Source organism: Dromaius novaehollandiae, chromosome 9 (assembly GCF_036370855.1).
Source record: "Dromaius novaehollandiae isolate bDroNov1 chromosome 9, bDroNov1.hap1, whole genome shotgun sequence".
Lineage (NCBI taxonomy): Eukaryota > Metazoa > Chordata > Aves > Casuariiformes > Dromaiidae > Dromaius > Dromaius novaehollandiae.
The window spans coordinates 25,051,121-25,117,789 of record NC_088106.1 but is presented as its reverse complement, the minus strand read 5'-3'; the positions used below and the strand labels follow the sequence as shown (position 1 = coordinate 25,117,789).

At 43.2% G+C, this 66,669-nt stretch overlaps 1 protein-coding gene across 2 annotated transcripts; it reads right to left on the bottom strand.

The window, feature by feature from the left end:
• Positions 1-12,306: 12,306 nt before the first annotated feature.
• LOC112988897 (vesicle-associated membrane protein 2-like) lies at positions 12,307-65,932 on the bottom strand. 2 transcript variants are annotated; one of them, XM_064516941.1, is made up of 6 exons: positions 65,806-65,932; positions 34,053-34,296; positions 30,416-30,530; positions 26,679-26,837; positions 24,634-24,685; positions 12,307-22,449 (listed from the first exon to the last, which is right to left on the bottom strand). In XM_064516941.1, the coding sequence occupies exons 2-6, from the start codon at positions 34,097-34,099 to the stop codon at positions 22,433-22,435; spliced, it is 390 nt and encodes a 129-aa protein (XP_064373011.1). In that variant the 5' UTR covers positions 34,100-34,296; positions 65,806-65,932; the 3' UTR covers positions 12,307-22,432. The 2 variants fall into 2 exon arrangements, with proteins under 2 accessions (XP_064373011.1, XP_064373012.1); XM_064516942.1 differs by lacking the exon at positions 34,053-34,296 and having other exon boundaries at positions 65,806-65,929.
• Between the last annotated feature and the right edge of the window lie 737 nt (positions 65,933-66,669).

Sequence of the window (66,669 nt, the reverse complement as noted above, 5' to 3'; positions counted from 1 at the left end):
CTGTAGCACCGCACCACAGCTCTGTGAGTCTCCAGAACAAACAGAATAGGAGACACATTCATCACTGCAGTGGAGTGTGCTAGTTCTAGCAGGCAAATGGTAATCACCACCACTAGGAAAAGGCATATCTTTTTTGTACCCTAGTAATTCCCAGAGGCATTATTTGAGTCCTGTTTATTTTAATAGGATATTAAACAAAATATTTTGGTCAAGCTATAAACTTACAGGGAATCATTTTCAGGTTCTATTCTTGCCACTTTTTATTGTTTGCAGCTTTTTTTATTGAGTTATATTTAAAACTGGAGAAAACATTGATACTCAAAATATGTGCATCTTTAACTGGTTCAGTCGAAATTTTTCTATTGTGCCAGTTTTCTAGAAGTTGCAATCATATATATAAAAATACAAGTTATTCCAGACAACACCAGAATAACATAACAAAAAGTCAGGGACATAACCTCTAGAGCAGTGAATATTCTTACTGACGCAATGACTCTTCTGCTAAGAAACAACGCAAAAGAAAGTGGTTGAAAAATACAGCAGGACAAAGCTGGTAGAGAATCAGTTTGTTCTGATTTTAAGGCTTGCTCTTTCTAGTGAGTAGCTATAGCATAAAGCAGGATGAATAAAATTGTGCGTGTGTGCACATGCACACACACACAGCAGATTATTACAATATACATTAAAATGCATAAAAGCATTTCAATCTGCTTGGATAAGCAGCAACATATTGAAAGTATCAGCATTATTTTTTGAAAAAAAATATAATAAAGTCCTTCAATGTCAAAAGAAAGAATTTGAGATTTTTGAAAAACTATCTAAGCATTGTTTTCTTAGGTTTGGTTACTACTCGGGGAAATAGGATTCATCTTTTCAAGTAACTATATTTCCTTATCCATTTGACCACTTGCAGCAGTTAGTTACCCATAATGAATTATATCACAGCACTGATGGAACTCTACATTGCTGCAAAAAAAAAAAAAAAAAAAAAAAATCAATATTTTGCACCTGGAGCCCACCTCTAATTCTTCATGTCCTAAGCCTGACTAATTACTCACCATTTACAGTTGATGCTGATATTCATTGATTCTTGCAGAGATCCGGAAAGGCTTTTTTTGCTAATGAGCAAAAGGCATCACTATTACTGTCTATAATGCTAAAGGATGAGGGAAGAAAAAAAAAATACTTTCCTCATTACCAGTGAATCTATGGACAGGTTTTTCTAAAAGCATTGTAAAGTGTAGGAATAAACTATAACAAGTAGAAAAATAGTAATATGCATACAGTCTTGGGAACTCTTTAATTGGAAGGTAAAGTAAAATAAACGTGATAAAGAACTCCAACTCAAGCAGCAAGTTCCTGAGAAGTGCCAGTCCTTCACAAAGGCACAAGCAGTTGGCCTTGGCCAGAAGACCATTCCTACGAAATGTAGTTTTTATTATGTCCTCATTCTTACAGTTTTCTAGCTATTTTTATTAAATTCATCTTCTGTTGACAACTTCAGTGTAATTTGAAGTTTCAGGTGTCTTAAAAAATTGACACATGGAAGAGCACTGAGTTGTTCTGTTTTACAGTGACTGGAAGGATACAAATGGAAGGGGTGTATCTCACCACTGTAAGTATGTGTGCTGATCCCCAAGTCTCTTACATGAACTGAGCTGCAGAATACAGCTCTGGGCACTCCGGGTCCAGGATCCTGCTGTTCAGTGTGTACTAGCAATGCATTGTCTGCAGTGAGCCTCACAGAAGGCTGAAGAAAGCCTGATTTAGATAACTTGCTACTGAAATTGAATCCACACTGCTAAAAAGGGTATCTAAGCTTCTTATACAACTTTTTGAGAGCATTAGTTTGTGGTTTCAGAGTCTACCTAAAGTGATCAAAGTCCTTACATCCACCAAGTGGAACAACTCCACCACCTCCACTAGGTTAAAACTAGAGATTACGCAACTGTGCTGTCAGCCAGACCAGGGAACTCATTTAACTGAAAACATCTCAGGAAAAAAAAGGGAGTGAGGGAAGAAGTTTTTGGTTGGATCATCTTACAGCTGCATGAGCACTAAAGCCAAAACAAAATAGGATGGAAGGGCACAGTTTGGTTTGGGTCAAGGGCCAGGACCTATTGGTGTCATCCTAGAGTACATGGAATTGTAGAGTTTGGCACTTTAAATGAAGTTTGTGGCACCTACTACACGTTATTAGACTCACATAAGACAGCTAGTAGGAGATGCCGAACAGAAAAGTTTATTCTCATTCCTGCCTCCTCAGCTGTATTTATACACCCTGTTCTGCACTGAAAGAGTGTCTACATCAGATTCAAAACCATCCAGAGTGAGATGCCAAAGACTGAGCTTTCACAAGGTTTCTGAGATGATCTAACATTTCACTTTCATCAAAGGGGACAGTGCTACTCTTTACCCCTTTACCCCCTACCATCACCACCTTCTCACTGCCATCCGCTTGCAGTATATGGTCTTGACCCTTCCTTTTGCTTACTCTGCTATTCGTTTAGTCCTTCTGTGAGCCAGTCCAGTTTGTTAATCTGGCAGAAACCTTTCTGAGTTAGTTTCCTGCCAGTTAAGCAACTGAATCTGATCCTTTGCTAAGCAGATACACACTAGAATCCACACAGGGGACGTGGATGGGGACATTTCCCCACCTTTTGATACCTGAGGTACACTACTTTCTGGGTTAAATAAATATGGCCCCATGTAGCAGATCTTGAGTTGCCTGGACTCCTCCAAGCACAGCTGAGCCACAGAGCCTACGACCTGCTGCTGAGCCTGTAACACAGTGGATCCTATCCCTTGGCTCCCCATAACCACTGCCTCCCATCATGCTCTTGGTGTTGGTTTCAGGGTACACAGAGCTTAATGACTTCTATTGTGGTTGTGAGCTCCTTTTGAAATCGCTGCATTATATCATCTTGTTATCAGTCCCTTTCAAAAATGGCGTGTGGGACAAACTGTCCTTTAAAAATAGACTAAGAGTGGAGAGACAAGATCTGGGTGCGGGCTTCTGCTCTGAAGAGCATTGTATTCAATTTGTATTAAATAGTCAATAGATAAAATAGTGGACTAATTCTTGGCACAGGATTGGAACTTGGCTCTCTCTTGTTCCCAAGTAAGCTTCCAATCACTGTGCCATGACTCATGCTACTGCTCTTGTCTACCAGGAGTCTAGAGGTAGAATTCTCCCTTGATTTGTTTTCATTTTAAGAAACAGATTCTATATTTTTAAGAAACTGGATGCTAAGTAACAGACTAGCTAGAATCTGTTCCAACACAACTACTGCTCTCCTTATCACAGTCATAGACATAACTTAAGCCAGAGAATCAGGCATTCCTTCTTCTAAGAATACTAATTATAGATCAGTGATTTATACTTGGTGAGGAAAGAGGAGACAAATTTTAAATTATAAAGAGCTTATTTCTGTATAATGCTGAAGAGTGTCTCTTAATTAAAAACACTTCATTTTCAGATTGAGTTTCTCGTTACTGTTCTGCCTAAATTAGTTTTCCAGCATTAGTTCAAACAGGAGACATTCTGAACTGAGCGTTGCTGCTACTGAAGTTAGCGGAAGTTTGGTATTGTTTTCAGGGAGCACAGGTACTGACTGGCTGAGTTTGCTTCTTAAAGAGAATCCATCCCAAACAGAAGCCTGATACAGCTGGCCGCTTTGGAAAATGAAGTAAGGCTTTTATAAAGCCTTTCAGGCATTGCAGAAGTCACTTTCAAACTAGGCCAATTTAAGATAGTTCAGTAAATAAAGTTTCTATTTACTTCAGTAAATAAAGTTTCACAGCTTGTGTCTCTAAATACATTAGAAATTTCTAATAAGCCACAAATTAAAAGAAAAATGAAGAACATATCACTTTGAACCATGCTGTTGAGCCACAGCACTAAGGACAGATGAACTGATCTAAATTCTACTAGGATAACTCCCTTTGATTTCCACAGGTTTGGGATCTTGCTCCAAAGAACAACTGAAACACGAAGAGGGCACAAATATTTCACATTGTGTCAATTATCTAATGCTTAGTTGGTGTGAGCTTAACTACAACCTTTTCTTCAGTGCAGCTCTAGTGAGACTTCTCTCATCTGCTTGGTTGCCTAATTTGTTGGAAATCATATGGATGTAGTATCTTTGGGGCTTCTTCCCATTTATCACATTTATAGACACTGGCCAATAAATTCAGAATTATTAGGTAAATGGAGACAGGCAAGCAGGCAGATAGACAGGCAGATAGTGATCAGATGAGCCTTATTTACATAGGAAAACACCAAACTATAATATTCACTGTCATTTTGAGACACATTCTGTCCACTTGTAATATGATCCTGTTAGCAGTAATAGAGCTTCACAATTCAATGCTCCTGTTATATAACTAAATAAAAGAATTAAACAAGCAATTTTCAATAAAAGAAAAAAAAAACCCTCTCTTTCCTTAAAAGAGAAAGGTTAAAGGGTATAAAAGGGAAGCAGGGATTAGTAACGCTAAGTAACATTAGCCAATTGTTGCTTATTAGAGGACAGGCTGCTATCAGGCTAAAACACTGTGCTAGGCTAAGGAGACATATTTGGGAAGAAGAGAGGTAGTCAGGGCAAAACAAAAAGGTTGAAGGAAATCATACCTTGCCAAAATGTAGAGCCGTGCAATAAGCTTCCTGTAGACAATTATAAAAATGCTGTGGAGCTCATTCTTTCTTTGGTGCCTGGGTAGAAAACTGTAAGCTTTGGGGTTTCTTTTTTTCTAGTGGATCTCCCAGCAGCCTTTCAAGCCTTTTAATGATCTGGGTAATTTACAAGGAGTATTTTGTGTCCCAGCCCTGCCTTTTCGGAGTGCATTATTAACTAGCTATTGTTGCTAATAATGCTGGTAGCTTTTGCTGGCTTCATTTAACACTGAAGAAAGCAGGGTTCAATTAGGGAGGCTGATGCCTCTCAGGTAGTAATAGTATTCTTATTCTTTTTTAAATGAATATGGTGCAGGGAAAACAGTTACTTGTCGAAGTCTCAGAGTAAATCTGCGTTATGTAACAGTAGCATTTGAAGGCATATTTAAACCAGCTTTAAAAGGCTGAAATCGGCCCAGGTAGCTTAGACCTCAGTGTGGCTGCAAAGCCCACCCAAGAGGCCCTGTCAGTGCTCAGGCACTTAGCCCACTCTGCTGGCACTGCCCTGGGAGCATTTCTCCAGCTGCCTAGCACCAAGCTGGGTTAGGGCAGTGCCCCTCTGCTGCAGTCCTTACAGCTGGGGTCATCCTGAGCTGTGGTGCCCAAGAAATTTGCCAAAACCCACAATGTTGCTTTGCATCTTCTCCAGCTGGTGTAACTACTGGAAAGATGATAATTTCCTTCTGTGGAAAAACTTTATAGCTTTACTTTGTTTTTTGCCTATGTTGCTATCTGAGTTTCTCTAGCACACATTACCTAGCTCAGGTTAAAAAAAGTACATTACCTAGCTCAGGTTAAAAAGAGCACATTACTTAACTCAGGTTAAAAAGAGCAATAAAAGCAGCATGTATTTTGACTAAGCTTAGCAGCTTGGATTTAAACACTAGGCTCACCTTTTTCAGCTGCTAACCAAAATTAATAGCTACATTTTGTCTTCTCCACAATTTTAACCTGAGTTAATCCAAGGTATGCCTACATCTCTTCTTGCAGTATGGAAGGCAAATTTCAGTTTCAGCAGAACTATGTTCTTTAATCTCTACTTTTTTTGTGTGTGTGAGTAGTATATAATAAGCTAACTAACGTGGCATTTAAGCAACATTACAAAAACTTAAAAAATAGATTAACTTTAAAAACTAAGCCATCAGTTTGTCCTTACCTCCAAATCAAGGAATTTATAAGCCACAAGCAGACCAATTTAAGCCTTTCATTGCCTCTACTTCTAGAAGCAAGAAGATGGGGCTGAATGCCAGCAGAATTTGAGGGTTTTAGCCTAGTCAGAGAGGATGAGCATCCTACTCCTCAAGGCCTTTCAGAAAGCACACCAAGGAAGGAAGAGTTTTTGAAATGACAGGTTTTATACTTCACTGGAACCTAATAGCCAATGAATCAACTTTTATTGTTGACACTGTCTACCAAGACATCTTCTCCTCTTTTGAAACTTTAAAATGCAGTCAATGTGCATTTTGTCAACATCTAAAAATCCTTCCGTCATTTAAAACTTGAACATTAGAGCCTGAACTCAGGTCTCTCAGAAATACAGATTAGTGCTCAAGACTAGAGATGTGGCACTCCACATCATGTTATGAGGCCATTAGCAGTAAGCATGCCTCAAATCTTGAAATGGAGTATCCTGTACTTACACTGAAGAGATGTGAATGTCAGTTACAGAAACCAAGTTTATATAAACAAACTTTCCGCAGACGTGTAGTGGACTTACAGTATAAAAAATTGTATAGAGTGACTATAAATGGAATATTCAAAAACTGAGCTATGCCCATCTAGACACAGTCATTACTGGTAAAGTGTCTACACTTCACTGTTTCTAGCTTACGATGTCACTGCAAGTTAATTATATAGGATCAGCCCACAACAACAAAATCAGAACAATAGGAGGAGACTTAATAGGAGGACGGGGGTATTGCACATTAGGAAATTATGCAGCTATTCGCAGCCTGTAACTGGGCTGAACCTGAGGTGAAGCTCTAGTTCCATATATTGTTGTTGGCATCAGTGGATTTTTTGATACCAGAATATATGTGATTTTATGATACTAAAATATATATCACAAGTAATGTTCAAACGCTCAAGGTTTACTCTAACTTGTTATAATTTCTGTCACATACTTCCTCTGAAAGAGGTTTACCAAAGTGGGTATTGATATACCACAAGCTGGAGAAGCAAAGGCATAGCATAGTATTCAGTTCTTAGCTTCTTGTTCATCCCCACACGGAATGAAAGCTGAGGGCAGAAGCTGCACATTCTTGAATGTGAAGTCATTGATGGCTTGGTCAACCTAAACCCAAATATCCTTATTTGCAGAATGCTGTTCTCATCTTGACACAATTATTGTCATCACCAAAGACGGCAATCATCCCTCAGCCTACCAGCATTTTGTAGTTTTAAAGCTTTTCGATTTCAATCCATGGAATAGATCTGTTCAATCATTTGTTAGTATTGGTATGTTAGTATCTGCTGGTAGAGCTGATTACATCGTGGGGAAGTCTCAAAGGAGACGCAGGCATGGAGGGATGCTTGTTTGTATTTACTTGTCCAACATACTCCAGCAGCAGGGTAAGTGGCATGTGAGAACACTGTGCAGATTTGTCCGAAGAACTCTTCCCCCCCTGCTTCAGATCTAGTTTACTGACTGTGGTGAAACCGCTTATTAAAAGGGAAGGTAGGGAATGTTCTCAAATGAGTCATGTTTGTTCTGCGACTGTCAGACTACATCCCTGACTGGTTCAGTAGCTCTGTTCAAACAAGAGGTCATGCCCATGCAGCACATGACACAGGGAGTCTCTGTACAGACGGTCACAGGCAACAGGCTTCCTATCGGCGCCTGCCATTAAAGGTGTCCATGAAAGGATCGATATGTCCTTTTCCACATTGGTGTGGCATTTTCTGATTCTTCAAGAGAACATGGGATGTACCTACCTAAAACACATCAGAAGCTTTTCCTTCTAAGACAGAACTGCAGTTATAGATAATACTTTTTTTAAAACAAGTGTTTAAAGAGTTTATTGAGGACAGATGAGGCAATGTAATCAAAGTCACCCGGAAAACAGCTAAAATGAGAGAACGCTAGCATGTAGGAAGCAGCCCTGGGAGCACAAGGAGAATGCACAGCCCTCGATGGCTTAGTCAAAGCATACCACCACGGTGGCTAGACTGACCTCTTCCAATTTCTTTTCTCCATAGAGAAGGCGGGGCACATAAGAGATAAACTAAATTACTTGAGTACTAATAGCCCAGACAAGAGGGAGAATAATATTTAATTCAGCACTGTGAAACACAGACCAGTTGCTGTGGGATACAGCAGAGAGGGAGAATGACACAATGCCAAAGACATTGAGAAAAATGCCTTAAGCTTGCAAATGCTTGAGGAATTTGAAGCCTGGGCTAAAGTGACTGATGGACAAAGAAAAGATCTGCAAGACTATTTAAATCAATCTACTGATTGCAACAGAACCGTTAACACAAGGGGCAGGAAATGCAGTTTAATCCTGTACAGACAAAGCGCGACTCAATTTGTTTTGAAGCTGTTAGTCTATGTTCGCATGCTTTGTGAAATAAATTCACTAGGAAAGAAGTGAGACTATGACAGCGTCTGCAGTCGCTGCAGAGACTCCCGTCTGCAGCGGCCGAGCTGCTTTCGAAACTTGCCCGGTCGCGCGCCGGGGGTGGTCAGAGCTCGGCTGCCGCCTGCGCTGCTGGCGCTGAGCTGGTGGCTCAGGTCTCCCGGGCCGCTGCAGCTACCAGGCGGCTGAACTGCTGTCCAGCTAGAACCTGAGGAGCTGGGGGAGTTGTTTCTTTTTGCTGTTGTTTTTTGATTTTTTTTTTTTTAAGTGAGGCAATTTTAAAAGCAAGACAAGAACTTTTTTTCTGGCGGGGGGGGAACAAAGTTCAAAATACAACCTGCTTTCTGGCACTGCAAATACTTAGTAAAGTGCCTTTTCTTGCCAGCACATCAAGGAGGGGCAGATGCTGGCAACTCCCCCAAACTCTGCCACGGTCTGCAAGAAGAAAACAATCAGGAAGTGAAATTGCTAGTTCAGGTGGGTTGAGATTTGCTGCCTTCTTCATGTTTGGGTCAAACAGGAGCAGACAGGTTGTGTGTGGAAGGGCTCTCTCTTAATAGCAATGTACCTTTTTGCATCTCTTTCTCAGGTGGGCACAGTGTATGATGTGCTGTACACATCAAGGCTGAAAAGGAGTTCACACTCCACTTAGTGAATTATTAATGATCTGAGTGCCAAATGACCACTTTGTAGTAAAACTGAAGACACAGGGATGCCAATGAAGTGGGGTCTTACTGGCATCAGAAGACACTTCAGTGTCACACACCAGAGCTGGGAAGTCTACACGCAGGCAAGCTGATAACGGGCACAGCACCACAAAAATGAAGCCATGCTGTTTATATAGAGCCAACGTGGCTTTCTCACTCCATAGGGCTTTAACTTCCAGGTTTAGCTGCAGAAGAACATGTAGGTTGGATCTTCATGCAGATGACAGACAGCAGTTCAGCATCCTGCTTTTGCCCACAGCTCCCTAGCGATGCCCTTTCTCACCCTCAGGCCAGACTTTAGTTTTAACCCTCAATGAAGCATTTGCACAATGCTATTTGAGCACAATCCTGAAGGACTGTGCCAACCCTAGGCATCTCAAAATAGCATTTTTAACTGGCATTTGTATTTTAAGGGACCAGAGCTGTTTAGAAAGTAGTCAAGAAATGCTCATGCTGGTTAGTTATGCAAGAGTTTTGCTTTTTGTATATTAACCTCTTAAAACACTCAAGCTTTTAAGCTTTTTGAGTGAAGCAAAAGACCCTGCAATGAAACTACTGGTCAATTGCCTGCCCTGGACAAAGTCTCAGGTCACCCAGCTAACAAATGGACAGGTATAGGAGGAATCAATAGGATTTTTTTCAGTGTTGGAGGCAGGAAAGTCTGGGTCAAATTCATTTTTGAGGATATTGCTCACTACTGTTGCACCAATGATCTAAGCTATAGACGTAAGAGAAAGATTAAATAAAGCGATGTGTATAACATTCAATTGGAGGATGGTTAGGATGATTGCCATGGAGGCAGGGGGTGCAGTTGTGAGAAATACTGTTGTGGTATTAGGGTATTTCAGGTTTCTTTAATAGAGATAAGCAAATATTTCGGCCCATCACTTGACAGGGATTATGGGGGATTTTTGGTTTTCTCCTCTGTAGCTTTCTTAGGTACTTTCTTGGGTCACTGGATAGTTAAACAAACCCTGGGTTAGTGCAGGGCTATATGATGCTGGCAGTGCTCTTCATCTGTTCAGCTCTTTTCTTTCAGTGCGCTATAGCTATGGCTTCTGGCCTCTTACTACAGGTTGTCCCATACAGCCCTGCACTGTACAGTATTGGGGAGCCCCTTCAGGCTCCTCGTAAGGCTGGACTACAGAACAGGTGTTCTCTAGGCTAATCCAGAGAATACACGAATAACATGCTGCCGTACCGTGTATCTTCTAGTAACGAGAACAATCTGCCAATTAATAGATAAGTCCTAGAAGTTTAATTGTCACATCCACTGACTATATTCAACAGGGTAAAGCTGCAATATGGCCAACAGAAGGTGGAAAAATCAGGTTTATCTGCCTTTGCAAAGCAGTTCAGTTGACAGCTGTTAAATTATAATTAGACTATTCAGATGCTAAAGGAGAACAAAAGGGTATTATTTCTGCAGAACCATTCTAAAAGCTGCCTTAAAACAACAGGAACTTAGTGCACTTGGCACCATGAAATTCCCATGGTAAAATGTATTTAATGTGTACCACATATTTAATAACTGCAGGTGATAAAAGCTTTTCATGATAGGAACCCAAACCACAGGTGGTGTTATAAAGTTATGTTCCTTTAGGTTTGGGAGAGCTGGGAAAGCAAGAAGAGATGGTTTGGTTTTGTAGCAGTCATCACTACTGCCTAGCTCTCTCTGCTATAGAGCTCTAGCGACCTCAAGATTCCCTGCTTTTCTTCCCAGATTAAAATTCTGACCATTTTTAGTCATGTTCAACATATTTTGAAATCTTAGATCTATCAGGAGCACTTAGAAACATCTTATTCATTCACTTACCTCCACATACTTAAGCTATGAAGCAAGGTGCATAGACAATCATTTCCAGGGCCATTTTGTCTTTGAACTAACTTCTATTGACTTTCCAGAGCATTTGTGAGTCCCAGAGTTCTTCACCCCTGATAACTTAGCAGTCCTTCCTTTTTCTTCTCCCTGAGCTTCCATGAATCATGAAAAATCTGCTATCTGAACAGCTGCAAAATACATTAGATTTTTATGTATAATCTTACCAATTCTGTTATCTTCACCTGAATCTCTCACCTACATTACCTGTAATTTCATTTTCACTCAGTTTTATCATTTGCTAGAGTTCTTTGTAAGCTAGAAATGAGAAATTGGAATAATTTCTTTCAATGTAACTGAGCCAGCTACTCAACCTGACTATAAGAGTGCTAATGCAGTATTACCCCATGGTGTTCTCTGGTTATTGGAATTAACATAAGTCTCATTATTACTTTTGTTCCCTGTGTCCTTCAGTCTCACATTCCTGTGCACCAATCAACCTAATCCATCTGCTCAGTATCCTTTTTTTGTTGTTTCATGTAAGCTAGAATAGGCACTGTAAGGAAAAAAAAATGAATAATTGCTCTTGCCCAGCTCCTCCTTTTGGACCTATATTGGCCCCTATTTATTGCCACGAATGCTACAGTTATCAAGGGAAAAAAAATTGTGGTTTTAATAATAGAATATTGTCATACCTGAAGACATCTTGGCATTACATAGTCTTGGTGTGCTCAGTAGGGTGGGGAAGAAGATATTTCTTGCTCTTTATATGCACTGAATTGATTTGCAGCAAAATTAGAAGAGCTGTTGAATGAGAATGATGCTCCATATGGCATAAAGGTGCTGAGCTATCCAGGAGTAACTGTGATACTTACAGATTTTAAAATGCAGGTGCAGTCATTAGGAGGAGGAGACACATGGCTTCCAACTCTTGCCTCTTCAAAGAGCTTAGTTACTCATTACAAATAATGATGGCATCAGTTACTGTACCCCATTAAGCCTTCAAGCTAGTAATTTAGTGGCCAGCATCAGCTGTTTCAAGTTAAGGCAGAAGATAACCCTGCAGGAGGGTCTGTAGTCACCTCATGAGAATCCTTCTTTCTTTCCTTTAAAAATAATGCCCCGTCTATTCAGAAGTCCAGCAAATTCCTCAGCTAATAACATGTTGTTGCAATGAGTTCCCTGAGTTAACTGTGCCCTATTAAAAGCAGCTATTTCACCATTGATAAAGCTAAGAATAAAGTCTAATACACTAAATGCATTCTCAGGTCTGCTCCCCTTCACAAATCTTTAATGGTTGTACCCCTGTCTCAACCATTTCCTCTCCCCCCTTTGGCATACAGAGTTCCTTATCATTTATATAACAGTTTTCTTCCTGTTAGGTTCAATATATAGAAACTCAGTGTAAATTAGGAAATCTAACTTTCAAGAAGTCTTTAGCACTTAACACAGAGAGGGAATGAAAGCTGAAACTGTGCTTAACTGTTCTTAAGCTGTGTATTGGGAACAGAAACCATACAAAAAGCATCTTCTTAAAGCAAGATTTATTGGCACAAACATACATGTTACAAATGTATACAGTATTCTTGGAAAATATGTTCACCACTTTAAAAAAAATCACTATTCACAAAAAAGTACAGTAATATCAAACTTTATGAGTTGACACAATTTTAGCATAAAAATGTCTGCATGCAGAATTTCATCATTTATAAACAGAATTCCACTGACCTCCAGGTAAAGCACTTAAACAAATTTCCTGGTCTCCACAACATTTTTTCCTCCCCAGACAGCTCTATTAAGGTGCAAGTGGAATGTTTTTCTGTAGAGGAACAGATCACAATTTCTTGCTCAGTTCAGTTCAGTCTACGAGTTGAGAGATGCTGCTCTCAGCAGAGATTTTCGAATCCTTTCTGAATGCATTACTACATAGCTTAACATTACTGAGTGGCCTTTAAAAAGATGCAATTAAAGGTTTGGTCTGGAGTTTAAGTTTTCAAAGGACAACTGAAAACTTATTCCTGGCTATTCCTGTTAGAGCAAGTAGAGCTTGAAGAATTACATGGAAAGAGGTAGAAAAAAGGCTTTTTGTTTCACATTGCCATTCCAGCAGCATTGCTAAGGTGACTTGTGAGGAGAACCAGCAATCTCAGTAAAGAACCCTCTTCTTTGGTGCCAGTATAGTAATATAGCCAGTGGAGGTTTTGTCATTCAAACAGCAGAGAATCAGACTTTACTAGATGTCCTGAACCTGATCCTATGCTAGCTGTGTCATCAGCACCAGTGTCAGAGGAGTGGGCTTCACACATACAGAGGGAAGAGAATGCACTGGTAACCTCAGCTTGATCAGATCTGGCTGAGTCCAGCAAAATTGAGAGAGAAAGAAAAGATGTCCATGGAAGCTCTTTGAAAAATGGGGCTTGCACTTACTCCCACTAGATTTGACACTGATCAGACTGGAGCACAAAAAAGGCAGAAACATAAACCACATACGCTTATGCAGGCATACACTGAACTTTTACCAACCTTGGTGGGACACAGAATACATCCAATATACTCTGCTGTCTAACCCAGGCAAGCAGTATTTTCAACCTAGATCTTCAAGTGAACATCAGTTTTTCGTAATATTGGCAGCAGGAGTAGTGTACTGTCTGAGTACAAAAGAAATTCATGAGTGGAAACCTGTATTTGTACCGACTTATATTTGCACTGGCTTGCAGAATTTGCAGTCTGCTCCCCTGCACCCAATCTGCGGCCGAGTTGCTCATAGTATCCATCGAATGCACAGGGCATGTTGCGTGCATGCAGATCCACTCTCTGCAGTGAGTTTGGTACATGAGGACTGATGGACACACTCATGAACAATGTCCAGGATTTCTGAATGTCAAACAGTCCAGCTGAAGCTACTTCTGCTTTTACAACTCTAACTAGTTTACAGATCCTCCAGCAGAAATACAGAAATCCAGCAAATTACTACTGAGCAGGAGCATTAGCAGTGTGGGGAATTTGCCTCTCCACTATTATGTCATGTTCAATATGTCAGTTTTCCTGAAAATGAAAATATTTGCCAAGGTAGTGGGCTGGCAGGCACCTACTCCATTACTTCTAAAGTGCCAAGCCTATTTATTTCTCTTTAGCTTCCAGAAGGGAAGAGACTTTCATTTCAACATGTCATGTGATTCTGCTGTAAAGTCCTTGGAAAAAATGGTGAGGAAGGAGATTAAAAACTCCCTGCACTAGCCTGGCTGAATTTCAGCAATTGTGAGCTCAAAGCAGTCCTTTGCACTTGAAGCAAGTTTCTAGTATCCACATAGAGCCCTGGCCTTTAGAAATCAGCAAGCAAAATACTCTGTTAAATCTGCCAGTATACTGGAATAAGTGAGCATCTGGAACACCATGTGCAGATTTTGGGTCCCCCCGTACAAGAGAGGTGTCAGTAAACTGGAGAGGGCCCAGAAAAGGGCCACTAAGGTGTTTGGGGGCTGGAGCACCAGACGTGTGAAGAGAGGCTGAGGGGGTTGTTCAGCAGGAGAAGAGAAGGCTAAGGGGAGAAGGCTAGGAGGGTCTTCCAACAGCTAAAGCAGCGGGGTATAGAGAAAACAAAGCCAGACTCCTCCTTGAAATGCACGGGGAAAGGACAGAAAGCAAATGTCACAAACTGCAACAAGGGAAATTCCAGTTTAATGTAGGGAAAAAATTCTTCACCGTGACGTGAAATAACAATTAAAATGTACACTCATCATCCTTGCCATACATTTTTACTTTGATTCAGAATCCTTCTTTTTTTCCTTTGAATTCCTGAAAAGCTGAACTTTATTTTTTACCTAGAGTTTGTGCAATCACCATCCTTGGAGACTTTCAAAGCTCAACAAGACAAAACCCTGAGCAACCTGATCTAACGTGAAAGCTGGCCCTGCTTTGAGCAGGAAATTGGACTAGATGACCCCCAGAGGTCCTTTCCAACCTAATTTTGATATGATTCAAAGGAAAAAATTTTCCTCTCCTGTATCAGAACATGTCACAGATTCCCTGTCAGGACTGGATTTAGTAAGTGCAAATAAGGTATTCCCTTGTCTCTCCCCATTAGCACTGGCTGATGCACTATGCCCTCCCATCTCACCAAGTGCTGTCAAAGATACTCAGCTATGCACTTCTTCCCTTCTCCTTCCCTCCTTAAACCTCTTACACCAGAGAATGGAAATTCCGTGTATGCTTAAGCACATGTTGAAGTAGCTTCCAGAACAGGGCATGCTTTGCGCTTCACTCCAGGCTAGAGAGTGTGAAATACTCACCCATCCATCCCCATTAAGTCTACAGTGATGAATCACGTAGCACCTCCCAAAGCTGCTTTTCTGCATTAAAACTCAAGTGTAAGTCAGAGGAAAATACCGTTTATCTGGCTACAAACTCTCTTTCTCGCTGAACAAGGTGCAATAGCATCATTTCCTGAAATGACTAAAACAGGTTTAGAATAAGAGTCTATATATTGCCACTAAGAGAACTTTTTATGCTGCATACTAAATAAGGGTTGCTCACAGCAGATCCTTTCTGAAGCACTTCACCTGTGCTTCACACGCAAACAGCAAAATGTCTATCTATGCATACACGCACTTCTTTTCGGAAGGGAGAGGAAAAAAGGAGTTTTTGAAAAAAAATTAACCTCTACAGCAGGTGATGTTTCCCCCTCAAAATATATTTTTGCCACAGACAAAGGATGTTTTCAAGCCTCACTCTTGAGTAGGAGGTATTAATTTCTAATCTCTCAGTGATTCTGATACGCATAATGTGACTAATATTTTACCACGTATGTGGTCGGGCGGAGGGAGGACTTCTCATTTAGAAGACAAAGTAATGATATTTTTCAAGACAAATAGTGGGCTATCATTAACATTTTATTGTGCAGACCCATGAGTGCGTCTCAGCTGAATTAGCATTTTATTTTCTTTCCAATATGGGGAAAAAGCAAATAGAACACATCTTGGACTTAGCAGTTCTAGTAAGAAAAAATATTCTGTCATGAATGCACAGTCTTTGGAAGCTAATTATTTGGCTATTTGTATAGCTGCTAATTGCTTAAATAATAGTTAAATAATATTTGAAGAAATAACAGTTAAAAAGTACACCCATTATCCTTGCCATACATTTCTACTTTGATTCGGAATTCCTTTTTTTTTTTTCTTTGAATTCCTGAAAGGCTGAACTTTATTATTTAGCACATTCTAGCTTGCTAGGAGCATGGTAGACCCACTCACTGACCACTAAATATTCAAGTCCAGCCAGCACTACCATGACTGGTGAAAAAATTGCTGCATCCTTTCAGGTCAATAATATAAATATTAATAGCTGAACTTCCGAAAACCATGATGTGGTGTGAATCTATAAATTCATGGCTGCATTATATGCAATATCTCATACATTGGTCTTACAAGGAGAGCAACAGCATCTACTATTATTTGCTCTGATTTTAAACAAATCTGTGGTTTATTAGGAGAGGAAACTAATTTCAAAGGCTAGGTTAAAATATTAAGAGGTCTTAATTTTTTAAGATCTTTTCATCAGAAAAGTTCAAACTACCACCACATATTCACACATGCACATCAGGAATGTAATGGGTTCAACATACTGCTTTTCCATCCTCTCATTAGACTATCTATTAATGGAAAAACACAGATATTAGAACAGAGTGAGGGTGAACAAAAAAATCATGTTTGTTCAAGAAAATTTCATTACTGGCAGACCAAAGTCACATACAACAAAAAAGTTAGTGGGCATTCAGTATGCATCTTCACAGCACCCAGCACTCTGGAGCCCATATTTGACTGAAGTTCTCAAGCACTTCTGCATCACACAAGAACATGCCTTTGGATGATATACCCCAAATGGCTCTCTGTGCAAAAAATAAAAAATCTTCGCTGCATATATTATGTCTCTATATTTTCAAGAGAAAAGTGAAAGGGGGTAAATTCAACTACCACTTGTCCTAAGCTCATTTTAAGTAGTAGTGTATATGCAGTTCAATAGACTAGCAGCACTTAGTTTTAACATATGAAAGGTGCTCTTAGGTATAGCCGCTTACAAAGAGGCAGTTACTGAATGTTTGCTCTATTGTACTCAAACTACCATTATCACACTATCCTTATTTGCCGTTTCCTCTCCTTTCCATCAATGCTGATGAAACTGCTGTTACAAAAAAATGCTAAATAAATTAAAACTGCAGTGTTACAAGTAAAAATGTTCCAGTAGTTGCAAAAATGCCAGCTGTCAAGTAGTCAGAAGCTTTCTGCTGCCTCACATCGTTTTGAACTGAATTAAAATCCAGGAACCATAGCCTGCCTTCAGCGTTCTCCCTGTCATCAGCAGAGACTGGTTTGAAGACAGCAGAGCATTATGGGGAGAAGGTCCTGCTCCAGGCAGGCCTACCTCAGCTCCGATGGAGGTCAGTAACAGCATCGCAGAAGGCAGGGAGTCAATCCAGAGGGCAGCAGGACGACCCTAGCCCCCGTCTGCTATGCTCCAGATACACTGCACTCCAAAAACACGAAGGCTTTCGGAGGGAATGAAGAGGGACTTGAAGACTAATGGAGAAGCCAGCTACTGTGAGAAGAGCTAAAGAATGTACAGGCTTTTTCATAATTAATTTTATTCTCTGTGGTATTTTCTCTTTGAGAAGAAGTGCTTTGCCCTTTTAAACTTAAAGCACACAGCTTCCTTGGTTGAATAGACTATTACGTATGAACCACGAGGCTATATTCACGGTTTAAATCAGTGCAGGTTATGATTTTTGCTTTGGAGAATTAGCAGATGTGATACAGCCATGACAGAATGAGGTTACTGCAGAAATGACTCATTGTTGAATAATCAAGTGTTTACTCCAGCAAAACTGCATGTAATCGGACTGCCACCGTTTTCCTGCTCTATTGTAAAAATGTAGCTTTTAAATGTCAGTGCATCAGGAAGAAAGGTAAGCTCCTTGGGTGGCTTAGATCTCTTTTTTATGCATGTGTTTAAAGGTAGGCAGTCTTCTGGTTCTCAATTGAGGAAAAATGATTGAGCACATCAATGGAGACATACGTTAAAGAAATAAGGAAGGGAAATTAGTTAAAGAGTAAACCAAAATCCTTTCTTGAAGTGGAACAAAGAAGCATTTCTGCAGGAGAGCAGGAGGAAGAAAGAGCAATTGAAGTTCTTCTGATTTTTTATATAGCCTAATCTAGCATCTCTGCTGAAAATAATAATGTCACAATCTGAGAAATCTTGAGCCAATCATTTCTCTAGATACAATTAACTTTTCTCAAACTACGTTCTTCAGCCTGTTTTGATTTTGCTTTTAAAGGAAGTAATTTGAGGTTGCTTGTGCTTTGTCTTGCATGAAGGAACAAATGCTCAGGTATGTCCCACGTAACAAGCAGGACCTAAATGAGATGGGGAGGATCACCAGCCGGAAGAGCATCTCACTCTTCTGACTATACAGGGAGCCCAAAGGTTAAGGTCTATAAAGGTCCTAAAGTTCAGGTAAGGACATGAATCCAGACCAAAAAGACTTTGGTCTCTTTGAGGCCAGTTCAGAACTCAGTATGTACATTGGGAGCACTCCCAGTACCTTATACGGCTATTGGTTTAGCCCTCTCCACCTTTTAAAGGGCAGGAAAAGGGTGGCTGAGATCTAAATCCTGGATCCCACCAAGGGCTCTCCACTTGGTGAAGGTCTAGCACTAACATGTGCAAGAGAGGCACTGCCTTACAACAGGAGATAGGTTATGGTCTCACTGGGTGGATAACCTCCCACAGGACAGAGAACAATTCACTCTACAGAAGCATGAAGAAGAGTTCACTAACATCGGACATGGGAGCTTCCAAAAAGTTTTCAAAGTTTCAGCCTGCCGTGGTAGACGCAGTTCTGAGAAACAGATATCACCATTTCACACGTATGCTCTAACGAAGGTGTCAAGCCATGATCTTGCTCTTAAGAGCTAAAACTCATCATATTCAAAGAAGAAGTAGCTAGATGGTTTACTAAAGTTATGTGAAGCCATGTCAGAGAAGCAGAGCCACAAATGAGACAAAGTAACAGAAGGATTTCAAAAGGTCTTGCTGCCAAGACAAAAGCATTGCCGATTGTGGCTGTTCTAGTTCATTCCTTACATAGTAGTTATTGTGCTATTCTTCCACCATTGTGGGTGTTTAAATCATTTAACAGATCATTATAAAAAAGAAAAAGCCAAGCATTTTACTTGCTGAAATATTCCAGGGTTAACCTCACTCATGTTCCAATGGAATTAAAGTGCCAGCTTTAAAAATCAAACCAACTGCATTTCTAAATCACTCTTTGTTGTACGGACCCTAGATTACATCAAAATCTTTATCAGATTCTCCCCTGTTCCTTCTAATAATACTGTATTGTGTTGGACTATGTTGGACTGTGCTGTTCCTTAACGTTGTCAAGTGAAAATCAGGTCTCGGCTGTTCCTGTTTCCACAGTACTTGCTCCTATATGTTCTATGTACCAGACACTTAGTTTTAGAGCCAGAGTTATATTATTGTAAGGTCAGCTAAATTAGAAGAAAGAAGGTGTAACGCCCAAGCAGGACCTCATGCTGTGCCTGTGGATAATGGAAGCAGATAAGACTACGTCAACCTCAGAAGCTGAAATGCACTCGCTGGCAAGCCCAGCAGCACCCACGGAAGAAGCACAGAGCAGCTCCAATCCTTTAGACCATCTCCTAACTATCCTACACCAGCTATGCTGTTTCTGAATGATGTATCATGCTACCATCCTAGCTGGCCATCTGTTGTACAGCTGTAGCCCAGAAATCAGGGTGAAAGTCAGTGCTTCCTATAAGGACAGCATACACAAGTGTCATACAATGTTCATCTCTGGCTGAAGCTAGAGAAATCCTTGCTTCCAGCCAGCGGCGTCTTCAGTTCAGTCCTCAAGACGGCAATGATAACGCAATCAGCCTTGCAGCGTTGCCTCCCCTGAGGGTTTGCTGGGGTGGGGATGAAAGGGAAGCCCTTCTGTGCCCTTCTACCAGTCCAAACCAAGGCAGTACAGCTAGCGATGAGGAGCAGTAGTTGAAATTCTACCCAGTACCTGAAATTTGACCCAGTGCTAGCTAACTAAAGGAGAATGAGTTGACATTAATATGTGAAATTTACTGCTACAAGCAGGCAGCTTTAATTATGCATAGACATTGCAAATGTAGAGGCAGTGAATGGAAAGAAAATCAATTCTGGCTTCAACACAGGTAAGATCTCCAGCTGTGTTTATACAGATCGTCCTCTGCACCACTCTACATATACGTGATGATGTTGCACGGTCTATGACCCTGAACAGTCCTGTATCACCATATTCTCCTTGCAGGAGAATTAACCCTCTGCAGGAGCGGTAAGACTCCGGGTCTGTACGGCAGGTAAGGGCACACTTGATCACTCTTCCAAGGCTGGAGTAGAAATGGTACGTGGCTCATCTTACCAACTGCCACTAACCAGCACAGCCCAATTAGTAAATGTTGCATATTCACAAGCCCACTATATGCAACAAACCTGAAGAGTTAAACACATGCATTTAGCATATTTCATGAGCACACAGGAGGAACTTGTCTCTTACCAAACATTTTGCAAGCCACTAGAGGCTATGTTTCTTGATTAAACTCTTCCTTGCAAATTCTTACCAACATCTAGCAGCCATCCACATTAGTTAGTTTTGAAGGAGAATGACTACACACTCTCCCCTAAAGCTCCCATTTTGATTATTAACCTGCTTGAGATAGGTGAACTAGGAGGACCTAATTCTGCACCCTTACAGTCTAGTAAGGACTCAGGAAGTCCAGTAGCACATTAGTAATTTTGAAAGTGACATTTCTATTTCATGAAGACTGTGGGCACCTGCTACTTAACGATAGGAAACAGCACATGTGAAAACAAAGCAATAAATATATAGAAAAAATCCTAATGCGACTGGAACCCTTCAACCAATCGTCACTTATTCTCTCTGCAAAATTCTACTTAAGCGCAATTTGTGTATACATTCACTGCAATAGATTGGTCTGGTTCTGTTTTTTTTAATCTAAGACCATGTCAAGAGAGATGCTCTACACTGGGATTATTTACAGTTGTATTATCACCATTTCTATCTTCTAACTAAATTTCAGACAAAAAACAAACCAAATTTATTTCTGGTTTTTATTCTAGTAATTGTTCTTAGAAATCCTGAAGAAGGCATCCTCAAAAGATGCCTGTCAGGACTGCCTGGCTCAAAATTTGATAATTCATTTTTGTTTAGGTTAACTATGATCAAACATGGTATAAACTTCTATAGATAGTATCCCCATCCTCCTCAAAACAAGCTATTCAGTGTTTAGAAAAGAAAAAACATTTGGGAGCAACCCTACAATAATAAAATGCAAGAACTTTTATTTTAAAATGCAATACATCTTTTTTCCTAACTACATCAAATGCTATTAAACTAACTCTAAGTATGAAAAATATCTTAACTGAGCACTTTATAAAGAAGACACTATAGTTTATGTCTCACACACACATTTAAAATAAATTTTTTAAAAGCTGTGTTTTTAAACACCATTGCTTTGGAGCAGTGCTTCTCTGCCTTTCTCTGCTCCACAAAACCTTTGCTAGGCACCTTTCCTCGGTGTCTCTCCACTCTTTTCTCTACTTACCCACCCCCTCCACTTCCCAATTTCTAAACGGTCCTCACAGTGGGCACCATTTCTGCAAAAGGCAGAGAGGCAGCCTCCTACAATCGTACTGGGAAGCCACAGCCATCATTGAAGCCGTTCATGTGCTTTAAGTCAGGGCCATCAGCACTGGGGACTGGGGTTCGAGAGAGGCCCATGAAATCTGATGAACACTGCCTTGAGTTATTAGCAAGAGTCTGTATCTTGGTCATCTGTGGTGCTTGTGTTACCATTTTTGCATTTTACTTGGCTTTTTCAGAACTGTGCTAGCCAGTGCTTTCTTGGTTGTCACACAGCTTGCTTTCTGGCTTTCATTCTGAGGCCGTCCTGGTTGTACAGAATACTCCACAAGGGAAATTTTAATTCATAAAAACACAGTCCTATTTCTTTTCTGCAGGCAATGATTTTAGACTAGAACACTACAACTAATCTCAAAAACAGTTTTTGAGTGGTAAGCGAAATTAGATGTTTTACACACTCTATAAATACTTGCAGGTACCACTGTCTTCAATGGGAGTAGCAGGGATGCACTACCTCAAAAAAATTCCATCTGATAGTGGATTTTGCCATCTAACTTTAGGTGCTCACATTGAGAATTTGGACCCTAATGTTTGCTATTTTGTGTCCCATCCACCTGACAGAGTCCCTTTAAGCAGGAGCTTCCCCATAACTGCGCTCTCTGATCCCGAAACGTTTAGGATGCTTTTCATACACTAGTTTCTGAAGGTCAGTGCAGACACATTTTAAGACACAGTGATAAGACAGTGTATGGAACTACTTGGCAGTATTTAGCTGGTACAGCTGCTTGTGGAAACAAAAAGCACACCACACCGAATGCTTATGGGTTATTACAAGCAAAAATCCCAAGACACCAGGAATTAAAAAGCGGAGTTCAACAAAGGAACACTGATATCGTTGGTTGATAAGAACAAAGTCGTGCCAGGTCTTCCCTCTTCGCTTTTTCAAGTGGAGAAATAAACTGGGAAAGGAAGTAGAAGGGGGAGAAAAAGACAGGCAACAAACGTTATTACAGGGTTACCACCGTGCTTATCTCACAGAAGTGAGCGTGTGCTATCAGGGGATGGCAAACACCTTTAGTACGTCCCTCCTGAAAGGGCAGGACAGGTCTTGCACACCAATGCCTTCCTGGCTGCAGCTGGGCTGCTCCCCCCCTCTTAAAAGGGGCACAGAGAGAGAACCGGGACGGAAAGCAGGGGAGACCTGGGCTTCAGATGCGGCAAGGGCGAGGGCTGCCGTTGATGCGAGGAACCACCCCCAACTCCAGCAAGAGCTGCTGTCCCACAGGCTCTAACCCTTCCGCAGCGGGGAGCCAGCCGGCTTGTCCAGGGCTCCACTACCAGCGTGGTGGTTAGCCTGGCTCGGGCCGTTTCACCACCCGAGGTAGGCTGTTGCTGTAAGGAACTGCCCAATTTATCTGTGTTTACAGCCACCCCTGCACTGAGGGTGATCTTGGTCCTGTTCAAACCAGTGACACTGGAGAAGCCATGCAGGCCTTTGTGGCAGCACTTGGACACTTGATGTCAACAGGGTTGAAATATATACTCTGAGAGCGACCGCGAATAGATACGTTACTGAGCCCAAAACACAGGGTCCTTCCTGAAGCTAAAGCCTCTAGGCAATATTACAGAAGGATCAGAGGGACTAAAAAATAATTCAAGATCCAGGGCCTAAGTGCACTGAAATCTCACCAGCCTAAGTGCATTGAAATCTCACCAGACTCGTACTAACAAACTCCACAGTGGTGAGCCATGACCTGGGGTTGATAATGTGACACCCAAGCTTGTGATTAAATACCCCAAGCCCAACCTAAGCCATGCCAAACCTGCTATTTCTGTTTCTAAATCTGCCAGACAGGTATCCAATATTTAAAACAAGCAGAAAAGGGTTAACTTTTGAGGAGAAATTATGAGCCATCTTGTCTGCTTTTTACTTTCTTGTTAGGATACGTGATGCTCAATGATGGATATATATACATATATATATATACACACAGCAGCCAATACCATGGCTGCATATCTGTCTTCCCAGGCTGCTATGCTAGGATTGCAGAGCAGAGGCCTGTCTTTCCCGCGAAGCCACTAACCTTGAGTACCCAGTTAATATAGTTAATTAATACCTAGCCATTTCCCATTCTTGCCATATCCGAGTTATGAAACCCTAGAATCATTCTGGGGCAGTTTGGTGCCAGTATTCTCAAGACTAATAAGCTACCACATGCATCTCAATCCATTAAGTCGTGTTTACAGGTGATTCTGTAAGCCTCCTTCACAGAAGTAACAGAGGAAAAGGGAAACAGGCTGAAGATGAGGCATGTAATTTGAGAGTTGGGAATTAATTCAGGTTCACAATGCAGCCTCCTGGTGAATCTCTTCTGGGTTACTAGCTGTATTGCTCAACTCAGGAAACCTCTCTTTCAGGAGTTAATGCCATATTGCAGTTATGTCACATAATAACAGTTGTTGCTAACACAGAAGTTACATAAATCAAATGTTCAGTTACTGTCATTACGAGATTCCTGGCTCACAACCAGCACGACTGCTATTATTCATTCATATGCTACCTTCGCTACAAATGTGTAGAACGAGATGATCCTTGGAAGCAAGAAATCAACAGGACTTTGGGCCAGATTTTAATGATATTTAGGTACTCAAGATGCAAAAGGATCTGCAGAAGTACCAACATCCCAAATTCCAGCTGATTTGGTAGGAACTAGCTACCTATGCACTTTTTAAAAAAGTATTAGATGCCCATTTGCATATGAGCCCTCACCCTCTTTTGACAGGCATGAGCTAATTCAAGGATTACTGTTCTCACTGAAAAGCACTAGGATTTCTGCATTCATTCTAATGAATGGAGAATGTCTGAGACTGTATGAAAACACATATAAACATGAAAAAGGGGAGTCTTTAATCATGGGAAAAGTTATGTAACATACTAATGTAAAAGACATTAAATGTCAACAAAATCTACCTAAACAAGCGCCCAGGGAGTTTGCAGTAATTCTCACTATAACAGCATGACACTAGAAGGAGGTTTTCACAAATTAATCAGTTGGAACATTTTGTATTTTTTTCCTGTATTAGTACTTGGTAAGTCACAGAGCTACTTAGATCATAAATGAAAGAGAAAATAAATTACTCACTTATAATTATAATGAGAATGACTGCGCATACTACACCAAGGATGATCATCATCTATAAAAAGAAAGTTACAAGAAAAAAAGAAAAAAGTCAGCTTTCACATAATAGACATCAACCTTTAGTATTTTTGCTCTTATCTGGTGGCCCATACATTCTGCTTTTACTTCTGGCAAAGACTTTTAAGGACCCCACGTTTGGTGTGAGTTTTAGAAACCACTAACCACCGGCAATGGACACAGCCTCTTGTCAAAGCTATCGAGTTCTTGCCCATCAGCTCAGGTGCAGGAACAAACCTTGTCTGCGTTTCCACCAGTGAAGTAAAACAACTCTGGAGGTGCTTTAAGTGAACGCGTGTCCACCGGCTGGATCCACGCATGATCAGGTGCCGCTTTACACCAGAGTAACTTGATCACTTTTGACTATGTGCCCACAGTCAAGGAAGAGGCAGTTGAAGGTGTTTGATGCCCAGCTCCTATTTGTGCCTTTTTTGTGTATCTGTGCTGCTGCTGGGAGAGGTAGCCCATGCTAGCCAGCACGGTTTCCAGTGTGTTAGCCTGTACCTCAGTGTGAAGCCAAAGTCTGTTCCCACGGGAACAGTTACGTCAGAGCCAGCCATGCACAAACACCTTCCAGCACTGAGCTATGGGGGATAGAGGCACCCGTGCTGATAATATATGCTGAAAGCTAGTGATGCCACTTGAGATGCTGCAGTCCGATTCACCTCATTACCCCAATGAGAAAAGGAATAAGGAAAAAAAAAACAAACAAAAAACAGGGACGCATCAAAGCAAGGCCTTCGTTCCTCCCAACGTATTTGTTTCTGGAGGACAGAGCCAGCCATTGCCTTACAGATTTACTTCTCCCCCTTCCTGCAGAGGTTGGGAGCCAGAGGAAGGACGGAAGGACAGGGGCTTTTCTCCTTGTCAGGGTAAAGCAGGGAGGGACACTGAGAAAAGGAGAACAAAGGGTAGGTTCGTAGGTCTAATGCAGTGTAGGTCACTGCGGTGCCCACAGTCAGTGCGGGTGAACCTAACTCAAAGTCTGGATCTGTATGCCCAGCTTCTTCCACCGTGAGGGTCAAGCAACCAGGAAACAGGTCCAGAGGCACTTGCCCAACTGCGCCTCTGACTTAGATCCACTTCTTCTGGGAGTGTTTGCATACATAGTCTACCTATAATATCCTGCCTTGCTTTACATTTCATAGCACTGTGGATTGAAGAGACAAAGCAGGCAACAGATAGGCAGGGGAGAAACACATGTGGCATCCTCCTCTGGGAACAGGGGGTCTCACTTGGGTGGACATCAGGGGTCAGGCTGCTGAGACAGTATTGAAGGGAAATGGCAACAAAGCTGAACTTTCAGCGTAGTATTCATGTGTTGGTGGTGCATGAGTAGAAGGAAGCAAGGATATGGTGTCTTATATGAAGAAGAGGAGCTGAAGTTTCGTGGCCCAAGAAAAGACAAATTCTGGAGCAGGTCTGAAAAACCAAAAGACAATGGGGCTCCCTCTGCTCATGGGAAAATGACGAGGCTTTGAGGACAGCAGGGGAGAGAACTGGTCAGTTAAAGACCAGCTCTATCCTAATCCATCCCTCCTCAAAAGACTCTCCCATTCCCTCACTTCTCACAGTGGTTGCGGAACCCAAATATTTTTTGGTAGTTTACCCTCCTCGTGAAAGGACAAGAGGCTGATCATCTGCCACAAGGAAAAAGCCTCTTTTCTGCCACTTCTAGTATTCATTACAACCGTTCTGGTTTTGTGGTTCAGACAGAGAGCGGACATGAATCAACAGGGCAAATCCTATGTTCTTCCATCCCTATCTGCAGACACTGAGTAAAGCATCAAAATTTGTATACAGATTTTACATACTGCACAAATGATCTGAAAAATAGGTTCTGGTAAAGATCAGAGCTTCTTGGTTTATTATCTGGTAGCTTAGAGGGCAAACTTAGAGATCCCACGCTACAGGCAAAGTCTCTTTAAATGCAAGGGAATGTAAAGTCTGCCATGAAGCAATTCCTAACAAGAGATCTTTATATTCCTTACCTTGAAATTTTTCCACCAGTATTTTCTCTTCAGTTTGGCTGCACTGGTTTCAAACTGTGAGGCACCTGCTTGCAATGCATCTGCCCGGTTGTCAAGCTCAGACAGCCTCTTGTCTCTCTCTAGTACCTTGTCCACGTTCATTCTGATGATGTCTACCACCTGCAAAGGCACAGCCCCATATTAGATCCCCTTGCGTGGTAAAGCCACAGGTCACCATATGTTCACACTCTGCAATATCACACATCATACTGAAATCAGCCTTTTGTCATTATGGCAAATATCATGTGATGGCAATTACACAGACATTTCCTCAGTAAACGCATCTGGAAACAGACAGTGAGAACAAGATAAACATAGTTATAATGTGCTCGGATGCCCTTAAAGGTAAAAAAATAAAGGGACATTATGATTAATTAATTTCATTAAAGATTTTGGATTTCCTTTAGCCTATGACTGGGTGCTTCACTACAGATACAGAAAACTGATGGAGACCATTTCCTCTACTACAGTTTGATTGACAATTGTCCAGCCATTACTAAGAATGAGCCATGCTTCTCCTCATACATATACTATAATTTCATTACCTGACCTAGAGAAATTGGCTTGATAAAGGCCACGCTAAAAGGAACTGTATGCAGTTCCTGATGGAAGAATTTACTCATTCTGCAGATCTGTCTCAGACAAGATGACTTCCCAGCCATAATCTGAAGTCTCACTTGAAAGTGAAGGAGGAGAAAATATCTTACCTGGAAAACTTCAGTCTGAAGGGCAGCAAGGGAGCTCATGCTCCCCTCAATACAGAGCTTGAGTGAAAAAAGTGTGCACAGCCAGGACAACGTAGGTAAGGCCCACTCATGCATATATTTTACAGTTAGAAGAAAATCCCTTCTAGCAAACGAATGGTCCTAAACAGCAATCCTATCCAAATTCATCACTAGCGTAAGTGTGAGATGGCACACCAGTCTCACTAAAGTTGTGTCCACTCATTCTAGCAGGGAATATGGTTGATGGTCTGTTACTCCTTATACTCTGTAATAAGGAAGTCCACGTTATTTGTATTAAATATAATGTAACTATTACCTACAAAAGCTCAGAAATATAAAATATATATATCATGAACACAGTGAGGTGAAACTGACAGTGAAAGAACCTCTGCAAGGACTGGCACTGGGTCAAATGTTGTTCGAAAACTCAAGACTTTTCTTTCATTTGTCCACCAAAATTAAACAGAATAAAATGTGCTTTGGTCAACCCAAATTTCTTACTTGCTTTCTCAAACAAAAGCCTTCCAAGCATTTCAATTCATATCAAATAACAAACCCTTTTGTTTTCATTTCTAAGCTGGTATTAAGCTAAAGTTTGTCTCAGTACAGTGTTTCATACTGAAAATTTTAAACCATTTCAGTCTGAAAACGATAAAAAAAAAATAGTATAACATTTCCTACCCTTTCTCTCCTTTTTTGTCCAAAACTATTTATTGAATTTAACTCGAGTGCAGTGAACACTTTCTCCAGCTGAGACTGCATTTTTGTCCAATAAATACATTTTTGTCTAGCCTAAGACCAAGATCTGAGCCTTAGAAAATAAGCTCCAGAATGCCTGAAGAACTCAAATGGAAAAGCCAGCATGAATATATCTGAAATGCTGCTTTGAGAGGGCTCATAGTCATTTCAGTAAGGCCAGAAGTTGGCTCTTAGGCAAAGTCTCAATCGTGCTGCTGTGTTTTGGGCTTGGGTCTGGAGCGCTGTGCGGTGGCGCGGAAGGCAGTGCTGTGCCCCGGTGTTTGGTGCCACCTACAGATCACTCTCCCACAAGACATGAAACACAACCAGGAAAGATCTGGTAGGAAGGTCAAAGCAGTGCGTAACAGATCAAAATCCCTAGACGATATAAACCAGCTTCATCCATGGGACTTCAGAGGACTGAAAGCCCAGCAGCATTTCCCTCTCTTAGCTATTCACTGCGAGTTAATGATTGATCAGCATTTTCCTACTAGGTATGGGTCTGCCAGTCATGTGATATCCACTGAAAACCAACCTGTAACGACCTCTGCTGCTCTCTCAAACTGGAGTGCAGAAAAACATGGACCCTGGTTATCACCTGCACAAGCCTCAAATCCAAGAGCTTCTCACTCTCCCCTCGTAACAGGTACAAGTTCCTGCCAAAACTACTCCATCCTACTTCACAATAAGACAAACTTGCATGTGCTTGAGTGATCGACGATCAGGACTACCGAGCGGGTTGCTCTGAAGGTCTCGGGTGTGAACGTCGGCGGGGGGTGCATCAGCCTCTCCGGGACCCATCTCCATTCATCTGCCTGAAGATCCCTATGTGTCTGACTTGCATCACTCCTTTTAAACAGTAACTAGCAATTACTTTTAACCTTCTAGGGCAATTGCTTTGGCTCTAGCTCACACAAACAATTACAGCACCATCATGATGTAATACATTGAGGACAAGAAGTTTATTTTGTTATTCTAACCCAAGACAGAAGCTGACATGTAATACTAATTCCCCCACTGCAAAGACACTCGATCAACGTCAAGGAAGTTACACTGATGTAAAAATGTGTCATAGTAAGAAACTGGGCCTAGACATTTCTGCACATGTGATCAGCTCTGAGCATCAGCAAAGGAAAGGCCAGGAAGACCCTGTTTCACACCTTCAGCAAAGAGAAATTCTCAAAGAGACAAAGTAGCTCAATTTGACAGGTAAATTTAATTCACCCTAAGAAAGGAGTTTGAATTGACTGTTCTGAGGTCTCTTCTGGTATTTGTAAAGCATACCTAGAGCAACTGAAACCAGAGGCCTTTATAGAAGAAGCATATGGCTGTTTTCTAGTGTGTATTTATTAAACTGGCATTAAAGAATCTCACAAGCCCCGGGCATTTCCTTATGTGCAGTAAGTGATTAGTTACTTAAGTGTTTGTAGTGGGTTAGCAAAGCTCTGTGCTTACTATCCAGCACACAAATCTGTGCAATGCATCAGGTGTGCAGGGACTCCACAGCTCCTTCACCGCTGGTGTGCTCAGGGACTACAGCCACGAATGGTGGTACGCTCACTCGTTCCCATTAACATGGCAGTTCGATGGACGGTAGCATTACAGCCAAGGTGGCAGGAGCAGGGGTAATCTGTATCTTCACTAGAATTTAAGAACCATGGTGGAACAGGCATGCGCTCCTCCAAGACCATTCAAGAGGGTGGGGATTCGCAGAAGGTACTGTTGTGAGCTCATACGCAAGTGCCTTTCTTTGGGGATACGTTTTGATGATTAATCAACAGAGCTCTGACTAAAGAGCATAGTCCTCGCTGTACAACATTCATAGCTTCTATCTACCTGTGAGAGGCCTAGGGTCTGTCCCTGTGAAACAGCCTGTGAGATTAACATCTGACCTTTAGGGACGCAGGAACGCTTTATTCGGAAGAGCTGCTACGCTGCTCCCACTGTGACATTTCCTCCGAACCTGACTGTCTAAGATGAATTCCAGATCAGCACCAATATCCATATTTATTCTGCAATAATGTTACTGGTACAAGGATGTTGATACTTGGAATATCTCTTGCACTATCTTGCCTCTGAATAAATGCCATCCTTTGGTAAACCTCATTTCCTAGACCCATTGCTTTCAGGCAAGCAGGAGTTGCTGGATCATTAAGTGAGGTAAGCGTCTTAAAGAAAAAAAAAAATCACATCAGCACCCTTACGGTGAGCAACAAATTACCTGGAGCCGCTTACCTCATCCACCCGGGCTTGCGTCTGCTGCAGCCGTTTGTTACTTGACGCGCTGGTAGCAGGAGGCGGCCCTGCAGCCCCAGCACTGGTGGGCCCTTGGGTAGGAGCTGGAGCAGACCTAGACCAGAAGACAGAACATAGCAAGTGACTGAAACCATCTTCACTTGTTCACTGCTCCTTGTCTGGAAAAAGTCAAAAGTGCATCGTTCTTAACAGGAGTTTCCCATTGTCTGACAGCCCAGTCTCCACGTCAGGATCACTCCCCTTGTTCCAGAGACCTCTTCTGTCCCGTTCCCTCCTAGCCTGCAGTTATTTTTCCACACTGCTTCTTGACAGGACCATGTCACACGTTTCCCCTCCCTTGCTGCCTCTTCCTCTCCAAGCTGGAGCACCTCCTCCATCAGCGAGGCCTTCTGCTTTGGATCCACCTGCAGGGCAGCAGTTTGCCTAATCACCAGGGAGGAAACAGCAAGCCAGTTCAGATTATCCACCCTAAATTAGGCAAGTGACCTAATTAATCACCGGCCTGACCAGCAGGGCAGAGCTTGTGCCCCCCTCAGGAGGAAGGCTCTGCTCGAGGCGTTTCGTGTCAGTGCCACGGGAGCCAGGGCTGCGACCTGCCTTCCTCCTCAGCGTGGTGCACGACACACTCCCGGGCGCCTCGGGGCAGGCTGAAGCCAACCAAGCAAAGATACACTGAAGGAGAGGAAGAAACGGAGGAAGAACAGGGGGCGAGAATCGCACACAGCCTGGGGTTAGTCATTTCAGGCACTTGGCAATGCTTATCCACCCCACCAGAGATCACCGAGCGCTCCAGCTGAACAGCTGGCCCGGCTTAAACATCTGCCACGGACCCTGCATGAACGTGTGCAGCAGTGCTGTGAACAGCACCCAGGTCTCCTGAGAATCACCTCTTTTCTTAACCATCAGTACTGGCCTCCCCCACGTTGCTCTAAAATAACAAAAAACAAAACAGAAAGACAAGTCCCTTAGGATGCAACAGCAGACCTGGCAGTGACCGAGCTGAGCAGGCGAGTGACCCTGCTGGGCTGACAGGGTCCAGTGACTCCAGCCAGCAATCCCACTCCCCACACTTCCAACCCGTGTAACCTTCCCTTCCCTTTCGGGGGACCCCGTCACCTCTTCCTGCAGGGAAATAAAACCCTGCCTGAAACTGCAGAGGAAATCCCTAAGCATTTGAACTGAAAAACATCACAAATCCCACTCACGCATTGCCAATGCCTTCCCACAGTGACAGACTGAAGGAACATGGTGTCTCTCTGTGAATCATTCCCTTCTCCATCCTGGGGTCTGATTAACGCTCCTGGAATTATAGCCCCCTTAATACATCGTTGAAGCACTTGGAGGCACCCTAAAGTTAGTTCCCTAAAGGCTCCTTAAGCTGAACATTTTTTTTTGACAGTATTGCCTGTGGGCTGAGGTCCCTACAGATAGCTCTGACCCCGCCACACACGCTGCCAACGATGGAGCAGCTGTTTGCAGATCAGGAGCACTGCTGCATCTTACACTTCTTTTTGTGGGGAGGTGGGGTAAGAAAGTCATTATCGAGCTTCGGTTGAAAGAGAAGAACTTGGGCTGCACAAAAACATTGCTTATCCTTCGAGGACCCCACAGCCACTGTTAAAAACATAAGAGACCAGATGCTGCTGAGCCTACAACAGAGGAGAATTCCTCCACTGAAGAGCCATGGGCCAGGATCCCCAACAGGACTTGTTCTGAGTTTACACTGTTGTCACAAAGGATCAAAATCTGACTGTCACATATCTTGGGTTCAAATAACGCAAAACAAGAGCTCCCTGGAGCATTAACAACTTCAAAAGGAGGTCCTAGTACAGCAACAGAGCTAAAATTGAAATTGTGAAGTTTTCTTGCAGTCAAGGAAGTAAATAGACCTTTTCGCCATCAACACAAGCAGAACTTTATCTAGGGAAACACTGTGTCACGCTGTTTGTCACTACAAGCATAACGGAGATCCCCTCTTGTGCTGGGTACTGTCCATCCCAGAGGCTACAGCAGGGAAACACATGGGAGGAAGGGCTACTAGTCACATATTTGGGCTAGCAAGCATAGTTTGTAAGTGCAGTGTTGTTCTTGCCCAAATCTGCATGATGACTACAGAGTTCAGTGCTCTGTCCTATACCTTTCCTGCCTGGTATTTTTTTTTTTAATCTTCTTTTGGCATTTCCTAGGTTGTCCTTAAAATGAATTGGCATAAGGTAGATACTTCCCAGTTTGTTCTTCAAGGTGCTCTTCCAGTGTCCTTGCTGCCAACTAATTTGGTTTCTACTGTATTTCCTGGGGTTGCTCTGCTCCCTGTATAGGATGGTCTTATAGCTGCCCTGACCATCACTGCAGCAGTTACTGTAACTACCAAAGAGAGATGGCAATCTTTATGCTAAGGTACAGTGAGCTTATAATTAACAAACACATCTTAATTTAATAACTGCATAAAATCTAATATAACCGTAACCAGAGCTGGGTGCTGCCTGCTGTCCAGAGCTATTCTTTCCAAACCTCTTGTCTCTGGAGCTGTGCTCTCCTGCCACGATGACAGCAGCTCATCACTCATGGCCTTGTGGCTCAGCGCCACGAGCTGCAGAGCCCGGCGAGCTGCAAGCAGAGGAGCATTCACCAGAAAAGACACGGCACCCAGCACAGAGCACCAAGCAAAAAGCACAGGCTCCCAAACAGGCTTTAGGAAGTCAGTCCTAGAGCATTTGGCTTTAATACCACTTGCAGGCCTCTTCTTAACAAAACAGAAGTCCTCTCGTGCCATTAGGCAGCATGCAATATTTGAAACCGGCAAAACAGGCACAACAATATCACCCTTCCCTCCTCCCAGGGCACTTCAGAACAGGACCGAGGGTCTCCAAGCCTCTGCCCCAGTCCTGTCCATATCTGAGCTCTGTAGAAAGCCTCCCGGCTGGGCAGCAGGAGATAGCAGTACCTCAGGGAGCTAACATGGCTCTGGTCCAACGAGGCCTCCACTTGGAGTTTGTCTTTGAGCCCAAGTTTTCTCGTAAAGAAGGGAAGTGAAGGCCCCATATCACTGCAAAGCGCCACTCTTCTCTGGGATATCTTAGGCTAAAACGTTAAAATGAAAGTCCAACCTACATTTACATAATTCTTCTATTATTACCTCTGTACTGCGTCATATCAGCTTATGATTTCTGATAAGCATGATTCAGAGGAACTTACGCAAAACATCAGCACAATCTTAGAGAGGCTTTCTTTTGAAATACATGAAGTGTCACAACCTTAAAGTCCAATCTCTCATGGGCTAGCATGATTTTTAGGAGCTATACATGAATGCAAGATCGATGCCGAAGCTCCCTCAGTGGGCCCTTAGCCAGCAGACTGTAATGAGTTTTTTCAGGAAAAGGAAAAAAAAGCTATAATTGATGCTGAGAATTTTCATCCCCAAGAGCAGGTCAAATTAATTTTGAAGGGGGAACAAAGCTACATTATTGCAGGCAAAAAAGGCTATAATTCCCTACCAAACTGATTTATTCTTCAATTGCAACCACTCAAAGCGCTCGTGACGTCAGAGCACTGGAGTGCTTCCTGGGGGAGTGACAAGTGACAAAGACGATGCCACGTGCAGGGCAAGTGCACTTACTCCACAACAACAGCAGCACATGCTTGCAGCCGCGGCGCTTCGGTCATTCTTTCTGTAATGTTGGTTCCATCCTTGCTCCCCAGCGCACCAGAGTCTGCTTTTGAAACACACGAGCGATCTCACTGATTGAAAGCAGATGCTGGATCTGGTGTGCACAGCCATCCCCGAGGAGCATTTGGGGACTGTTCTAGTGATTCAGCAGGATGGTCGCGGCTGACTCAGACGTCCTCAGTTCTGCGGTTACCTGCGGGGCCCGAAGGGGGTACGTCAACTGCATGACTAAGAGATTTCCCATCCGGCATGGCTCAGTGTCAAAAAAAATTTTTTTTTTTGGAATCAATTTACCACTTAGCTCTAATGGTTAAATGGAGCTGTGACTCTATTTGAGAGACATCTGGAGACATCCAACGCTACTGTCATTTCCATTTCCACACGCTGAAGGACATTAAGGATGACCGCGTGTCTGATGGGGGGAAGCTGCTTGAAACACCACTCTGTTTCTGCTCATCTGCGTGAGCTACGCAGGAGGCGTTTCTGGTGTCAGCCAGGCCGGAGGGGAGCTGCCCAACGCAGACGCAGGAGGTGTCAGCCGTCGCTGCGACCGCGCGGGAGAGGCGCTGGGGCATTTACATTCGGACCTCAGCAGCTGTTTTCAGCAACGTGTTTTACCCACCCAGAGTGCTTTTAAAGCCGCCAGCGGTGGGACCCAATCGCTTCAAAGTCTTTATCCGAACAGCACTGCAGCGAGCCAAGCTGTCACCCCGGCCGCGGCTGGGAGCGGAGGTCCGGGCAGGCGAGGTGACTCCCGCAGCGACGCGGGGCGCCCGGGGCACGGCTGCCCCTCGCCACCCCCCGCTCCTGCTTCAGCGACTGGCTCCAAACCAAAGCTCACAAACCGTCTGTACGAGCAGGAATTATTTTCCAGCTCACAGGCTTACCAAAGGGCGAGAAACACGCACAGTTAAAGGTTACAGCGGAAAGTGTGAGCTACATCAGATGCCTTCAGCTGGGATCAGCCGGCAAAGCTGGGGGGGCAGCGGAAATGCAACAGGAGAGCAGAAGGTCTGACTACGTGCCCCTAGAAGTGGTGAAACGGAGGAGGCATTTTACTATGAATCCCAGGCCAATTCCTCTTTCCTCGAGCCCTTTCCCTGTTGTTCTAATAAAACACAGGAAAGTGCTCTGCTCCTCTCCCTCTTTACCTTTATACTGTCCGGTTACCATGTTTCTACAGCAAATATTTATTACTATAACCAAACTTGAGTATATTTAAGATTCTCCTCCTGCATGGGCTTGACAGGCTGCGGTCCCAAAGACATAAAAACAAAAGCAACTGTCTGCATTTAATTGAAAAAAAAAAAAAAAATCAGAGCACTTCCTTAGCACTGTGTTCTTGAGATTCAACCCTAAAACAATGATTAAAATTAGCTACAAGTGCAAATTCATCCACTATTTTAGTGGCTAAGGATGTCGGCGAAGCTCCAGGACCTAACAGAAATGGCAGAAACAAACCACTCTGGGGTTGTCCCTGGTGCACCATCTCTGGCTGTAGGTGCATCGGAAAGCTCCCAGGCAGGGAGGATCTCCGAGGAAATACGGGAGCTCTGTAGCACTGGGGCCTCTGCTGTTAGTTTTGAACTTGCTTTATTTGTTTGCATGCAGTAATAGGTAAACAATTTTCCCACTGACAGTTTGTGAGGGGGGACTCTTACTGTCAATATTTACAGTCTTCTGCTTCCTGGACAGATTTGTTAGTTCCTGCTTTCATTTTAAGCAGCTTCTTCCAATTTTTTTTTTTTTTAAGTGCAGTAGGCAGCTTTAACAGAATAGTGAGAATTTGCGCACCGAAGCTCTCCAAACAAGCAGTTTGGCTGTGTGCAGTTTGACACAGTCCTAACAAATCCAGTCTAACCAGGAGAGCAGACTAAGATTAGGTGCTAGCCTACTTACATGCCACCTCTCAGTGAAATTGGGACCTTGCTATCTAAACTCCTTGAAGCTCTGGGCCTTCTAGACTCGTGGGATTAAACGTACAAACTTAACAGCAGTACAGACCTAATACAGGTGCGTATGGACAGTCGTGTCTCCGGGAACATACAGATGTGCATCTCTATAAATGAGGAGGTACCAACCGCCCACCCCAACACCTCCTACCCACCCACGTCTGCTTCCCCCTAGCCAGCTGCACAGCGTGAGGCACCAGGTCCTGCAACTCCTTCAAGACCACGCACTAATTCTGTCAGGAGGGTTTCACAAAGAAGATATCGGTTTTCTTCCAAATCAATAAAAATCAAAGGTGTCCCTCAGAATAGGGCTCCAGCCTTCCCCCAGGCAGGCAGGCAGGCACGTTCGCTGCCGGTAAGGTTAGAGGACGCTCCAAAAGAAAACCCCTGGTTAGAGGACACGACCTGCACACGTCTGAGGCAGAGGCCTCTTCAGTGCCTCTTCTCAGTTCAGGTGCCCGCTAATTTTACATAAGTCAGATTTTTATCTGATCTTTCCCCCTCCAGTTAACTAACCTATTTTTAACAGGCTAAGTTTATTCTTGTTTTCTTTCAACTTTGAAAAGGAAAAAAGCTACTCTACGGGAGTAAAGAAGGTCACGATATTATAAGACTGGCTAGAGTGAAAAGAGTATTAGCCTACGGACAGAGGAGCGTCACCGCGGGGTTAGCGGACCGCTGCGTCCCTGGGGACGGAGGGATTTTCAGCCTGCGAAAAGGTGCTTGCAGTGCTTGGAGACGTCGCGGAGGGAGCAGAAGTAACTCCCAAGAGCAGCAAACGGCCTCCCTCGCTGCCAGGGAACGGCCCCTGTTTCTGAACGCGGCCTGTCAGCGTTCCTTTTGAAACCTCCAACATGCAACAAAAATATGACTATCGCCAATTAAATGGCTACGGATTTTAACTTAGACCCATTCCAGTCTACGACCATGAATTTTAAAACGATTCTCATGCTATTTGTAGTAATGAATTGGGTAGCAATGAGCAAGAGTGAATTGGAAATCACGTAGAAAAGGAATTTGCATTTTGAGATGTCTTAATTTTGTGAAGAAAGTTCTGCTTTGAACACATTTCTGTTCCCAAATGTGATTTTCATGTACTATCAGCAATATTCCACAAGGACTCTCCTTATTACAAAATATTTACTCTGATCATCAGCCAAAAAATAATATCTTACATTTAATGTCCTGGGAACGCATTTAATTAAATATTCCCACCAGTTTATTATGACTGTATTGACCATCTGGTGTGCTAAATATGCACACAGAGGAAAGAGAGAGGAACTTCAAGACATTGTCTTTAATTTGATCATCACTTATTATGCTAGTAATGACTGACTGATTTATCTTCTCCAGTGTCTTCTATTGAAGCCAGATGAGTCTTACTTACAAGGCCCAAAGCACCTGAATTTTGTATCAAGCCAATTAGTTCAGCTAAATGATTTTTGTGACACACAAAGAATTTGCCAGAAAGAGCTGTCTTATTTCCATAATTTCCCTAAATCACAGTCTTCACAACAACCAGTTGCGGTGACTCCGGTGGGGCTCCTGTTAGTCAGAAAAGCAACACAAGGCAGGAGTCCTTTTCTGAAATATCAAAACTCCAGACTCTTTTAGACCCTTCTTTCCCCTCACCGTCACCATTTGCAAAAGCTGTGGCTCAAGACAACATCAAAACAACGCGGGGATGTTGATTTACATGTTAACCACTGGCTATGCCTTGCAGAGTAGTCGAAGGGATTTGCTGAAAGGATGATTAAGGGTCAGACGACTCAGGGTGGTGGTGTACACATTTTAGGTTCACAAATCAGAAACTCAGAACTACACTCTGGAAGGCAACTGGCTAAAACCAGCCAGGGTTAAGTGATGACCTATCCCAAAAACAGCATCTGCACACGCAAGCTAATTCTGCCTTGTCTTTGGATCCAAGTTGACCAGTCTCATCTTCACTTTTAACTGCACAAAAGAAAGTTTCAACAAAAATGTAGGAAAGTAACAAAGTAGACAGTCACCATTATGACCTGTACCCCCCTTGTGCCACTTGAAAGACCTCAGTCTGTCACTTAAACCCCACTTAGGAGTTCTGTTGACCCAGACTAGATTAACAAAATCTGGGCTCTGATCACACTGTGATATGCATTTTCTAAACCCCACTCTTCCTTAGCACTCGCCTCTCCTAAAGCAGTGGCAGTGGAGAGGTTCCTCATCTCCTCCCAGAGAGGCAGAGCAGCAAATTGGGTCTCCCTGGGAGCGACTTCAAGGAGAAGGAATAGCCCAATATTAGGGAGCACCCAAGGCAGCTGCCACGCTGCTGGAGCAGCTCCACCTCCGCTCGCCCCGGGCAGCACGGCACGCTGGAGCGGAGCACCTCGCGCTACCCCGCTCAGGACGGTTACCTGCTTTTACCGCGGTTACCTGTAATTTACCCAGACCGAACAGTGATTTTAGCTAATTTTAGTTCCACATTTGTGGGGGTTTTTTCTTGGAAAAGGGTTAATTCTCATTGTTTGCTCATTTGAAACAAACTGTAATCTTTATATTAAAGAAGGCTTATTTTAACTAGGAAATTAAAGCAAATAAGTGTGTAAACAATTACACTAAAAAACTGCTTTAGTTTCTTAATATTTACATTGACACGAACACTACATTGCAAAAAAAGAAATATCATTTGTTTTCTAAATTCTATTTAAATTCTTAATTTGCATCAAGCAGCTTTTGTATAGAAATTACAGCTCAGCCAAAAATACAGAACAACTAACATGTGAAACATTTATTATAGTTAATAACTAAAAAATATCTCCAATGCAATGTATAGATAGAAAAAAACACCAAAAGACCATATTGCACTAAAAGCCACTTTTAAAAAGGAAATGCTATCTCTAGTCCTTAAGTAGTATTGACTGTACCTTCTACTACTTCTTAAAAGATTTTAGAATTAGCACGCTTCAGGCTCTTATAGTATCTCCTCTTCATCAGCTGAAAAAACACAAGCATTTTTTGCTTTTTCAGCTTCATCAATTTGTTAATTGTGAATGACTGACTTACTGGTGAGGTCTGAGAGGACTAGAACTGGCCCAGAGCAGACAGCCTCTCGCCCCTGGAGAGATGCTGCAGTAGGTTAGCAAGTCTTCCTCAGGAAAGCTCAGTGCCCCATCTTCCCCAGTTCCGTGGTGTGATTTTGCCACAGAATGGTTACTGTTTCAATAAATTTAGCTTTCATCACAGGTCGCCAATTTCAAAGGTGTATGCAAATGGACATACTGTTACAAAAAGTACCAGGTTCTAGTTTAAGAAAAGTTCCTTATGCTCCATCAGCCACACAGGTTTTTACGCTAATCTAACCCTTTGGAGCTTATCTGGATTTCAGCTCTTGTCTTTGAGAGCTCTTGGCCTTGCAAGGCGCAGCGGCAGCAGCCTTCCTCCCGCTCCTACAGCTCTGCCTTGCACACCGAACTTCCCTTGTACACCTGGAGAAATAAAACGGAGAGAGACCGACCATCACAGGAAGAGTTGCATTTTCTCTCCAGAAAACTTTAAAAAAATCCAGCAGAGAATTCAAACCCTCAATAACACAAGATCTTTACTTTCCTCATGCTGAGTTACCAATCTGAAATTAGGGAGAGAGAAAAATGGTTGCAAACTGAAGCAATATTGGGTTATAGCAGAAAATCTCCAAAGCAGACTGGGCTGGGGGAGGAAGGAAACCTAACAGGACAAAGCCCAACTCAGTGACTTGCTGAGATATGACTGAAACAACTCAAGAATAAAGTGATAAATATACTGAAAATGCAGCCAAGACCATTGCTGTGGTTTTTCCCTCCTTATCACAAGGAAAGGAAGAAACACAACCTGCCTTGGAAACTATGGGGGAAATATATAAATACCAAACAAATACTTTGCTGAAGAAATGCTTCAAAAATTCAGAAGTCTAAAACCAGAGTATACCTGAACAGCTGATGAAGTAAAACACCCTAATCTGCCAGTAGATACGCCAGATTCACAAACCTCTATTTTTCAACCTCTATAGCAATCACTAAGGACGCGGTTCAGGGGAAATAGCCAGCTTTAAGCAAATTCCCCAGTCCTACCGCTGAATGGGGGGTGACGTACTTGGAGCCCAGGCTGACGTGGTCCATTACGGCTAGGCTTCGCTTCGTGCACGGCCGACAAAGAACATCCACTATTCCTAATTTTCCATGCAGGCTGCCGGGCTCATGGGCTAAACCCAAAGGGAAATAACAGGCAGCGGGTGGGCAGGGTGTGGGTGGGCAGGATCAGGGCTGAGCTTGACTCAGCCATCCCCTGCTCACTGACTCACGCACCGGTGCAGGAGAAGCTGCCGTAATTTGTTGCTGGTTACAGGCAGTTACAAGCAACTCTGACGCAGAGCAGCAAGGAGGGCTCTCAAAGGGACGATAAGGCTCTGGTGTGCTTTGCCTGCTTTGAAGTAATACTTTGCAGATAGGAGGATACTTCCCGTGCCTGTCTTTGGAGAGAGCCAAATTAAAGCTCAGGAGGCTCTGGGGTTTTCCATTCGCCTGTAAACTACATCACAGCATTCTTGTTGTGCTTTAGAAAGAATTTAACTATGAACACACTTCTCTTAATTAAAAATGCCCCAGCAACAACGAAACAGCTAAGACAAAGTTGCATTTCCATCAGCAGCAGTGAAACATTTTTGGCATCTCAAATGTTTTTGGAATAGTTCTGTCTATAAACTTCTGTTCTGTGGCTGTCAGTCTCATCCCAAATTAACCTTCTAGGTTCATTACCAGCCTTACTTATTTCAAGCTTCATGCTCAGGAGGCTAATTAACTTTAAATTCTCACTAACCACTTGACCAGATAGCTACACTGGACATCTTAACCCATCCACTCATTAGTTAGGCAGCAGCCACACGGCAACTGCAAGTGTTAAGAAAGAGCAGCAAAGGCACCTGTGCAGGAAGCCCCACTCCCCTGCTTTTTTCTCACAGAACATCACATTCAGTTCTCAGCCAGCTGCCGCGAAACACAGCTACCATTTGCAAGTGCCCTCGTCCTAATTAGAAGTGCTCCACCTTCCCATAGCTTTATGATTCATCCGCAATGTTTTTTTCTCCTCGGTTTCAATATCCATCAATTACTGAAGTTAGATTCCATTTAACCAATCAAATACTTTAAATTAATTAAAGGAAACTTCACATTTCAAGCTCTCATCAAATGAAAAAATCAGAACATTTTGAATACAAGAAAACCAGTGTCTCCCTTTTTAAAAAAGATCTTAAAGAGTATTTTGCCAAACCATCTGGCAGACTACATGAATGCATGGTTACTGTCTAATAGGAAGTTCTACCATCTATATTGAATCATATTCTGAGCACTTTAAGTCTGTAAAATAGCACTTGCCTACATCATCACAGCTACCTCTTCTACACTCTTGAGATTCCCATCCACATGGGATCACTGAGAGTGATCCCTGTAGTTTCTCCTCAGACTGCACTCCCATCTTGATCTTAACCTCTCCTCTTTCTCTCAAAACCCTCTCAAAATTCTTTTGATGACCCAGCCCCCATCTTTGCTTTACAAAAATACAGTTTTACTTTTAAATCACATTTCCACCACACTTAGTGTGATCTGAGATGCTTACAGGAGTATTCTGTGGATCAAATGTGATGCTGAGCTGTAGGATCTCAGACTGAAAGTTTTTTTCTTAGTTACTTGAAGTATTTAGACCAAAGTTATGCTTGTGTATTCTCAAATTGCAGAAGTCCAGAAACTGAACTTCAATCTCACCATTTATTGAATAAATCCATAAACTTTACTAACTCTACTTTACTACTAACAGTAATGTCCAGTTGACCTCGGTCCTACCTCTCAGCCTTGTCGCACTGAGAGGCTGCCCTGCCGTTTGTTAAGCTGTGCAGGCACGTGGCTGAAGATCTGCTGTGCGCTGCACCGTTACACGCAGCCCTCGGGCTTCGCTGGATAAATGGAAACAACCTTCTTCCTCCACGGCTGCTGAGCAAGTGGGGCCATTCCGCTTAACATTCACCCAAAACTAGGAACAGTCCTTCATGAGTTACCGTAAGTAACTTTATTCTTCCTTATCTCCTTTTTTTCAAATCAAAAGTTTCATTAGGATTAGGGAGAAATGTTTTAGATTTCAACCTGCTTGTTATGCTTTAAAAGTCAAAGGCTCGACCAAAATTTGAACTGTCCATAAGTTATTCATGTGAGAAGAAGAAAGTGGTGAGAGCCAGATTTGGAGCAAAGCAATCCATCTGCAATCAAGCATGAAGTCCTGTCCTTATTAACACAGAAAAAAATTCAAATAACTGAAGCACTTCCCTTGCCAGCAGCTCCTGCCCTCAAGGCCCCTCTTTTAAGCTATTCTGAGGGCTTTCTTACTCGCAGTCTTTCCAACTGTATTACATGCCTTGAAAGGCAAAGTATTATCCTTCTGGTGCTGTGACTGGGATACAGATACATACTTTAATTTGGAAACTAATGTTGTTTCTGGAGCTTGTTTCCGTAAACAAGTTAAATAACTTCCTACACCTACCCCAACTAAAAATTGGGAATTAAATCCACCTGTCCAAAACAAATTCAGCCTACCTACTGCAAGACTCCATGCATTAGCAGAGCTATTACTTTCATTTAATTCCTCTTTGGCTCCTGCTTCCCTTTAGATTTGAGTCACCGCGCAGGTGCCAGCGCTTTGGCACAGGCTGGAACAACAGGTTTCGGATACGCAGTTCTGCAGACACTACTGGGAATCCTGCGCACGGCATACGGGAGCAGCATGACGCTCCGAAGAGAGGAAGAAGCGCACGGGGCTGTGAGCAGTTCCCTAGGTAACAACGAGGCAGCGTTAAAAGAGAAAGTGGCGCTGCGGTGGTAAACAAGTAAGTGCATATCATAAAGCCACACTCACGGCTAGCTCTCCTGGATACGGCTGAGAAGGGAACGGGGCAGACTGTAAATTCATGCACCTGGTACCGGGGGAAGGAGAAGAATACCTCCCCAGGTAGGTCAAGTAACACCTGCCACGCAGAAGTTCTCGCGGGCAGCCAGGAGCACGCTGCCTCCCAGCCTTCCTCCTCTTCCCTCGCCGCCACTCTCCAACTCTTCCACATTACAGCTACTGAGCAACAGGTTTGCAGCGAGTGAGTCGCTCCCACGTGGCTGGTAGTCTGAGCGCAGAAGGGAGCCTGGGGACCAGACAATGCACAGCCAGAATCGCGGTGCTCCAGATGACCAACACGGGCAGCGAATGCAGAAACACTTAATAAACATAAAGCGCTTTAAAAAGATACAATTGTAAGTCATGTCTTGTAACTTTTACAGAAGATGTGTTAGCCTGTCTTAGCTAGACAGAAGACTGGTACGCATTAGATGCACAGTTGATGTATGTGGCACTAACCATTCCATACAAATGAACTGTTCCTTTAAAGTTAAGTAGCCAATATTTAAATTATATTTTATTTAGATGCCAAAACGAAAGACTTTGCACTGATACCAAAAGTAAAAATTATTGGAAACTAAGAAATAGGAAAGGGTGGCAGAACCATGCAAGGTCAGTCAGTTCCCAGTGTAAGCAACAGGCCTGCCATTACTAGGAGACATCACTTTGACTGAGGTTTTACATTTTTTTTTCTTAACATTATTCTTAACAGAATAGTGGAAAATAGAAGATATGTCTGGAAAAGGCTACAGGAGATCATCCTGACCATTGCCTTCTCAGGACTGACTTCTCCTTCAGATCTGAGACAGGTTGGTCTACCCCAACCTCTCTTGTTTTTCCTGAAAGGTATTTGTATCAGGTATTTCAAGGGTTCATTTAGCACTTCCAACCCAAGCGGTGCTCCTAGAGCACCAGACAGAGCCATCAATCCTTGCGAGAGTGCTTTGTAACATTTGGCCTTAGGACTCTGAAGGGAGGACCGCCCAAAGCCGATCTTTAGCGGAGGCCCCTCCACCACGCATCTGCTGCAGAACCAGAATTCCAAGAAAAAAAAATGAATTGTCAGTCCAGGAATACGCAAAGCTTAGTGCTTATGTGCATCACTGCTGTAAAACTCAGTGTGGGATGGTGGGATTTCTGGTTAGAAGCCTCCCTTAGCATGCTGTTGGAAAGCTGGAGCCAGAGCTGCCCTCCCCACTTCCTCGAAGTCGTTACACTCTGGCATTCTGAGTCATTGCTAATCTAAAAATGATGCAGGACTTGTGCCTTTGAAATGAGACATCATTTTGTCCAGCACTAGTGTTGAGAAATTGAGTTGAAACTTAAATCTTATTAGCAAATGGTTTCAAAGCCTTTTCTGAAGGCCTTATGCACAACTATTAGAATTCTTCCACACTCCTGGGATGGAAAGATAGTTCAGTTCTACTATGTACCTTTGGTTTTGCTATTATTGGTTTATAGTTACTTCAGCCAGTTAGTCAAAGCCCAAATAATTTGGTAAGAGGTTTTCTGTCAGCTTCAGTACAGGTTCAAGACTTCAGCAAAATCTCATCCTACTCATGGTACTCATCTGCTGAAGCCAAGCACCAAGCTGAGCTGGACACACCGTACCGGTTCCATCGAGAACTGTGACCCTCGGAGCCACTGAGCTCCAAGAACATCATACGTTAAACACTGGAGGTGGTAAGATACAGCAAGATATTCATACTAAACCTTCATGTTAACAAGAGAAGCTAAAGGCACGTGAAGAGGCTCATTTCACGGTTTTGAGCACTTTGACATTAAAACAATATTCTGCTCTTCTTTTCAACACTCACACATATTTATTTACTGGGTTATTTGAATACAGTCTCCTTTCTACCTAGAAAACCTTAACAGCAAGCTCTTTATTTGATCCGTATCCTAAAGACAGAGTAGTGGAACATCTATGGAGTAGTTCAACATGGGAAGGGAACAGTAGCAGTTATCTTCCTTGCCAACTTTGGCAGAAATCCCCCAACTCTGGGAGGTTTCTGAGCGATCTCGTGCAGAGTACTTTTTAAACTGCGAAGGGAGCTGTTCAAATGGAAGCAGAGTTCTCTCACCACCAGTTTTCTTTAAAACTGTAGATTTTTCTGTTCTCTTTAAAAATGAGTTGATTCAGTTTCATCATCTTAATTAAAACAACTGACTTCCTAAAAACCAAAAATTATTTATATAATCCTAGAAACATTAAGCTTTGCACTGCCTGCTGCCTGTGAATATTTAAGTGATTGAGACAAATATTATCAGAAAGATAAAAAACTACAATGTTATTGGGAAAACAGACTTTGAATTCAAATATTTTCCCAGCAGTCAGATTCCACAGTGTTCAGATTGAGGAGAAAATTACAGAATTAATCCAGCCTAAATAAGCTGGCAACATTTCAGGTTTTCTGATAGATTTCCAGTAAAAGCAACTAACAACCTGTGAGTAATCTACTGAATAACAACGCTCAGAGAAATTACTTGCAAATGTTTTTTTCAAAATACATTGTGTTAGAAACCCATACTTCTCATTGGCAATTCCAAATTGAGACACCTAAGAAACTATCAGCCATGAAAATCATAAATTACTAGTGCAAGACTTTGTTATGCAGGCTATTTAAGAGACTGAAGTAATTCAGTACATATATATCTTGAATAAAACCTCAAAAAAAAAGTGAGAACCAGAGCCTGCTAGTATTCATATATGGAGAACGTGCTATGTTAGATTATTTTCTAATCTAGCAAACAAAAACATGGCTGAAGATAGTGCCTTATCACTTTGATTGCTTAAACGCAGGCTAGAGTCCAAATTAAAATACCCAAACACCAGAAAACCAGTCCTTGCTGTAATTCAAACATAAGCTTGTAATAGCTTGAAAAGGGAACTAGAGGACGTAATACAGCCGCCATATTCAAGAAGTCAGAATTTAATGGCCTTTTGGCCTTAATCTGTGATTCAAGTAATAGTTCTTTAAAAAAAATCTATTTGAATGCATTTGATTTTTATCAGTAATTGCTAAATTGAACTTTAAGATAAAGTATAGGGTTAGTAATTATGCCCCTGTCATCACAGTGGTATATCCAATTTATCCAAATATATTAAAGCTAACTGATAAATTGCATAAAAAACAATAATGTTAATAATCTTATCTTCTAGGGCTTTGCCATTTTAAAAAGAGCCTTTGCTACTTATGAGTCAAAAGAACAGCATAGAGTTTACAATAACGAACCAGTGATTATAATGATCTCACCAACATTTGTCCAACCAGAAGTAGGATCTATAGAACAGGCTTATTTTTGTTTTGTGCCCACAGAGGGAAGGAAGCAGAAAAAAAAAATATGATCAGACTTCTTTTATCAAGGGAAAACTTGTCTAGTTTCGACTCCACTCTTGCATTCAGCTGCAATATTGCCTGAATACGGCTGTACCAAATTCATAGTTTCTCTCCAGTGAGTTTCTTGCAAAACCAGGACCTCTGAAATATCAAAACATCCGAGTTATTGCGAGGTAACACAGCTCTTTGGAAACAAATGCAAGTACTTACTAGCTGCAGCAACCGTGCTGCATTCACGTGACTGTTGACAGCTGCCATATGTAATGTATTGTCTGTGCATATGTGCATTAATAAAAATATTACTACAAGGAGCTTGAAACTCCCTTAAGAGAACAGTTCATAAGTGGTTACTGATATCTTGAGATGACGTAAGTCTGTTTTATGGCAAAGTTCCAGAGAACTAGCTACATAATTCTATATATAATCTAACCAAACAATACTGCATGAATAAAGAACCTCCTAGCAGTCTTCGCTGAGCACTTGTTTTTATTATTATTCTGACGAACATTTTTGTAGATTCAATAGATTGAAAGGGCACAGTTTTCTCAAAAACACTCTGTTTTAGAAGTTTTCCCTACCATTTTGGGGTTTTCGAAGAATTTCAACTCAGCCTTTAATTTTGCACAGGCAATTTTACATCTGGAACTAATTAGAGACATTATTTACCTACCTACTTGATGGCATATGCAGGTAGTTTAGAGATTTTTGTTGAATTCAATAACTTTTTTCTTCAGATAGTAGAAAGAGAATAAGTGGCTAATTTGACACAGGTATTTTACTTGTGAAAAAAGCCTTGATGAACTGCATTTAATCTGAAGAGACTTCTAATCACATAAATTCAGAGCATCCTGTCAAGTGAATATGCCTGGATGACACATACTTGGTTTAACTCATACTGAAAAAAATGACAGCAATTTCAGTGGTCTGTCATAATCTTAGGAAAGCAATTATAGTAAAATATTACCGTCACAGCTCCACATTGTATCAGGGCATGTCCAAGGGGCTTCTAATGGTAGTAGGATATAGCTCCATCAAAAAAGAGAGACTCACCACTTATTTACAGGAGAGAGGCAGGTGCCTAAACACAGGCTCTTATTACCATTTCAGATGTCCAATGGTGCAGTCGGAGGCAAATCATCAATGTCCCAGAGGAAAGAACATTTTTGCTTGAGTTATGGGGGGGGGGGGGGGGGCAAAAATGTAGATATTAAACTATTCTGATTGTATCCATTAAACACAGACACTTTCCAGAACATCTCACATTGTATGAATGCATTGAACCAAACAAAAGAAAGAAGAAGTAGGTATGAGTCTGCTAACTCTCGCTTTTATTGACTTCTCAATTATTACCTTGAAGATACGTATTAGACTCGCTCAGAAATTGCTCTATGGTAAATACCACCGAATGAAGCATACATTTCAGTAACATTTGGAATCTATTTTCCAACACCTTCTCTTTGAAAGCATATGTGGGTACACATAAAGACACATACACACAGGTGTTTATTAACATGATCTATACTTAGCATCTGCAGCTAAGCATTTAAACAAGCACCAGTAACCCATTATCTGCCAACTGTCTGCATATCGTTTCCCTGTCCCACTTTTCTTCTTTTGTTTTTAAATCTTTCAAGCATTTCAAAAGCCTAGAAAAGAATGGATAGCTCATATATGCAAGTAAGATCTATAGCTGAAAAAACGTTTGTGGCTCCATTGGTTCCAGAGTTATTTCAGCTTATAGCAGCTGAAGATCTGCCTCAGAATTTATCTAGCAAACATACCAATCCTCAAGCACCATTTTGAAGAGTTTTGTAATTTACTTAAAACAGAGTAATTGGTGCAAGAAAAAAAGAAGCTGACAGAACAGACAGATATCTGGGTGGGGGAGACCACAAGCAATGAGTTACTTGTAATACGATTTCTCCAGCTTCATCCTGCACAAATTCTCCAAAACCAAAAAGAACTAGTGATGATCACTGCAGCTTTGGGGTACTCTCTGTAGCTAATAGTTTCTTTAGGGCAGTAGTTCGAGGTTAACAGGCAGCAGCTCCGTGCTGCCCCCAGCCCGCAGCAGGCTTCGCAGCCAGCCCTGGCGCTAGACGGGTAGCGGTACTACCCGACGCGTGCTGCGCTGTGCAGTGACACCGGGCTCCTTCACTCACAAAGCTACGCAGGTCTGAGCACGCAGCCTCTGCAGCGAGATCTGCACAGAAGACCTATAGCAGAAAAACCTAGGTGGATGTTTAAGAGCTTCTAATTGGATGAAAGACCCGTAAGAGTCAACACTACCTTTTGCAACAGGTGAAGAGGTTTGTAGACGAGTAAAAGAGTTTAAAAAAATCAATGCCAGATTTCCTCTAAATGTTATCTGTTACTAGCTACTGGAGACTGCTCTCCAGACTGAACCGAGCTTTCTGAATTATTCATTACAAAGACTGGGAGCCACAAAATCTACACATTACTCAGTGCTCGAGTAGCTCACACACTGAATTTCACCTAGCATGTATACTGTGTAGAAAGCACAAATGCATTTGAACCCCTGGGTCATTTTCTGTTCACTATTAGGGACAAACCATCTTTGCAGATATTTAACTCCTGTCCAGCTGGGCACAAATTCTGAACAGTAAGACGCCCCTGACTCATGGCATCTCTAATGCAGATACATTTCTCTCCTCCTCATTTGTTTAGCTTGTTAGCTTATAGGGACAGGGAGCATCTCCTGCCATGCCTGTATGTGATTTAGTGCAGAAGAATATCTGAACTCTACTGTAATATCAAACACTAACAGTTTTAATATGTGTCTGTTGTTCCTTTCATGCAGATATGGAAATTAAAGGAACAGCCAAAGCTCCATCTCAGCCACACTAATCCTGTGAAAGTAGTGACTCACCTACTGATGGTATTCCATAAATTAGGCAGCTAAAAATGGGTAGGAAGCGTGAAACCATTAACACTTCCTGTAGTGTAAATTCTCTCACTGCATGTGAAGAAAACCCACGGCAGCAAAAATAAGAGATGAAGGTGTCAACACCCATCATGTTTAGATATGTTGTTAATAATTCAAATCTTCCTCCTTTGGAGCGTGTGGTTTTAGAATGAATCATTCTCTATTTCCTTTTTTCAAATGAAAACTGAGGCTTTGTTGCTCACTGATTCCATATGTTTTCTTCCAGCTATTAAAAGAGAGAAAATTAATATGGCTGTTTGCATGTGTTGCCAGCATCAGCTCCTAGCAGCACCCTACTGTACCAATGTTTTGTATGTTATCATCTTCCATACGTCAGCACAGAAATGGAAGTAACTGGCGTTAAAGTGACAACATATGAAGGAAAAATAATACAGTTGAGAACTGGAAAGAGATGGAAGCGAACGGGACGCTGCATTTTGTACCTGTGAGCAGACGCTGGGGACGGCACCGCGTGGTACTCCACGGAGCAAGGGCAGGGGCCAGCAGGGCCCCGCTGCCGCCGCCGCTCTGTACAAACGGAGCATGACAAAACACAGGTAGAAAACCAAACTCTCAGAACCAGCATCGAAACTTGGCTGCTGCACTAGGATGGGTGACCGAAAACGCCCTTGTTCAATATCCTGTCCTACTGGTTTCAAAGAAATTGAGGAATTTGCTAACGATGGGGTGCCGGGCCTACCCTTACGTAGGGACATCTGTGCAGGCCCAGGAGGCACTGGTAAACAGCAACTGCTGCAGAGCGTGGTTAGGCTCCGCAACTCCAAACATCTGTTTTAGATAATAAAAGCGAAAGATGCAACCAGGTGCCAGGGGTCAAATAAAGGGTCCAATTTTCTCACAACAGAGAAAGGACTACAGCAGAGCCGCTCTGCTAGAAAAGGTGGGAGGAGCATGGGCCTCATTCCCAGAGCCGGCAGAGGCCTCAGTACCGTGACAGTTCTTGACATATTGCCTAAATCATCCAGTGGCAGCTGTCTTTCAATTTATTGCTTCTAAATTTCATTGCTATCCTATTATCAAGAACTGTGAATATCAAATATCCAGGTCAAGGCCTCTGCCTTCTCATTTCTAAATAGGTACAGTACTATGATTTCTAATCAAAACCATTTGTTCACTCCAGCATCATCCTGTTGCATTTAGTTCTCCTCACTTGTTATTTTTCTGTATCTTTTCTCTTGTCTACTGTACCCCAAACCGAACAAGATCTTAAAAATTTTTAGATTGACCTTCTCCATGTGAGAAAAACCAGTTCTTATGTTTTCTGGTCTGTTCAGAACCTCATGTGTGTGAGATATGCAAATTTTTAATATGCTGACATTTCCCTATTCTTTTAATCCCAAGTCACTCTGTAGTCAGGAAATTTTATCCTTTATAAAGCAGTTGCTGCAGGAAGAAACTTGAGTATTTGCCAACTGCCCTCCTCAAAACTCTCCTTTTTGCCTTTTGAACCTCTGTAGATATTTTAAGCCTGAATAAGCTTAAATAAGCTTTAATTGAAGAAACATACATGTATAAATATATGAAAAAGCCTTGGATTTTTTTTTCATAATTTGGCTAGTTTTTGCAATTTGCAGAGTCAATTGCCAGCATTCAGTACAATATTACTTCTTCTCTATCCACTGGCAGCAGGAACTATTTCACTGTCAATATTAAATGATCAAAGACACAGCAGGACCAAAATCAAACATTTTAGGCTCGTTCTTTCTGTTTCTGATCCATGTCACTATAATGTGATCATCCAGATTTCCTGACAGGGACACCAACAAGCGCTACACCCCAACTGCGTTGCAGGACCTGCTGGACTTCCTCCTGACGGATGGGTACAGGCAGCGCAGGGTCTACAGGCACACACGTCACGGCTTGGAAGTCACGATTGCACTGTATTAAATCCACCGGACTCCACTTGCTGTTTAAATCGTATAAATCTGATTACTATCCAATATTTCCATGCAGTGATTCCAAGAGTACCTACAGAATTACAAGATTTGTTTCAACAGAAATAAGAGTATTTTCTCTCAAATATTCTGTTTCAACAAAGAACACAAGTGTTTTGCTGTTAATAACTGATTTCTCTATTCGCATTGCTCTGTTGACCGGACTGTGCACCCACTGGCATCTACTGCTTTACTGTAATTCAGTCTTGTCATGGGGACAGACAAGAGACATGACTGGTTACTCTTGTAGCTGCTGCGAAACAAGGAAAAAGAGAGTTTCTAGTTTGAAGTGAAGCTGTCTGACAAAAAGAAACACAATACTACTTTTAATTTTGTTTCAGTGCAAATCAAATAAATGGACACTTTTGAAGCTGCCTGTGAACCGGAAACCTCCCAGCTCCAACATCAGTTCGGTCACTCCTAGCAAGTTAACAAGTCGCAAGGTAGGGGAGCACACACAACTTGCAGGCAGTATTAACGGGGAGAGAGGGCTGGGAAAGCAGGATTTGCCAAGACCTTAATTCCTCCCTCAGCCCAGCTAGTCACGCCATCTCTGTCACAGAATATGATCACAGGCAAGCCAAAGGCGCTGCATTTCTAGCTACGCTCCAGTATCGAGCGGCTCTCTATTAAATCAATACAGAGGTGTCCCACATATGCAAACTCTTCTTGCCTCCAGTCACTCTACAATTGATTGCCTTCTTCAAAAAGAGCTTCTGTAGAGAGGCAGACAAGCAGAGAGGCAGACTGTTTCTTAACAGCTGTGAGACCACTCCTCCCATTTACAGCCCTTTAGCCACAGTCTATAATCTGAAGTACTTAGCTAGCCATCTAGCTAGCCTTTGTCTTCCAGAAAAAAAAAAACATTATTTTCTATTTCCTTCTTTTATGTTTGAATCTGTTATTTTCTCTTTTTTTTTTAACCTGTCATAATCCATTAACCTCATGTGCTTTAATCTTTTCATAGGAAATTTATCTTCTGTCTTCAAAGGTCTTTTCTAGTGAGGAGACATTTTCCCTAGTCCATAGCTTCTACATTCCCTTCCCATGACTTTTTTTTATTTAATTAAGAAATCAAATTTCAAATTAGCAGTGAGCTGGGCAAATTTATTCCTGATGGCACAAGACAGATTTGGCCCCTGATGAAACATCTAAAAGACATCCTACACACACTGTTGCAGCAACTCTCTCCACAAGAGGTATTAAGAGGCAGAGGACTTAGAGGAGAACAAAGGTAGCCACAGTTAGTCACAGATCAAAGGTGAAGAAAGAGGCAAAGATGAAAGAGCAAGGCAGAGATGGTTACATCTTACCCCTGCCACCCACTTCTCCCTACACATGAGCCTCGCTGGACCAGAACATCTTTCCTTCTACCCACATCATGCTATTACAAGCGGCTGCTCCTCCGTTCCTCTCTCAAGGTACTTACTGTGTACCACCAAACACCATCCACACTCACAGGGCTTACAAAAGTATTTACCTCAGGGTGGTCCCCGAGGCCACCTTCCCAGCCAAATAGCGAGTAAGGGCTGCTGCAGGCTGTTTTCAACTACTTGGAGAGAAGGAACATTCAGGAAGAGGATGGAAGCCTTAACTTCTCTTAAAAGCTCAATTTCTGGGGTGCTGTGATGGAGACAGGACCCCACACTAACTCAATTCTGTCAGCCAAATTGGGAGGACATCAGCAAAGGGAAGGCATTCATTAAAACTCTGGGACAATCATTAGCCTTTAAGAGAACTACATAAATCATTTTTACCCACTTATGCCTACGCAATTTAAACCAGGATGTCCTATCTTCTCTCTTAATTCCCATTAAGCAGTTGCTAATTCTAAAAGGAAAAAAAATGAGTAAAATATATACAATGGCTATAATTGTCTTAGTTTTACAACAAGATTTTAATTATTTTTTGGTCTACTTGTCTATGCTTATATGGTACACAGTGCCCAGGTTGCCAGTCCCACTGACTTTAAAATACAGAGGGGTATTTTGATTGACTGTAGCCTGATTATTAGAACCATTATCCTAATTAAAACTCACTGCTTATCCCCCCATTTAAAAAAGCTGTCTGGCAGACAAGTGTTTTTGGAGGGAAACCTTTCACATTCTCTTCAAGGGGTTTTCAACCTGGTCCATTCACTCGAGTTTTCAAATCACTGCCTTCTCCTCTGGTCCACGTTGCTGCTTTCCCTGGTGTAGCAGATGTGAGAGATCCTGGGGCCACTGGCCATTTACACGTTTCTCTTGAATTCGGCTAACTGTATATGGCTAATATATGGCTGCTACTATGGCTGTTCCAAGAGCCAATTTACTCTGCTTACCCATATATTAGTCTGGGGACAAGAAAGAATCAGCAAGATGCTTGATGCATCCTTTTCCATCTACTATGACAATATACGGTTTGCAGCCTTCAGCTTGTATGAGCGTGCCTAATTCCCACGCAGTCAATAGCTCTCACACGGCATCATGGAAACATCTAAACAGTGCCTATCTATACCCATTTGCACAAAGCACTTGTCATTAAAAACGTTGACAATTTGAAGAAATCTGCATGCTCCTAGGGAGAGCTGTTTGTTCAAGCGCTGAATATCTCACCTACAAATCTCACATTTCTCACAGAGTATTAATATCTTCTCTCATAATCTCCGTAAGGTCAACTTATTTGTCTTTTTGATCTTTTTGAGTTAAACATCCTGTGCGTCCATCTAAAGATACTCAAGAGCAGTTCAATATTAAGCCAGTGTTGTACTTAGAAATAAAAAATACACTATATTCTGGAAAAGTAAAGGACAGCCTTCCTGAGAAGAATCTGATTTTGGCTATGGCAGTAGCTATCAGAATTCCCAGTTCCAAATTCCCCCCATTTACATAGGCAGAAAAGTCACAAAATGAAGTCCTTGATCTTTTTTCTCTCTCTCTCTTTTTTTTCTTTTTTTTTTTTTTTTTTCTTTTTTAAGGATGAGGAGAGCCAACTATATCCTCTCTTTATTCCACCTGGAAGACAGGAGGATAAGATGAACACTAACTTCCTTCTTTGTGCAATTCAGTGAGACTGGGTGATGTGTAACATAGCAGCGGGTTCTGCTGTCCTACATCCCAGTTTACTCTTGCATCCTCTTGGCTCAATCTCTGCAGTCACATTATAGTAAAAAGGAAGCAGAAACAATCTACTCCATCCCAAAGACATGTGATCCCTGATTCAGCCCCACCATAGGTCTCACTGACAGACCAGTGTTAGCAGTGAAATCAGTGGTATTGCCCAGGTAATGCTTCCTGCGTGAACACTACATAGGGACACTTTTCACATTGCTTCGTTTTTAGCAGGGCAGGCATCCTATTTCTTTTCACCGTACTCCCAGTGGATGTGTTCAGGCAAACAAAGCCAGCTAGCCTTGGTCCAGAGAGCTTCTTCTGGGAGCAGGGGAAGGACAGCTCAGCATAACCATCTCTCTACCTCTTCATATAGATGACAAAAACACCTAGAGTCCTACTAGCTAATAAAAAGAGTTTTGGAGAGAGAAAACTTTGAGTAACGTTTCAAGTGTCCATTAAGAAGAGCCAGTATAGGGCTGTCGGTTTGGACCGTTCAGAGCTCACACCATCTCTCTCTCATGTGCCATGCATGGTATTTTTGCATATGCTGAGGCAATGTGATGCCACACTTTGAGATGAGAGGTGAGATCAAAGTAAAAGAAGCCTCTCCACCTTGACAATCCCTGCTCCTGAGAGAAGGATTTACGTGGTTGGAGCCAGGCAGCACAGGAAATGCAAGGGCTTTCCTGAAATTCAGAAGTTTTAATTGGCATAAGGAAGAGACAAGGCCATGACCTTAGTTCCTCAAATACTCTAACCATAAGTGAACTTCCAAACTCAGCCTACAACCACTCTTATCCCTAATGAAAAAATGAAGCCAAGTTTGCCTAGTTTATTCTCTCAAAGAGACAGCCAGGAAGAACAGACCTGAACTATTCTGCTTTGATCAGATTAAAAGAAATTGTAGCTCAGAGCAGAGGGATTCCCTTTGCTTATTTGATGACACCAGGGAATTACAGCAGTCCTGTTTTCTGTCACCACTGACAGCCTCTGTTTGATATGTTGCTGCTGTCAGAGCCCAGAATAGCACACGACCATCCCAGTACAGGTTTGAAGGAAGGCTATTTCCAGGGGGGAGTGAGGCTAATAGCTCTCCATCACTTGGAGCTGTAGTTGATGCACTGTAGCTCGCTAACTGTAGTTAGTGAATTTGCATGTTGTAATCAAGCAGCCTCAGGAAGATAAAAGTCTCAAACACAGGCAGACAAGTCACATTGATCACTGGGAAGTCACAGAGGAAGGCAGATTTCAAGACAGACCATCTGCAGGTTAACAAGGGACCTCAGTGAAAACAACAGAAAACTGTGCTGAGTGCGTGAGTCACTGCCTAGGACACCTGGCTGCCGGAGACTGTTATGTCACCAGCGCTGTCAAGAGACTGCTGGCTCGATGCAGCAGGCTGCAAGCGTAAACACTCACATTTGTCTCCCCTTCCCCATCCACTTGCCACATTGCTATTCCTGTCTGGTGCTCATGATACTGCCCCACCACCCTCTGAACGAGCAGAGTTTCTCATTCGTTGCACCATTTTTCATCCTGAATCCCAGGGAACAATTTTTTTTAAAGATATGGAGAAATCTTTACCAAGCCCCTTCTTCACTATTTGCAAGCATAATCCCATAAGCAACCTGCACAGTTTCAGAACAAAGGAAAGATCATAGAAATGAACATAAGCCTTCAAGAAAATCCCTTCTACTAGAAGAGCTTTGCAAATTGTCACCTATATTCAGACACCGAAGTACACCCACTCTGGTCCACGTTAGGGGTAATGGCTGCCTCTGCTGTAAACCAGTTTCAGTCCTATAGATAAGCAGTGCTAGAACAAACCCAGACACAAGCACTATCACCACATTCAGCAGAACAAAAGTAGTGCAGTTTTAACCAGTGACTAGCTGAATGTTCATTTAATTTAACTTTTTAAATGTTTTGCAATATTTGGGGACATTTTAAGTTTACTCAGCAAAGTACATAGTGCTTAATTCACTCGGAGGTACCTCCTGAACCACTACTTTTTTTTAGTTTGAGTTTTCCATCAAGTTATGCTATGCTATTGCAGTATCTCAGAGTGAAGCTATTTTGTACACAATGATTAAGCTCTGAGCATGAAATCATGGGCCTGATCTAGAGCCAGTGGTCGTGTTGCCTCTGAGGATTCAATATTTAACTTCCTAAATAGATATGACCTCTTGGACTCCTTTTCCCTTTGCTGGGTAGCATTTAATCTTCTCAGGGTCTTCAATAGCAACAATCATTCAGCGTAGTCAAACTTGAGCTTTCTCGAGTTATTCTACTTCCTAAGAGAACTACAGGTCACCCCAAGGTTACAGCACTCAGTTATGAAGATGAAACACAGGAGGCCATGCTGCTTCATTTACATTAAGTAATTGGGAACTGACGTGAAAAATGTACAGTTCAGTGTCAACATGCCAATATATTCTCCCTTTCCTTCCCTTTCTCCTAGTCTCCCTAAAATGTCCAATGCAAAGATAGAACTGCATCAAAATGTCAAGTGACTTGAGATATTTTTGTATTTCTATCATCTAGTAAACAAAGTTGCTGAAAAATGTCACTGTGCGATCTTCGTGTATGTGTGGGAGACAATATCACAGCTGTTGGGGAATGACTGTACAGCTCCTTGTTGGAAAGACCATGACAAACATTACAGAACCAGACTTTAATAGCCAGGTGGGATCTCTGCTAAACACTCGGGATATCCAGACTGTCTGTTGCTTCCAGGAAGGTATCTACTGACTCATCTGGCAATACCCCCTCTCAGACCGAGCTCTCCCAGGCCCAGTCGGCAGTGAGGCTCGGCAGCAGCTCTGCTACCAGCTCAGAGAATTTGGCCTTGAAGTCTCAGATGAGCCGCTCGCCCGGTGAGTAACCGTCAAACACGAGTCCACCCTAGAAGCGCAGGAAACAACCAGACACCCAAAGCGGGCTGGAAGGGCTGCTTCCTCACTCAGCGCACCTGTGACAGAAACAAAGCCACCTTTGCACGCGGCCCTGTCCCTGCAGCTCGCCCAGAGGACTTGCCTGCAACCAGGCCTAGCGCGTCAGGCCTGCGGCACCCACCACTCCCACCCTCTACACGGGATGCAAGGGCACTCGGCCAGTCTTGTTCATTGATGCTCCACTTGATGCCTGTTCAGGGATTTTTGCGTTTTTACCAATGGGCAAGTCCATATATCTCATGGTACTGTTACGAAAGATTTGATCCCACTCAAGAAGTTCAGCTCCTTTGCACAAAGTGACAACCAGTTTAGCTGCTCAGTGATAGCACACTCGACAGAGAGAGAGAGAGAGGGACAGAGAGAGAGAGAGGGACGGGGGGGACAGGGGGGACAGGGACAGAGACAGAGAGGGACAGGGACAGGGACAGAGAGACACACAGAGGGACAGAGAGACATTTTGTCTTTTTTTTTCTTCAGTGTTCAGGGTTACTGAGAGCAACAAGAAATGTCCAGCCTTGTAATTCCCCTCTAAACTCCAAAAATGACGCACAAAACACTCTCCCATGTGACAGGAACCCTTTCACGCAATAGGCTTTGCTGATGGCCGGGGAATGACAGCAGATGAGGTTTGCACTGTCAAGTAGCAGTGCCCTTTGCCTTATTGCAACACACTGTAATTAAGACCCTGAGTTGGGCCAGGTTCACCAGCATGATAAAGCAGAGCTATTTTTATATGTGAACTCAAATGAACAAATACAATTTCTAACCATTAACCTCCTGAAGTAGATAACAAGTGGGTTTTGGAATAACTAATGAATTTCAGTTTCTAGGAAAGCTTTACCAGGACCCATGTATTTCTAGAAAGCTGGCATGCATCTAAAGGGCATCTAAGCATCGAAAAGGGCAACTAGCTCATTACCAATCTCCCCCTGGGGCCAGCACCTTGGCCTTTCTGTGGGTGCAGAGGAGGTGCTAAGCAGCATATGGAGCCAATTCCCAAGCCCTTTCCCTCAGAGACCTGCACGTGCTCTCATATAGGTTCGAATACCGAAAACCACATTTCAGCAGAGCTCAGCACTTTGGATGTGTTGCTCCCTTCGAAGGCTGAACCATGAATTCAAGAATGAAATGAACGAATAAAGAAATGCATGAATGCAAGAACGGCAATTCACAAAGTTCATGGGGAAAACTCACTCCTCACCTCTCCTCCAGAGGTACATGAAATCGGGGCTGAGGGAGGAGGCCTTGGGGAGGGACAGGGAAGATGCTGGGCTATAGATTCGTCCTGCCTCTGATAGCCCAGGACGAAGAGGTACCAGCTCCAGGCATGAATGTAAGGAGTGCTATCTGTGGAGCTCCCATACGGCTCCACAGCCAGGGCATCCACCTCCACAGTCTTTCCCTGAAACGACACTACCACAGCGCACAGCACAGCTAATTCAGCAGTGAGATAAACCAGACTGAACACACCATTGCCAGAACTAAAGGAAGGAGCTGTTGTAACCCGAGCTGCAAAAGCCACAGCTCTGTAGCAGTGGGCCACAACAGCTCCTGTCGGGGCCAGCCCACCCACCGCTCCTCGGTGGCCGCCTTACACCTGCCCTACCAGCAGCAATTCCTGTCCCCTTCAGTGTGCTGCGTGTGACATACTGAGATTTGCTTCTCCTCTGCTGTGCATCTGGACACGAGCACATATGGCTTTATTAAACATAGCCACACATCCTCTGCGTTAACAAGACAGCATCAACAGCAGAAGAGAATGATAGATTTTTCCAAACTACAACTGCAAGACATGGTATAGAGAAATAGAGGCAGACATCAAGCTAGAGGAGACTGCATCGAATATAAAAGATGAGGAAGCTAGCTTGCAGGGGATTTGGGTTTTGCTCTCTGTAGGAGGCATGCAAGCATTTGCACTCAAGCCAGATTTAATAATGGGTTCTGGGGGTGGTGATCTGCATCTTTTTTTTTTTTTTTAATGTCTCCCACATTCTCTTTCTTCACAAATACCATATGGTTTTCCCTTCTATTACAGGCATTTATGTGGCATCCACTACCAAAGGGTTGAAGCCATAAACAAAACTAAAAGGTCATGAGAGAAGTTGGTACCAATGAAAACAGTGAAAGACAGAAGTGCCACCAAGTTACCATCCATGGCCGTCAGCCAGGCCTTTCTACCGGGCTCTGCTGTCCCACGTAGGTATGACCCTGTTTCTGTGCTGTTGCTGGGCAGGAGATGAGTTTCCCATTCTATAGGAGCGGAAAATTTTGGGAAACAAAACCAAATCAATCCTTCTTCTCCCCCCCCAGTTACATCCCAGATTGGATGAAAAGTTGAAATCTTGAATATTTGGGAAGGAGTCAAACGTTAGTGTCGCTGACTTCAACATACTCATTTTTGACTGACCTTTTGAAACAGAATCACCGAAGAGTTGGGGCTGGGAGGGACTTCTGGAGATCGCCTGCTGCTCAGAGCAGGGTCAGCTACAGCAGGTTGCTCAGGACATAGCCCAGTTGGGTTCTGAATATCTGCAAAGTCGGTTCTCCCAGCATCTCTCCGAACATACGCACTACAGTCCCTTAAATTTAGAAGCTATTGAAAAACAAATTTTGCAACTTAATTTCAAAGAATTCAAAGAAGCCATCTTTATAATTTTCTAATTTAACGTATTTTCTCCACCCAGAATAGGAAATTAACCAAAAAAAAAACACCTTTCCCTACAATGATTGCATTTTTAACACTGTTCAATTTTCCAATTAAATTTTGCAATCAAAATTTTAAAAGTTCAGTCACATAAATTCCCATCCAGATCTAGTGTGAGAAAATCAGCATCCACTGAGTATCATGCACCAAAAGCAGCTCAGTGCAACACCTAACACTGTGTATTTCCAGGACAGAGACTGTCAGTCTATTCAACTCTTGTAGATGACATAAGGAGTCTTGTAAATGCCTTTCATACTTAGACTCCAGCATAAGGACACCATCTGATGAAGCAGGACGCATCACAGCCTCTGGTATCTTTCCACTGCCCATCAACTCTTTTTTTTTTTTTTTTTTTTTTTTTTTTTTTGTCTCCAGCTCCTTACAAAACCTGTCTCAATTCTGCATGGTGTTTGGCATTTTTTATAATAATGAAAACTCTAAAGAAGTTCACAGCACTGACTCCCCATAAACATGAATTGTCAACTATTTGGTGCTTCCAAAACGCAAGCAAACTAAATACGTGACGACAGCATTTGGCTTAATACTGTTACTGGTTTACGTATAGAGAACACTGCAATAGATTAGAATGTACTTAAAAAATATTCTTGAAACAATGTGGTTTTGATCTTCCAAATCATCATCATAGGAGTCTCTATATTTTCTGGACTATTGACACAGTGATACTGAATCCAGTAGGTGTAAGTTGCCACCTCATAAATTAAATTTCTTTATCATTTACTCTAAGATAGATTTTCCCTATTATGCATATTTCTCACTAAATTTTGCATCTGAAGAGAGCAAGGAGCTTGATGAGGTATTTCATCTGGTGATGAACTTCCACTCCAATTATGTGACCCAGCGCAGCAGCTGTGATATAACTGCAGCTGACATAACACTCACAAGTGCACAGACACACCTATTTCAATCAGTTACTAAGGTACACAGCAAAACATAGGGTTGTCGCAATTAGGCAGTTAAAAAAAAATACCTTGCGCCCATTTTGTAGTTGTTCAAAGGATAATGGAAAAGAATTTAAAGGGCTCAAGTACAGGCATTGAGGAAAAAGCAACTGCATCATTAAAACACCCCAGCCTACTTAACTGCTGATAACGGCTACGAATGATGACAGTAGAAAGCACTGAATGATGTTAGGTAAGAGCATATTCCCTCTGTAAGTCATAATTGCCTAAGATCAGCAGTTCAGTTGATTTGTACTTATTTGGGACAGTTTGTACTGCTCCTTCCAGGGCACTATGCACATCTGGATAGAGCCGTCCGCGAGAACCTTCCGCGCGTTCTGCATTCTCCACATGTTGGCAGGAGGGTGCTGGAGAGGGGGGGAAAAACAGGCTCAACACAAAATCTCCTTTCTTGAGCTTTGCCTCCTCATCTTAGGAACATTGTACAGACACATGCACACGAACGTGGGTTTGCCTGGTGCCCTACTACCTAAGTATCCATTTTTCAACAAGATCTTCATTCGCTGAATCCTGTGCTTGTGTAAATAGCATCTAAAATGTGGAAATGCACCTTTGGCAGACTGATTCAGCTTCCACCACAGCCACTTTAAATGTCCCATAAGTCATTCTGTAGCTAGAGCTATCGATACAGACTGCCTGGAGGTCAACACTAACAAGTCACGGCTGATGCACACAGACTGCATAAGCACTAAGTCACAAAAAAAGGGACCGCTAAACTAAATGTATTTGGATGTCATCTACCTCACATCAGCCTGTTTTCCAGAATGTTTCTAGAGAAACATAATAAATTTGTCTGTACTTGTCACAGACAACTCCCAGTTGTTCCCACTCTGGGACTATTTTCTTTGCTAAGGTCATGGAGACACCATTCAGTTTGATCTCTCACTCTTCTAAACACACATCACCCAAATTTCCAAAATATTTACAGCCTACTCAGGCCATCCTTGTTTCAAAGGCAAGGCAGTGTGTCAGGAATACTGCTTAACGTGAGCTGGAAGCCTTTATTTCTAATGCAACACATGAAGAAGATCCCTGACTGCATGGTACCACAAAAGAGGAACTCAAGGGAAGCAAGCAAAGATGCAAACACACACCTCCATCTGTTGATGTCTCCAAGCAGCAGGCTAAACAACAGTTCCTAAAGCCCTTAAGTTCAGGGCTCTTATTCAGAGCTGCGAGCCTTAGAGCCAGCAAACAAGAGTCAGTACAAAACCACGGTGGGGATGGGGTTGGGGTCCTCCGCCCTTCTTGACATCCTCTTCTCACTTGCGCAGCTCCACTCCACTGAGTACAGCCTGGTTATTTTCACCACAAGGTCCGTTATATCCCTTAAATGAGAAAAAAACCCTATTCCCTTGTTGCTATGCTTGTATGAATCATGGCTACAAAACCCTCAAATCATCAGAAAATGCCAAGACTGAATTTAGCTTCTCTGGACCTGAGGCACCTGGCCCTGAGATGTGAAACCCTGAGAACTGCCCCGGGCTCAAGTCCTCCTGCCACCATGGGTTTCTGTGGCTCTTCTGGAATGTATTTCTAAAGAAACACAGACACTTACCAGCACCACGGAGCAGCTGTGCCACTTGCAAAACTCACCCCTCCATTTCATCCCAGTAATACTCTCCCAAGACATGCTGTCCCCCTTTCGCCAGCCACGAAACTCCCCAGGTCTTGCGTAGCCAGCAGTACTGAGGTTTGGCTCAGCTGCTCAGTACAAGCAGAGGCAAGGGAAGGGCAGGGTAAGGAAGGCAGCCCTACCTCCTCTTTTCTATCTCCTCTCTTTTTTGATCAGCAAAAGCTCCTTGACAAGTTTCACAAAATTAGGCCCACACAAGGAGGGCTAAGTACTGCTCTACTAACAGCAGGAGCCCATGGCAACTCCGTTCCTTCCAGGGAAGCTGAATAGAAATTCAACCAAAACAGATTCATTGCAACTGAATGGTGCAACCATTTTAATCCCATCCATCCCCTCCAGGATATGCTCCTGGCTGCTCTAAAACAGGCATAGGGGTTCTTCAGAAAGCACTACGCAGCTGCCCCCAGGAACGGGATGCAGCCAGGCAGCTCTGCCCCCGGGAGAGCCAGGTGCCTTGCTTTGCTGCTTGTCTCACAGAAGTTGCACCCTGCAACAGAGCTCACTTGTATCGGGTTAATGAAATCAAAGGCACCCTGCTGTCTGGTCACTGACCTGTCTGTAAACAACAGACGACACGATGCCATGAGCCTCGATTATATATATAATTACCATTGTAACAGAAACAAAACCATGCACTTCACCTGCTGCTCTTAGTCCATTTTCCACAAATAAACAAAGCTTATAAGCACCTCAGCTCTGAGTGCCATTTCCTTCTCAACTACATCGATTGCTCCTGGTATTTCCCCCAAGTAGGTTTGGGCTCCTTTCCCTTACACCTGGAAGAACCTTCCCAGCTGCACGGGGAAGCAACCCTTCCTTTAGATCCCTCTTATATCCCTCTCTTTTCATTCACCCTTTCTATACCCCAACTTTGTCTTATCTGCCTACACCAAGGTGAAAGAAGTCTGCAGACCAAACGCATCATACCAGCCTTGGATCGTACTCTCTGTGACAGGGACAGACTCCCACCTGATGTAAATCAGGGCAGCTGTGCTGGAGCGATATACAGCTGTGCGTCACAGAAGATGGCGACCTCGCCCAAAACCAACAGCAGACGGCTTTTGCACTGCGCACAGCCCAGCTGTGGAGCTCCTTGCCACAAGACACTGTGCTGGGAGCAACCGGGTACCTTCACCAAACAGCAGCAGCAAAATCACTTGGGAGTCGTGAAACACAAAAACGCCTGCTCTGGTTCTGAAATTCCCAAGCCTTGATTCACTGGAAGCTAGAAAAGTATTCTGGGAATATCAGTACACACTCACCGTGTCGCCGTGCTCTTCCCAAAGCACTCCCTGCAAGCTGCGCCAGGAGACCGCACACCCCGGTCGATGGAGCTGTCGCTGGACCCAGTGCCAGAGTTCGTACCGCTCCAGTTCACGCCAGCTGTAGGCACAGCACCCTGGCTCACGTACACGGCTGTACGTGCACATGAGACGTGCCGGTGTTTACAACACCCTGTAGGTGAGGGCAAGAGGAGAAGTAATCTCTGCAGAGATCACTTGGGTGCTCACTAGCGATTACTTTTCATAGTCCAGTGAACTACAACTGTAGCTGCTGCTGCGGGTCAGTAGCCCAGACACGTTTCTCTCGGGTGTGCTTCGTAACTCAGAAGCTGCTGGGACATGCTATTCATGCAGAAGTTCCAGAAAAGTTTTCATTACACCATTTGGCAACGAAACAGAAGCCAACTGACACTTCCAAATTACAAGGTCTTCATATGACAAGCGGCTTATTTGTCTTGGCTTTGTTTTGACTATCAAACTCAAAGTCTGTATCACCAAAATAGACAAAAACTGTTTTCCCTTTTTCTTCTAAATCCCATCAGAAGTCTGACACAAGTCCTCCACAGAAGAAGTAAGACCAGGTCCTATTCGCACCAGATCATCCCTTCTGCTATTAATTACAAATATTCTCACAAAATATGGCAAGACTGAAATACACATGGGTTAAGTTAAACGTTGTCTGAATTACTGCCTTGTCTTTGAACAGCTCAGATTCTGTAACACTGCAGCAGCAAACTCTCCTATTAATCACTGAAGAACGGCTCACGTACAAATAGAAGTATTTGATGTCATTATCCGGCTCTTGCTACATACGCAGCCAGGCACAGCAACAGAAGCACACAATGAATCGGCTCGTGCCAAATAAAGTTCAGCGTCTACATAAGGCATCTTCTTTTGTATGCTGGTTTTTGACTTCCAAACAGCTCTCTGCTTTAGAAACATTTTAGGCAACACGGACTAAAGCTTATTGTCTAAAATGCTATATGGGAAACTGCATTAAAGAAAAAGCCAACTTTCAGAATGGGTGATTGCAGACTATTTTTAAGAGCCCCTTATGAAGAGGTTATTGGAAATATTTTAAAAGTAATTTAAGAACAGATTTCCAAGACTGGTTCCGCTCCTTATCTCGTCTGCATCAGCAGAGCTCTGATTCCTCCCACACCGCACGAAACCCGCAGGTATTTGGCCCCGTGCATGTTCTGTAGCCCTCCATGTGAGTGACCGTTTGTTTCAGACGTTTTCTCTGCCTGTCCCTTAAGAGTCGCTGGCAATGAGCGATGAGTCGAGATGACAGTAAAATCATGCATTTAGCTACCTGAACCGTTAAACCCTTCTGTGAATGAACATGGGTCAGACGGCCTCCTACTGACCCCAGCAAATCCCTGATTTAAGGGGGGATACGTGACTTTGGGGGTTTTGTCACTGCCTAGCAGAGAAAGTTAATGCTTTTGTTAACGCTGAGTTTAAAGACCTGGAAGAGGCATCTAGAGAGATGCAGACAAGACGTGAGGCACCAGCACCAAGCACTGTTGACGGGGAGCCATGGGCACCGGACACGGCGAGGTTCCAGCGAGCAGACGGCGGGCAGCAGGGACCACTGCACGGAACGCCGAGAGCAGACCGGCGCGGGGCAGCGCCGCGGAGTGACTCAGGCTGTCGCGGACCTGTTGAGGACCTCGGCCGCGCTTCCCTTCGGGCACGAACCCGAGTTAGGCACCTCCCGGCGATGCTCGCCGACGGCCGAGCCGCGGGATGGGAGCAGCGGGATGGGAGCAGCGGGATGGGAGCCGCGCCCGCCCCGCGCCCGCCACCGCCCCGCACGCTCCCCGGCTCCCGGCGCGGCGCAGCCGCCCCCGCAGCACCGCGCCCCCCCCCCCCGGGCGCGGCGGCCCCCGCCCCGCGCCGCCCGCACTCACATGGCTCCTGCGCTCGGCGGCCGAGGCGGCTGTGCAGCCCCGCGCTACGCGGGCACCGGCGCCGAGGGCAGGGCGGCCGCTGCCGAGCACGCCTGCGCCGCGCGGGAGGCGGGGGCGGCGGGGGCGGGCGCGGGGCGCCCCCTCCCCTCCCCTCCCCTCCCCTCCGCTCCGCTCCGCTCCGGGCGGCTCACGGGGCGGGCTGGGTGCAGCCCGGCCGGGAGACCTGCGGAGGGGTGTGTTGAGAAGAAGATCCTCCCGTACCTGTGTCACTGCCTTCCTCTGTCCCCCCTCTCCAAAACGGAAAAGAAAAAGAAGAAGAAAAAGGAAAAAAAAGAAAAAAAGGAAAAAAAATGAAAAAAAAGAAAAAAAATCAGGAGAGGTGTTACAGTCCAGTCTGTGCTGTCGTGGGTGAGCACTTGTGGCTGAAAGAAGAAATCAACAGTTGTTGTCAGGACTGAAATCCCTACACATAGTGTACAGGAAAGTCAGGGGCAGCTAAGCTACCAGACCGACCACTCGGTCTGTCCTCATTGTCCCTCTGAGGCGAAATACAGCAGTTGCCTAGTCTCCATGCTCCTGGCTTTGATTTCTTGCAGCCTTCACCTCTCACTCAGCCTAGGTCCAGGCATCTCATCTCCTCCCAGAATCGCCTTCACTGAGGTTAGCGTCCCCTCCTGCGCCCAGCAAAACTTCTCCTGAAGCAGAACGTGCTCTGATGTACTCGAACCAAACCCACCAAGTCAAAGCAGAGGCCACAGGGGAAGAAACTCTACACAGTTGCTTTCTAAAGAAGTAGCAACTAATCTTACTGCCCCACACTGACACCTTGCTTCATTTTGCTTAGAGAGGGCCTCCACAAGTCAC

What these genes read in the sequence shown, in the direction of transcription:
- LOC112988897 (XM_064516941.1), bottom strand. Translation starts at nt 34,099, where the DNA reads ATGACCGAAGCGCCGCGGCTGCAAGCATGTGCTGCTGTTGTTGTGGA. An exon ending in TGTGCTGCTGTTGTTGTGGA is followed by an intron (nt 30,531 to 34,052) that starts GTAAGTGCACTT and finishes CTTCTGGTCTAG; the next exon opens with GTCTGCTCCAGCTCCTACCC. An exon ending in ACTGGTGGAAAAATTTCAAG is followed by an intron (nt 24,686 to 26,678) that starts GTAAGGAATATA and finishes TTCTTTTTATAG; the next exon opens with ATGATGATCATCCTTGGTGT.